This window comes from Hoplias malabaricus, chromosome 5, assembly GCF_029633855.1.
Source record: "Hoplias malabaricus isolate fHopMal1 chromosome 5, fHopMal1.hap1, whole genome shotgun sequence".
NCBI lineage: Eukaryota > Metazoa > Chordata > Actinopteri > Characiformes > Erythrinidae > Hoplias > Hoplias malabaricus.
The window spans coordinates 39,735,213-39,796,160 of record NC_089804.1 but is presented as its reverse complement, the minus strand read 5'-3'; the positions used below and the strand labels follow the sequence as shown (position 1 = coordinate 39,796,160).

The window sequence follows — 60,948 nt, the reverse complement described above, 5'->3', positions numbered from 1 at the left end:
TGAATGTGTATATCTGGTTTTAACTTTGGTTTTCAAAATGCTATAATAATAAAATCTTTCTTTCCTACTCACTCACTAACACTCATATTTAAATAAGGCTGCATTTATTACTTGTAACCAGAAGGAAAATCAGGAACTGCCAGGTAGCTATTGAAAATTGCAATTGATGCAAAAACAGCTCTGTAACCAGACCTGTATTCTAGGAGTTCATAAGTTGTCAGCTACTTTTTTTTTTAAACCAGAAAGTCTACTTTTACTTGCCTTGTTTCAATTTATTTGAATGTTTTACTGGTATAGAAGACTTGGGTGCAGTAGTATACATACTTAAAATCAGTGCATTCTTTGACTGGATTTGCAATGTTTCAATTAATTTTGTGAGTTTTTTCCTTAATACATTTGTAGTTCTGAAAAAAGCGACCATAAAAACAAAGGTCTGTTTTAGCTGGCTGGCTTTGGGCCTGTGCTGAAAAAAGCATTCTGTTGTTTTGATTTCAAAACAATAAAGTGAAATTAAGTTTTAAAAACCTTCTAACCCTTCTAAGCTGAACACTGTAAATATGTGGCCTATAGACCGCTTTTTGGTAGTTTAAAAGTCGATTCCTTAGTAAAGGCCTTGTCGCTCTCCCTCTGCCCTTACCCCAGCTACAGCCTGACTGTGCTGAACAAAAGGCACTCAGTCAGGAAATATTTCAGCCAATCAGACGCTGCCTTCCATCCTGCCAGAGCGTGCCATCCAATCCCCACGCAGCTTTTATCACTATGTCTGCTTGGCTGGCTTGGAGTGCCGAGGCTGTGCTCTCTGTAGAGGGAGAGGGCTGTCCTCCATGTTTTAATAAGCATTGACATTTCACACAAGTCTTTTTTAGCCATGCATCCACAGAGGTAAGCTTGATTTTTTTAAAAATTGTTTTACTTCCTCTTTGGCATTCCTGCTGATGATGTCTAATGTCTTAACACAGATATAATGTTCTTATTCAGGGCTGGTGGAAAAAATCCTGTCCCAAGCTGGACCCTGACAGGAGCAGGGCTCAGCAATCTGTCTCTATGTCTCTGCAATATTTGTGAGCCCTTTGGATCACATGGTTAAGCTGTGAGTGTACACAGACAACCACTGCAAAAATGGCCTTCAGTCCTTTCTCTCAACTGAAATGTTGATCAGGCTGAGAGAGGACCTCAGTTGTGTGAAGTGCTGTCACAGCCAGACCTCTCAAAATGGAAGGCCCTGTGGGTCAAGCAGCAGTCGAGTCTGTAAGAGGAAACCCAACCTCTGCTGCAGTATTGACCATCTTGTGTTATGCAGAATCCTGCATTTGTTCAAGTACTGCTGCCATTTTCTTTTGCTTTTGATCATATGTTTAATTTAAAAGAAATCAATTATTGATTGGTGGTAAATAATTTGTCCACATGATAGAAATTTGTACCTTTTATTTGACACACAGAAGTATTGGTTTTAGTGTCGGTTTCAGTCTGAATTTTTTGTATCTTTAGCATATAGATCAAGAGTTGCATTGATTTAACCCACGTTTACTACAGGGTACAGTCCCTTTTTGTCATAAAATGGTTCTTGTAGGAGAGGGCAGCCATTTCACACAGCTTCCTTATTTTTGGCTGTGTTACTCAAGGGCCTTATCCTGTGCACTGTACACACACAGTGAGATTAAATGGCTGTATCATTTTGCATACAAAACATGCAACTGCTGAATTAAGGCGGGCAAAAAATGGAGTAGACTGAATTGTGTCAGTGACATAGCCAACATAACTACTGTACTGAAAGTATCATAGAGCATATTTAGCAGTGTATTACAGTTTAATATCAGATGAATTTGAACGGACATCATTCTCAAAACCTCAGTGCAAGCTTCTGTTTGAAGCTGAGTGAAACGACTTGGCTGTAGGTGGAAAGAAAAAGCAGGGAAGCCCCCTGAAATAATGTGAGCCTTGATGCATTCATCTCGAGGCCAAAATGTTGGAGCTTGTTTTAAGCCCGTCAGTTACAGACAGCGAATGTACTCATAATCATTGTTGCCTCTGACATGAATCAACTACCTGCCAAAGACTGAACTGCCTTAACTGATTAAAGTTCTCAGATTCCAACTAATCATCTGACGATATATGATTAAAGGTTGTGTTTGATTTTATGTGCCACATTTAATCAGCGATGTGGGCATTTTGAATGTGATGTCTTTTGGCAGTTGGTTTTTAATCTGTGCCTTTTGTGTTTTTTACCTTAAACATTTAAGGATTTAATTAGACAAATGTCAAAATGTAGCACTTGGACCAACAAACAAGAATAACAATAGAAACAGTAGAGTCTTACTAGCAGAATACCTTGAGTATTTGGTAATAACTGTCAGCATAATAATCTGTTTATGCCAAGTGATTATGGCTATTATGGTGCATAAATTTGAAAGAATCCTATTGGTGGGTTAAAGGGTATTTTCCAGGCTCTTTAGTTTACTGTAAAGCAGGTTAAGTTTTCCTTTTGTTCTTTGTGTGTGTGTGTGTGTATCTTTGTATGAATGCATAAGGCCCTCTCTGCATTCCTGTGAGCTGTTGTACTGGCAAAGCTTGTGTTCTCACAGTTGCCACGGCAAGCTTACAACGTCTACAAAATGGACGCCCAAGATTGCTTTTAACCATTAGAGAGAGAGAGAGAGAGAGAGAGAGGGAGAGTGAGAGAGAGAGAAGAAAAAGGGGCTTGGAGGCAATCTGATATATGTTTGTTGTAGTGGAGCAGCACATATCCTGTGCACATACACGCGTGTCTTGTGCGTATGTTTCAAGGGAGAAGTGGAGTGTGGTTTGGAGTGTATTTTTGATGGTGGATGGCAGCAGCAGCCCTCCCTGCATTGCAGCAGTGGATCAGAGCAGAGAGAGGGGAGCAGGGAGAGCCAGTGTGCCACACAGCATCTACCGCCCAATCACGCGCCTCCGTGTGGCTCTCAAACCAATCGGCAGCCCACAGCTGAGGTTAAAGATTGACAATCGCACTGAGAGCAGCAGGGAGAGCAAGGCCCTTCTGGAAAATTCTGCACCCATCTTTGTCTCATCCCTTACAGCTAATATAATTGAGAAAAAAAGGAAAAGATATTAAGCAAGGGCCCTGCCTGAAGAACCAGTGTACTGTGCACGTAAAGAAAAATAAGGTATGATGTTGTTATGTGTGAATTTGTTTTTTCATTTAACTATATTGCGACGTCAGTGTGTTATGTGATTTAAGGAAGAGCAAAATGATAACATATGCATTGTGATGTCTTGCTGTGTTATGTTTTGTGTCAGCAGTGATACTGATTGTGCAAGGGAAATTGATATTGCTGAGGATAAATGGTGTATGCAGGTTTGAAGAGGATAGAGGAGGAGGCCAAGATGGCAAGTGCACAGCCTTTGCAGATGTGTCTTGTGTGTTTGCTTTTATTTTCCCCCCCAAAGGTGCAGAGAAGGGGAGAGCCAGAGCAAGAATCCGACCAAAAGACCTGCCTTGGAAGGCAAAGATGTTGCTGCCTCAACAGGAATATGAATTTTTTCTTGATTAAGGAGTTGGAATCTGAAATGCCTTCGATCAGTGCTTATAATACCACATTTATAATTATGATCGTATTGGATTTTTATCTCTGAGCTTCCGTGTAATAGGAGGACAAGTGGAAATAGACAACTGTTTTTTTGTGTGAGTTTTTTTGGACTGGTTTGACTGTGGATAGAGCAAGTGGATATTTTCTTGATGGAGCATTACAATGGTGGGCATATGTGGCAAGGAGCAGGGCATAGGGAGGAGAAAGAGGAAAAAAAAAGCACAGCACTGGTGGCCGACAGTCATTTTGGAACCATTCAGCCTCTCGTGACACAGACGAGGACATAATTACAAGACTGGAACTGTATGGCTTATCTTCAAACCTTCATGCTGGAGAGGGAAATAAAATATTTATAATAATGACATCATACACAAGGCCATCACTGAGTTTGGTAATGGGCTTGGAAGAATCCAGTACAATCCAATAACAAAAAATATGTGATGTTGTTTGCCTGCGGATTGATTCGATACCATGTATAAAGCACCTTTCTTTTTCCCTGGCTGTCCTCGTGATTAGACTGTACGTTGCTGGTGGCATTCTGGAGTCAGGGAAAGCCATTTCAACCCCACCCTTTTATTCAATTATTTTTACATTCTGCTTCTGAATCAACAGCCATTTCCAGTTTGATTCGACATTCTCATCTTATGTAATGATAAAGTTGACATGTTTATATTGTTCATTTATTTTCAGTGTAAGGTTGTGGACCAAAAGGAAAAAAAATGGAAACATTTGAATCTCAGATTCATATCTAAAAACTCAGATAATGTGGTTATTCAGATTTCTGTGGTTGTTTTTAGCAGATATTTAGCAGATGTTTGCAGATATGGCTCAGAGGTTTCCTAGATATGACACAACTTTGGAACAGAGACGTTCTAGATGATGGGATTGTTTACTTTTTGATTGATGGTGGAGTGTTTACTTTTGTTCTTTGGTACAGAGTAATGGTTTCTTCTGTGCTCTAGGACTCGTTTTGTCAGTATTTGCACGTGGACTACAGACCCCTCTGTTTGTGAATAGCTTCCTGCAGTGTCACTGAGGGAGACCATGAGCTTATGTCAATGGAGTTCTTTCAAAGAGGAACTTCTCTCTTCCTCATTCAAAGCAGTGGAAATAATAAACCGGAGACGACTAATTCAATGAGATTTTTTGGCTGCATCAAAGATTCAGTGTCATTGCCTCCCTCAAGATACCCTTACATACGTAACTGGGAGACTTCTCAGTGAGAGTACTACATGCTACTTGCTTTTTAAAAGTGTGTTGCTTTGTTAACATTCTGATAGAAGAGTTGTGTAATGTTGTGCACTTGTTTGTGTAACTTCGGTGTATTCAAACCGAAAAAAACAACAACAGAAGACAAAATTGTAGATTATATTGCCCTCATTTATAGCAATTAGGAAGGCAAGGATCAGTGCATGACTACACAAACGTATTATGAAAACTAATACTCAAGTACCTCACTTTTAAAGGATAATACCACGTATTCAAGTCTTTTGGCTGTATGTAAACACAGCTGCCATCCTTTTCCCCAGTGTGAATGCAGCCACCTGTTTTGGAAAATGTCACATCTGGGTTTTCAATGTGAATTCACATTCTTTACTTATTAGATGTGAATAATCTAGAGGAACTGTCTTGGACTTGGACCTCACTCACTTGTTCACTCACTCACTCACTCAATGTTAGGAACTGCATGTTAGGAACTGCAATATAACAGGTGCCATTAGTCACATACTCACATTTAGGGACTGCTCCACAAGGGAGCACTATTGTGTTTTCGGTCAATGGCACCTAATGGCAGATTTGCAAAGCTAAAGAAAATAGTGCTGTTTTATATATTTCGAGAAAAATATAATAAGCAAACTTAATATTATATTGATTCATTGTTTATTATAAAGAGCAAGTTGTCTTTTGTCTGTTGCAGTTTGGCTGAAGAAGAAGTAAAGGCAGAGTCAGATGTGAGTGAAGGGATGGAGATTGCAACACGATCCAAAGGTGAGGAGACCACAGGGTTAGCATTTTTAAAATATAACTGCAGTAGATCCTCAAGGCCATATGTGTTATCTGAAGCTTGCATCTTTAGTTTTGCACTAGAACCTAAAAACTAAAAGAGAATATAAATTATAGAGGTTTATAGCTACAAATACGTGATGCAGGAATCATTGCACACAATGTTAAGCTGTTAATTCTTCAGATGTTAAGGGCCCACAGACGCTCCTCCGACAAGTTGACGGAGAGTCTGATACTTTCAGTACACAAACCTGGCCTCACTGTCAGGATTCTGCAAGTTGTGTTCTGATTGACTCTCTGTACATTGCGTATACGCACTTACATGTCTAATTTTGTACAGATATTGGTCCGAAGTGACTCACCTCCTTCTACATGTCATGCCAAAACAGCAGGCTTGTGATTGGTCCTTTTGCGTGTCAGTCAAATTTCTTTTCCTGCTGTAGTAGGCAGTTCTTGGCCATGTTAAATACAAACGGCAAACGGCACCGGACTCTCCCTAGACTAAGGGTCCATATATGGATTCATATTTTATTTTTTGTTTTATTTATTTATTTAAAATAACTTTTATATTAGTTTGTACAGTATACACTTTCAGAGAGTTGTTATAAATTCTTAGATACATTATTACACATTACTCTGTATTAATATATGCAGGAATTTATATTTATTGTAGTAAATTACATGTACGTAGTTATTACTGTAGTACTATTAATGCAATAATAATTCTTCAAGTGATGGAATAAAACTACTTAAACAAAGTGTTGCTTATATGGTTTCTGACACTCTATATCATACTTTTATTTCATTTTTATTTTTTGGTAAAGGAAATTTTACCAAACCAATCTCGGCTCAGTGACTCCACTGTCAGAAAGTTAATGTGGTTGTAACTTTTGCTTCCTCTGTGGTGGTACTGTTGAGGATACATATTCCTTACTTGTCGTTAGGGAACATAATTATACTTCATTCTATTATAACTGTATATTTTAAAATGATGTTGATTTCATACATCAATTCCATGTTGCTTTATTTTACTGAGATCTATAATTAAATATTACAAATATTCACCTCTACTGCAGAAGAGAATATACTGTACATTTAGGGAACAAAACTGGAATAAAAACAACTGTTGAACCTTTAAAGGTACATTTACATGGTTTGTACCTTTAGTGGCATTTTTTCCATTTGCTTAAATAAGATAATTGACTGAACGATTCCTTTAAAATTACCATACAGGCATATTATTGTATAAAAATGGTGTTAACATTATGTATGTTTTTTGGATACAGTGTCTGATGCAGCATCTGTGGAGCGTACTGGCACCAAGCGCAAAGCTCCTAGTCCACCTCACTCCTCCAATGGACACTCTCCTTCGGAAGCTTCCCCAAGCCCAGTCAAAAAGAAGAAGAAACCAGGACCTGTCAACAGCAGCAAAGATCAGGTACAATATGCTTAACTCTTTAGTCTTGTGTCACACTAGACTTAAAAACATAGCTTAATAATAATTATTATTTTGCCACACCAGCCATTGTGGATGGAAGTATAAGACATACCAAACACATAAACTTGTTACAGACAGTTATTTGTCTTAATCTTGTGTTGACAGCTTGAATTCCAACTTCCTAAATAGTCACACTCCAGAGCATTTCAGAAAAACGAAATACACACAGGGGAAAGTATTTGGTGATGTGCCTTAAAGGATGCCATTGTCTTAATGTCAGTGCTAACTTTAGGTTGCCTTATTTAAACCTCCCTAGTCTGAAATCTCAGTTTAATCTTTGGGGAGAGTCCTTGAAATGGCTGATACATTCCTTGTTGGACTTGAGAAAAAATTAAATAGAAGTTTCATAGTAAATCAAATGAAGTAACTAACAGTAAAAACAAATTAAACTAATAAAAATATAAAAATTATATAAAATGATAACTCCAAATAGTACATGTGCTGTCACTGGTGTAACATAATGAAACTGAATACAAAGAAAACTTTATAACTAAATATATTAATGACTCAAGGTCACTGTGTAAAATATACATAAAAAATATAGAAAACAAATTTTTGTACATGTAACTATGTTTAACTACTTACTTCGCCTTTGCATTATTCTTGAATGAAATCCTTCATACGTGTTACCTGTGTGTTTCGTAACCTGCAGTACGTGTATTTTGAAACCCCACTTTTCGTGTTTTTCTCGCCTACATTCCAGTCCGAACTAAGACATGGTCCCTTTTACTATGTGAAGCAGCCCGCACTCACCACAGACCCTGTTGATGTTGTACCGCAGGATGGGAGGAATGACTTCTACTGCTGGGTGTGCCACCGTGAGGGCCAGGTGCTCTGCTGTGAGCTCTGCCCCCGTGTCTACCACGCTAAGTGCCTCAAACTGGCCGCAGAGCCCGAGGGGGACTGGTTCTGCCCTGAGTGTGAGGTACCAGCTTGCTCTAACACTGCCACTACCACTCAGGAAAAGTTGCTGAATCTAAGCTACATTTAAACTAATTATTATGGACCTTTTGACCTAAGAGCAAACTTTATGTGAAACATTTTGGGTGTCCCTGGTTGTGTTGATTGTGTTGACTTTCACACATGCATGGTAACCCAAAAATGGTCCTGAATTTACCCAGAGGTGCTGAACACAATTACCTGCAATGTTTGTCCTGGACTTTACGCTGCTAGTGCCCTAGTAGAGTCTCCGGGTAAAGTCAGAGAGTGTGCATGTGTGAATAGAGCTACTAATATTCCGGGTTTCTCCTGCACGCACTGCACAGGTGCCACCCCATACCTAAAGCATGGCAAACATTTATAGCTATTTGAAAGCATTTGACACAGAAAATCTCATGCTGTGCACTAGTGCTGGGCGATATGTGCGCAAATCAATATCACGATTAATTGTACATTTTACCACGATTACGATTAATGAATGATTATTTTGTTCTTGTATTTTTGACCCTCATGGTTCTGTGACTCCAGTAAGCTCCAGTATTATAGCTGGGATATTTTTTCTAATGTTGCCGGGAGTTTGTTCCTTTCTTGTTTTTTGAGCACTGTTCATATTTGGTGTGTGATTGTGCTTTGGTCGCTGAATTTTTTTTTTCTCAGTGTTTACATTTGACATCTTTTTTGTTCAGGGTCGTCTTATTTAAAGTCAAAACACAACCCGTCCAAACAACAGACGCTGTGGTTTTCTTTGGTACGTGTTGCTCGAGACACTTGGTTGACTTCAGAGTTTAGGTTCTCCTCCATGTTGCTTCCATGTGGCCGATATGGGCAGAATCACATGACTACAACACACAGTGGGGACATAACAGAATAAAAAAAAACATTAAAAAAATTGATATAATCGATATAGACAAGTTTATGTCGTTAAGAAGTTTTGAATGTCGATTTCGATTAATTTTTGATAAATTGCCCAGCCCTACTGTGCACTGTATGTGTGAAAAGACCGCTTCGGGGCATCTCCAGACCTGATACTTTGGAATATCTCTACGATTAATGTATGAAAAAGGTTTAAGTGAGAACAGATCATCTACACATTTCAGTGTTAATTGCTTTTTATATATTGACCCAAGACAAAATATAAAATGAATACCGTGAAATGAATATAGAAAACTGATTTTCTTTTTTGAAAAAGCTTACTCACTCTGAAATTGAGCAACGGTGTGCCTTTTTCTTGAAACATAGACTGAAAAACGAGCATATGTGTAATGTATGGTTAAGTTGACATGTTGCCAAACTCTAGTTTCAGATCATTCAAATTAAGTGTAAAATTTCCCTTGCTTTACCTTTCAGAAAATAACTGTTGCAGAGTGCATCGAGACGCAGAGCAAAGCCATGACGATGCTCACCCTGGACCAGCTGTCTTATCTGCTCAAGTTCGCCCTCCAGAAGATGAAACAGCCTGGTGTAAGGGCTCCTTCTTCCACTCTCACACTGATTGATGTTTTGAGATGCACATGGAAACTAGTCTCTTGATCTGGCAAAAGCTTGATGATGGTCGGATCGTGTTTCTGATACTCCAAAAATTAATTAGCAGTAATGAAGTCCCTTAATTCTGTTCTTCCATTACCAGTGAATTGACGTTGTCCTCTTTGTCCGCTTCTGTGGCATATAGACGAATGATAATATTCATGCAAGATTGTATTTAATAATTTTATTCCATGTTGCCTTGCAGGTTCAGGGAGGTTTGTTTTTTTATTATTATTAATTTTTTTCAGCCCCTCTGTGAGTTTTACATTTGCTTTTTTTTCACCACCTATTTTTGCATTTCCTTCATGTGAATTTTTTTAATGAGAAGCACAACTGAGACTGGTGCTGGTTTTAAGGCATGTAATGGTGAATATCATGCCCCCCCTCCCCTCTTTTTTTGCTTTTTTTCCAGGATCAGTCACGCACTTCATCTCTGTCCTCCCATGCTGTCAACTCTCAGAGTAAAGCATATAATTGGGTAAATAAACACCTCTGAGAAAAGCCCCCTCCTGCAGTATCCCTGTCCATCTCTTCTCTATACCCTTGTCTGTTAATATGTTTTGAGTGGGGTGTTCTAGTGTGGTTGTGATGTAGGTTTGTGGGCCTACTGCTTCTATGTGTTTTGATTGTGTTCATGGGGTTCAGTGAAAGCCAGATCTGTATTTTTTAAGCCATGGCAGCCATCCAAAAGCACTGACAACTCAACTGGCCATGACCATGTTTAATATAAGCATCCCTGCTATAAGATGGAACTTCCAGCTTTTTCTATAACACTTAGATGTTAAGTTATTGCATTAAATATACATCACAATGCTGTATATTTTATGTAATTGCCATATTAGTACATTTTGAAGTAATGTCATTATAATGTTAATAAATAATATCAAGTGCATATTTAGTTGATAAAAATTCTGTTTTTACAATGTTCAGTCTTTTGACATACAGCTTTTTCTTTAGCTCTGTAATGGGTGTTTTCCTTGTATAACATGACAGTTCCCCCAACAAACTTCATAAAATACAATGCTTAATTAAATATCATTCATTCAAATTTGAAACATAAATGGGCCTTCGACTGAAAGTTTTATATCGCAACCTTTGACAGAAAGTCTTTGTTGGTTTCCCTGTGCTACAAGTGACTAATAATTATAGAGTTTATACAGTTAATGTGTCTTTTAAGACATAACCTTTCTAAAAGCAAGATGATTGTAGTGTGTAAATACTAGGCCTGGAGCTGACCTCTCCTTGACCCCCTTTTGATTTGTTTAAATGCAGTGCAAAAATGTAGACAAGGCTTTATAGAACAACCTATGACTGTCACGTCTTAATGAGTTTTCGTCTGTTCTCTCCTCTCTTTCTCTCTCCAGACAGAACCTTTTCAGAAGCCAGTTTGTCTTGAGCAGCACCCGGATTATGCAGAGTATATTTTTCATCCCATGGATCTCTGTACATTAGAAAAGGTAACGGCAACATCCAAAAGTATTCTCGTGTTGTTTGGTAATTTGTTTCAGTATGGATAAGGATTTTCTTTCACTCCCACTTAGAATATCAAAAAGAAACTATATGGCTCCACTGAAGCTTTCTTGGCCGATGTGAAGTGGATTTTACACAACTGCATTATTTACAATGGAGGTTGTAAATAACACCCAAATAAATTGTATTCATTTTCTGCTCACAATATTTTGTTGGAAAGGTTCTGAATGCTGTGTCTTACTTTTCTTTCAGGAAATCATAAACTCACAGCAACAGCTAAAGTTATTGTAAAAATCTGTGAACATGAAGTGAGTAAAACAGATTTTAAGAACTGTTATATAAATCCAAACATTGAAATAAACATAAAGAGTTTGGTGCCAGTTGTTTCAGACATCATCTGTTCTTCAGATGAATGAAATAGAGGTCTGCCCAGAGTGCTATCTTTCAGCATGCCAGAAGAGGGACAACTGGTTTTGTGAGCCATGTGTAAGTGTTTCTTGGCTATGTAAATTGTTACATGAAAATGCATCCTCCATGATCCTCGAGTTGAATATTTGCCTCTTTGTCTCAGAGTAACCCCCATCCATTAGTGTGGGCAAAACTTAAGGGGTTTCCATTCTGGCCTGCCAAAGCTCTGCGAGACAAAGACGGACAAGTGGATGCTCGATTCTTTGGACAACACGACAGGTGAGAAATCGGACACATGCTCAACAAAGAATGGAAACAAACAAAATGCGTTCTAATGTGTTCTACTGCATTTGCTTTGTTTGTCAGAGCCTGGGTTCCAATCAACAACTGCTACCTCATGTCAAAGGAGATTCCTTTCTCTGTAAAGAAGACCAAAAGCATCTTCAACAGTGCTATGCAGGAGATGGAAGTCTATGTTGAAAACATTCGTAAAAAATTTGGTGTATTCAATTATGCCCCATTCCGCACTCCCTACACACCAGACAATCAGTTCCAAATGCTTCTCGACCCAGCGAATCCAGGAGCTGGCTCAGTGAAACCCGACAAACAAGAGAAGATCAAGTTCAGCTTTGACATGACTGCATCACCCAAAATGCTGGTAGGCAAGAGCCTAATATCAGGAGGAATTTGTGGAGGAGGAGCTGGCAGGCGGATCTCTATTACGGACACACCTCGTTCACCAATGAGCACCAATTCCTCAGCCCACACTGGCTCTGATGGCGAGCAAGAGGCTGGAGAGAAGACCCAAGCCAGAGTTCCTCTGCCCCACCACACTGGAGGAGAAGAGTCTATGGAAAGCACAGGTAGTAGAACGTTACTAAATGAAGCTGTACAATTATAAAGGTGTTTCACTGTTTGAAAAATAAGTGAAAAGGCTTGGAGCATTTAAAGGAACACTAGGTAAGATTTGGGTTTTTTGCACCTAGGGCTCCCCCTAGTGTAATTTATTTTTAAAGAACTGTACTGAAATACATTTTTTTAAATTAGAATCACTTTATTGGTCACTGTCCTTGCACATAGAGGAATTTGTTCTCTGCATTTAACCCAATCCATGCAATGAAACACACATTTACACACACTAGTAACCACCAGAGCGGCGGGCGGCTCTAGCCTCGAGGAGCAGTTGAGGGTTAGGTGCCTAAGGTGCTCAACAGCACTTCAGTCATGACCTTCCAGTTACAAGCCCAGCTCCCTAACCACCAGGCTGCAGTTGCCTAATGGAGAGGGGGAGGGAGGAGAGATGGTTTCCTGCCCTCCTCCTAAAGTTACATAGTGTCGTTTCTGCAGTGCTGAGCTTGGTGTAGCAATGACAAAAGCTCTAGTCACCTTTTTACACAGTGAATAAATTACACTAATTTTGAAGCTGTAATTTTAAGGTAAAAATATTACATATTGTTCCTTTAACATGGCATTTGTTTTACGGCATTTGTTCATATTGCCACTAGAATGTCATTCAATTTAATGGTCTACTATTTTTGGAGGTTATGTGCTTTACTGAATATAAGTTAATATAAGATGCCAGAAGCAGAATTATGCGGCGTATTTGGAAATAAAACATTAGTTAGTGCAGGGACACGCTACAATTTGGTGCACAGGGGGCGCTACAGTGACTTCGAACCTATAGTACTGCGTTTGTTTTCAGAAGTCTTAACAAGAAGTCAGTTAGTAAAGTCAACCAATTTAACCAACTCGTTGTTCTTTATTACACAGCATCCCCTGCTGCTCGCGCAGGTCCTGGAGGAAGTTCAGTGGACAGTCCTAAACCATTCCACTCAACAGCTTCCAGCACACCTATTAAACAAGAAAAAACTCCCCCTACAGGCAGCATCCTAAACCTTAATCTAGGTAAGCTATCCTGCAAAAATAGCTAACATAATTATACTAGTCCTGATTTTACTTCTGATTTTTCAGCCAGACATAAATATGGTCTTAATGATTATAGATTATTTGGTGCACGTTTTATTTGTAACACTTCTTAGACCGTAGTAAGGCAGAGATGGACCTGAAAGAGCTGAGCGAGACTGTACAGCAGCAGCAACAGCAGCAGCAAGGGCCTCAGGCATCACTTACTTCCCCCAAGAGGCAAATCAGGAGCCGCTTCCAGCTCAACCTTGACAAGACCATTGAGAGCTGCAAAGCACAGCTAGGTGAGCTTACTTTAATTAGAAAGACTTATCCTTGGCGCACTCTGCTAATATTGGATTAATAAAACATAATAATAAAGGAATATGTAGATTTTATTATAAAACATAAATTATTTTGTTGACAACGAAAAACACATCAGTATAGTCATGCACACATACTAATAAATGATACTGTAATTTGTAATTGTAGCATTACTTTTGCTCACCTGTGCACAGGTATAGATGAGATATCCGAGGATGTGTATAAAGGTGTAGAACACAGTGATTCAGAAGACTCAGACAAGTCAGAATCCAGTGACAGTGAATATGCCAGTGATGATGAAAAGAAACCAAAAAGCTGCCAGGACAGCAACACTGATGACAAAACAGAAAAAGAACCATCCAAAAAGAAGTCCAAACTAACACCCCCTGCTGGTGATGACAAGGACAGCAGCACTGAAGCTTTGGGGACTTCTAGCACAACAACCAAATGTGAGACTCCACAGAAAGCAGGAACTAGCATTTCTACAGTAAAAGAGAAACCCGTTGCTGATGCAGACAAAGAAGTGCCCAAAACAGCACCAGTCTCTCCGAGTGCACGAGACAAGTCCAAAACTGCAGAGGAAATCAAGCAGCAAAAGTCTGTGGATGTGGACATGGATTCAGACTCAGAGAGAGAGTTAGTGATTGATTTGGGAGAAGAGCCTGGAGGAAGAGAGAGGAAAAGAAGAAGAAAAGACTCAGCCGCTGTCACCACACTCAAAGAAACCACAACTTCCAAAACAGAGGGTATGACCCTGTATACTGTTCTTCCTAAACTGACAACAAACTAGGGACAACTTAGTATTTAAAATGTAGCTAAGGAGTAAATATATCATGAATTTATTATCACTGATGTCATATTCATTTACAATGTCTTACAGGTTTTCATGAAATTTGTGTTTGTTTTTTCTTTATCCAATAGCTAAGGCCCCTGCAACAGGTAGTCTTGCCCAGACTCAAATCCCCTCTTCCACCACAGGCCTCAAAGACCCCTTACAATCTCCCATGGCTATTCCTTTAAATGTAGTGGCTGTCCCTGCAGTTCCAAGCACCAATGCACCCCTCAGTGCCACTTCATCCACAGCCCTGACTTCCTCCTCTACCCCGAATAGCACAGTTAAAAAACAGCGCCCCCTTCTGCCTCGGGAGACAGTACCTGTGGTGCAGAGGGCTGTGGTGTGGAATCCCACCACCAAGTTCCAGACGTCTTCTCAGAAGTGGCATATGCAGAAAGTGCAGCGGCAGCAGCAGAGCCAAACGCAACCAGCCACGCAGACACAGATGTTGTCGCAGGCACAGAGCAACCAAGTGCAGCAAGCGCAGTCTTCATTATCTCCCCAGCAGCCTTCATCCAGCACCAGATATCAGACTCGACAGGCTGTTAAAGGTAAGTAGCCTATGCCACTTTAAATAACAGTGCTGGGTCGAGTAGCTTATATCTACTTAATTAAAAGCATAGGTATCTAAATTATGTCTCAAGTGTGAAAAAAATTTGAGAACACCCCCCCACACACACACTACCGCCAGTCAAAGTACATATACAATATCTAAGTGAAAATAAGTTAAAACATCTCTACAGTACACAGATTTCTGCACATGATTATGCACATGGGAAGACCTATTTTAAATGTCTCTTGGTAACAATTCTCCACTGCTGTGGTCCCTATGGGTCAGCAGAAAAAGTAGTGATGAGCCGATCCGATATTCATTATCGGTATCGGTCCGATTCTGGCCTAAATTGCTGGATCGGATATCGGAAAGGAACAAAACATGCAATCCGATCCATTAAATATAAAAAAAAATTTTTGGGGTGAAATTTGCAACATGCCGTAAGCCAATGCAGCACTTTCACATAGGACCGGCAGGCATCACATGATAGAGCGACTGTTGTGAGAGGCCTGTAAACACGTCAGCAGTGTGGAGTTACTTCACAGTCAACGAAGAAAACAGCAAGACCACCGAGTGTAATTTGTGTAATGCTACTGTCTCACGAGGTGGTAGCACTGTTGGGAACTTTAACACCACGAACATGATTTAACACTTACAGAAAGACCACGGAAAGGAGTACACGGAATTTATCAAGGCCTCGAATACTAAGAAGAAAACTGTTTCGCATCAACAAACGCTGCTGGAAAACATTTTTTTCAAAGCAATTATGTTTTTAAAAAATCGGATTAGTATCAGTATCAGCAGATACCCAAATGTAAAATATCGGTATCGGACCTAAAAAAGTGGTATTGTGCCATCCCTAGTAAAAAGTAAAAGATTATAGTAAATAAAAAAGTAAAACCATATTTATTTATTTTTTTATATTTCCAACATATTTGAAAATTGACTTGTAGTTATGCATATATAACTAACAGTCCTCTCACAATTCATTCTGCATCACTAGTTAACATATAATCGTTTAAGTGGTTTGAGCTTTTATTCATGCACTCAGCAAATCCTTTGGGAGAGCTAGTATTCTGAACTGATCTAAAATGCCTTTGCTTCCCTTAGCCGTGCAGCATAAGGACCCCCAACACAGCACCTCCACCTCCTCTGTGACCTTGGTTACCAGCGCTCCAGTGTCTGCGGCTATAATGGCAGGCGCCACAGTTAGTTCTTCCTCATCATCAGCATCCTCTATGGCTAGTGATCTACAAATCCCCACAACGTCTGCTGATGTGGCAGCTGACATCGCCAAGTATACTAACAAAGTAAGATGGCTCATCTGTTCCACAGATAAAAAAAAACAACATTAAAAAGTTGGCTATTAAAACTATCGTCTCAGTATATTGTGATAAAGTATAATCTAATTTTGCAAAGTAAAAATAAGTGTTTTAATAGCATTCTTTATTTTGTTTTATGAGTCAGATTGAGATGGCAATGATTTTTTTAAATGTTTTTACAGATAATGGATGCAATCAAGGGGACAATGACTGAAATATACAATGACCTCTCAAAGAGCACCTCAGGAAATACAATAGCAGAAGTGGGTATATTTGACAGTTCTGACAAAAGTGTGCAATACTGTTTACCAATACCAATGTATTCACTGGGAGTATATTTACAAGACTGACCTGCTTCTTTGCCTTGCAGATTAGACGGTTACGGATTGAAATCGAAAAACTGCAGTGGCTACATCAGCAGGAGTTATCAGAGATGAAGCACAATTTAGGTTTGTTATTTTCAAACTGTGGAACTGACACTTTGAAACAGATAACTTAGATTTTTATTATACTTGGTAGGCTGCTTAACGTGTGTGTGTGTGTGTGTGTGTGTGTGTGTGTGTGTGTGTATGATTTCACTTAGAACTGACCATGGCGGAAATGAGACAAAGTCTGGAACAGGAGCGAGAACGGCTAGTTGCAGAGGTAAAGAAACAAATGGAGATGGAGAAACAACAGGCTGTGGATGAAACCAAAAAGAAGCAGTGGTGTGCCAACTGTAAGAAGGAGGCTATATTTTACTGCTGCTGGAATACAAGTTATTGTGACTACCCCTGTCAGCAAGCCCACTGGCCAGAACACATGAAGTCCTGCACACAATCTGGTATGATAATCCTACTTAGCATTGATTGTTCGACTTAATGTCAGTGTACTGTATAATTGTAACATGTCTCCGGCATTTACCTCTAACGTGCATTTACTTTTTCAGCAACATCATCACAACAAGAACCAGAAACAGAGTCAAACACAGATGCCATTCCTAAAGGCTCTGGGCATCCTAACAATGGTCAAGACTCACCAAAAGAGACAACATCAGCCCCTCCCACGGAAAAGGACAGCGATGTCGACAAACCTAAGGACAATGTCACAGTTAGCCTCTCCTAGCTCAGACACAAACTCTGCTTTAGAACAGCACTTACACCTGCAGAACTGTACAAACCATAGTAGAATCATTCACTACAACAAAATTTTTATTTTGTGTATTTGTCTGTGCTTTTGAACTTTGAGAAGTCTGAGTTAATTTACTGTATTTTTAACAATTCTGAGTTCCAGTTGCATTTCCCACGTGGTACTTAAGGCATTTTGGAGGCCTAATATAACCCTATTCTGGAAATTTTAGACTCCATAACTTCATTCTGACTCTACTGAAAAGAGTATTTGCTTTGAATTTACTTGATTCAGATGTTTACATGTGTACATTAACTAGATATACCACATATACAAAACAGAGTTGTATTGTAATATATTTTATTTACGTTTGAGTTGAAAAAGTTGTGATTTTGACTTACAAGCAGCCCGTCAGTTGTCGCATTCAGCACAGTGTCTGTGTTGAATGAGGCAATAAATCTAGATAACCACAACTGGAATGTTTTTTACACCAAAAGGTAGTTCTATGGTGCTTACTTAATGTTCATAGAATATTTGTAGCATTATGTCAACACTCTTTCAGCATTAAGTGCTTCATTCTGACACAAATCTGCTATTTCCTAGAACATATATTTTACAAAAATTACATCCTTACTCAACACATCTTCATAATACTCTCATTTAATGCTTCACCAGCAAGAGTGAAGTTGTGGAGACCTGAACATCCAGCATCAGATGTCACATTTGACAGTAACTGGATTGAAAAAAAGGCTCTGTCATAAAACTGAGTCATTACAGAAGTGGCTCTATATCATATAGGCCTAAAATGTGTCATGTCTTTGACTGTGAAAAGGAACATGGTGAAGTTAAAACAGTTAAAACTTATATTTCCATTACAGTTTCTATTCTTTCCTAATATATAAGCTTTATATGAGTGTGGATAACAAAGAAAAAGGTATGGAATTTCATTTTTATGTTTATTTTTTACAGTTGATAGATTTTAAAGAAGAATACTGCTTTATATCAATATTTATGTTAATTTATCCAACATTTTGGTAATATGAATCTCTAAAGACTGTATTTTATTTTGCCTATGCATCACTAAGACTATTTGAAAGCCTGTTTGGAGAAAATGAAAAATGTGTTACCCCTGTCTAATTCAGATAGCCGTTAATACTACAACATTGTGTGGGGAACTTTTTTTTTTAAACCAAAGTATTTTCACTTTGTTTATCATAACACAACCTTAATGCATCACTAGGTAACCATCTTGTTACTGATTTAATTTTAAAAGGATAGCATCATTATAATTAGGCCTAAACCTCTATTTTTTGCCTTCACCTACACTCCCTTATGTGCCCATGTTGTCCTGATTTTGATGATTACATGTCTGACTGGATGGCATCTGACTAGAATCTTTTGTTGCCACATTTTTTCTTTTTTTCACTCAGATATATTATACTTTTTTTATCCTTACAGTTAGTGGAGTGCCATTTGTTGTACTTTGCTGTTAAAAAACTTGACTTGTTCTATCCATTACTGTTTTGAGAGTAACATTTTATTTTCCATTTGGCCTATATGTTGATCGAATATTTTGCCAAAATTAAGACATTTTATAATAATTGTTTTAATGTTTATTATTAAAGTCATGCTTTAGATTTTCAAGAATATTTACTGGACACAGAAAATATCACACTTTAAGCAGCCTCCATGATGATGCATTGACTGTTGACAATGATTACATTATTCTTAACTCTAAAAAAGGAAAAATAAAGAAAACCATTGAGAGGATTTGCTGTATATATTTCAAGAAAAGACAAATGTTTACATATTGTACATAAATAAAGATTTGGTGGTCTTAATACATTTCTCGTTCTTTTAAATTAGCCCAGATTCATAAAGATGTTACAGGATGTAATACAACACATATAAATTTTGTCATATCACATTCATTTTATGCCAAAACACGGTAGGGCTAATTACACATTAGACTAATCTATGTATATAGCTCTCAGAAAGCTCCCAATACTTCCTAAAGGGCAGCCGTGGCCTGGAGGTTAGAGAAGCGTGCTTGAGGCCAGATTCCCAGACCCTTGAGCAAGGCACATAACCCCCAAACTGCTCCCAGGGCACTGAGGTGGTTGGCAGTGCCCTGGTCAAGTTGTGTGTGTTCACTACCATGGATGGGTCAAATGCAGAGAATTTATTTCCCAAAAAGGATCAGTAAAGGTGTTACTTCTTCTTTTTTTTAATAATGTATAGAATATGTCACCATAGACTAAATATTACACATGAGCCCTGTCTGAAGACAGGCTGAAGAAAAGGTCACTATTTGGAATACCTGGTTTAAATGGAGCTGGCAGTGTCCATATATATGGCTGGCAATATATGAGCATGAATAGCTTTATGAGTGTAGAAGACATTACATTTTAAACTATATACTAACAAACTCATCCACTTCAGAGAACAAGGAGACGTGAGATTTATCATTGGCCTGTACTTCACCCGCCTGGCCTGGTGGGGTGCTGTAGCGTGTGGAGCGTTGAAATCTCGGTGTGGCTCTCCTCCTCTGATCGGAGAACCGCGTTGCTGTCTGTCTGTAAGGAGCCCGGAGAGAGGGGAGAAAATGGAGGACTGAATGTGGCAGTGACCGCGCTGCACACGCCAGGTTCACAGGTGAGTATAAGAGCCAGACAGACATAGGTGTATGGACTGTGGGTCTGTTCGAAAATAAGTGCGTCTCATTGCATCTGAACGTTTCTCTAACGTCGGGCTCGGGGTTAGTAGCAGCTGCAGAATACAGGCGACGGTAATGGCGTCGTGGTCGAAGGCCACCATGTTAAATATTGTCTCGGTGTAGGATATACCTTCACTCACTCTGACTATACAGCTGCATGGCCGTGGCGAGGTAAATGTGTTGACTTCTGTTGTTAGGCTGTAGTTGCAAGTGTGCGTTGTGTTTAAATCTTGAAATGACCGTTAATTTTGGTGAACTGCGGTTTGTGTCGCTATGGTGATTAGGTTCGCGCTGGCGGTGGCCTGGGCTAAAGACGTTATGTTAGCTATGTAGCTATAGCGAGATTTATATATATATATATATAAAACTGTCGTGTTGTATTATGTAAAGTTCGTTTTTCTATTAGCTGGCGCATTCGAACGCATAGGCTTGTACCCTCCCGCTCGGATTTATACGTTTGCGTTTTTTCTGTGAAAGTCACTTAACAAGGCACAAGGCTTAAACACAGTATTTTCCTGAGGGTTGCATGCATCTTTCTTCTGTTCAGAATAGCTATGTGGAGACTAAAAATGCCTTTTCACTTCGATACATAAGCAAAACCTGTCATTTTGTGCAGAGGTGCTCAGACATGTAGCTGAACAACTGCAGCGCTAACGGGTCCTAATCGCGTGTTTGTTTCCCCGCCTTCGCTAGCGTTAACATTAGCTGCGCGTGTCTGAGGGCTCCGTTAGCGTAACTGTATACAAGCCATGTAATATTTGTACGCTTCTTTGGCCTGTTTGGGTAAGAAATGACAATATGCTCTGTCCATTACTCTTGTAGACGTTTATATGATATTTGAAAAAGACACAAATGGCCGTTTTCAGTAACATGGCGCAGGAGACATTGGACAGTAAGCCAAGGAGGCTAAATTTAGCTGGATAAATCAAGCTCCGCTCTCATGCGGGCAGATCTGGGTTAAACGTGAGGTGAATTGACTCTTTAACATTGTTTACTTAGAAGCTCCAGATGGGTCGCCATTGACTCCCCAGGTGTTGATCCATTTTTTTTGAAAACCCTGTTAACATATTTGCTTGTATGTGTTTGCTAGTTGTCATAGCATGAGCATAATAAGCAGTGCCTTGACTGGGCATTTCCGCTTTGGAACTGCACGAGTTACAGTCTCAAATGGGATTCAGACAGGCAGGGTTTCTTACATCATAAACCTAAGGAAACAGTCCTGTCAACTTATGCAGCAGGGCGATTAAACAATAAATTTTGCATGCAGAATTATTGCATATAATTATGCAATATATATTGTATATTAATATGCAATGTGTAGATCTGCATGTACTGAATGAAGGCAGAAATGAGTCGCATTTTAGGAGTTAAAATTGCCTGGAGAGGGAGTGTAAATTAGCTTTATGTAGTGCCCTCAGCTTCTTCTCAAACAGATAGTCTACCTATACCCTGTATTTTTTCAAGATATGACTTAGAAGATATTAACTATTTACATAAATAGAATCTTGTATTTCCAAGAAAATTCGTTTCATTCTTCAATTTAAGGTATAAAATTAATTGTAATTTTTATAAAAGCGATTGTTTCCAGATCTGTGCAGTGCACCACATAAATAATTAAATAGTTAAATAATCAGTTTTAGGCTAGCTGTGGGCTTTGCAGTGCTGGAAGATCATCTTTTTTATCTTTTAGTTGTGTTGTGTAGTACAAACTGTTTTAAGTGAGATGTTATTTTACACTATCCTTGTTTGAAAATGTTGCTACCTGATAAAATTGCATATGGATTTAATAGATTAATTTAGTGTATTGACATGAGCTTAATAATGCGTTCTTAATTTAATAAATAATGCGTTCTTAACAGATTTCTGCAGTTAACTGGTTATTTATGAGATTGGAGAAAGGTCTAGAAATCTGATTAAGACATTTATTTGAAAGAGTTAGATTTTAGTTTAGTAATTGGGTTTCTCAGTGCACAACCACTGCAAATTCTTTTGGATTTCTCTCTACTAATGCCCACAAACGTAACCGGACAAAGTGTAGAGCTGTGTCTGAGACACATTCTGAAGTTCCGTCATAGTTCTGCATCTAGAAATTAATTTAATACCACTTGCTCCCCTCAGTTTTACTATGAACATACGTTCAGGAGCGGTTCTCTGTCTAACAGAGGGAAGAGAACAAACGCTTGTTTAAAAAGGCATCTTAGTAGCTGTGTAGAGAAAGCTGTTACAAGGGTTGTACTGCGTAATATTAGAAATCATAAGAAGAAAATGTCATGTCTTTCTGTGATAATATTGGCTGTTGCAAAACAGAAATATAATTTATTGCTGGAATCGTGTAAACTCTGGAGATTTCCCAGGTGCATGCAGTGGTGTTGCTTGGATTACTCACAAAATCTGGGCGCATCGACTTTGGGAGAATGTACTGTATTTCATTATTTTGAGCTTTTCTCAAAACATTTAAAGCTTTTTTTTTTGTTTGTTTTGCAAATTCAGGGATATGTCCAATTTTTTAAAAATCATATAAGCATCTTTAATCTGTAAGATGCCCCTTATGTTGTAAAATTGTTATTATTTTTTTGAATGGTACATGTCATGAAGTTCTGTTTATGATATGACAAGAATGAAGGTTATGGATAGGCCAGATTCTTGGTGACATGCATTTCTAGACTAGGCAATTTTTGTCTTTGTCTAAAAATGAAGCTTCGGATGTTGTAGCCATCATATAGCTATGTTATAGCATCTCCAGTGCCTTTGCTGTTTGAATAAATTTAAGGGTTAATTGGAAAACATAGTCTACTCCTAATTGAAGAATAAATGTGCTGATAGCAGTATGCCTTGGCCTGATTTTAATTTATGTATTTTAGGAGGTTTTGTTTTGATTCTTAAAATGATGCCCGCATCTGATTCCCTGTGAGAGTAATGAGTGGAATTGGACATTGCAACTTTGGTCAGCTTAGTTGCAGTTTGTTGATTCAATGATTGAGAATCCAGTTGACAAATGTTTCTCATACATGGATTAAATGTGAATATGGTCTAAATGGCAGTGAAATTATTTAGCTTTTGCATTAGTGTAGCTGTATGTTTGAGTAAGTCTTTCTCAAGCTAGCTGCTAATACTTCAGCCAAGATAAACTTTAGATAATTGGAAAATGACTTGTCTCATTCAACCCTTATAGCTAATATAATGAAGGCTGGAAGTTTAGATGATCTTAATAATAATTACATTTGATATGTTATTCTCTTACAGATTATTTAAGTGATGTGTATCAGTCAGGATCTGCAATAATTGAAGACTGTTTCCAGTCCAGCAGAGCTTAAAAGGCAAACAGGTACAGTGGTTTACTACTTCAGCTAACCAGGTTAACATGGGTGGTTACAGGTGCCTTACTTTTAATACAATCCATTGGATATTTTATTGATTTGTGTATGATTGCCAGTTTCCCACGCTCATCGGACCCACACAGTCTGATTAATATAGTTGAACCCTCAACTGACTTTAGTAAGTAGGAACTAAAGTAACATTTCTGCAGCTTTCGATTCTAAAGTAAATCTGTAGCGTGTAAATTATGCATACCTTCACTGAGTGCAGACGTTTTTGATGAATATTGCAATATTTTATTTGAAAGTAGCTTCAAAACTCTGAATATGCACACAGTTTGACTTTGCCTTAGAATTTGCACTGCGTGGGTCAAACCAGGGACTATATATTCCCCCAAGTTGTAACAGGCTTGAAAGTGGTACGTTCAAGTTAATTTTTGCCATTTAATATGTAAGACAGCAACAGCCTTCTTCCTTTGGATAACACTGATATTACAAATGACATTCTGAATTAAGATTAGCCCTCATTCATTAAGTTTTACATGTTTCTAACCAGATTTATTTTAGCAGGTGAAGATATGATAACGTAGTACAGAAATAATGACCAAGTGTAAAACTGTTTTGCACAGTTTTATTTCCAGAGTAAACAATGTGACCCAAGTTAACTAATAATGACTATTGTGTTCAGTTGCCTTTGTGCATGGAAAAACAAAAACACAATTTTGTCTGCAGTACAATATAATTCCTTTTTTAAAAAATAAATAAATTTTTTTATATACATTTTCTCTGGGGTTCAGACTTTAACATTTAACAATACACAGATGTAAACAACTGCGAATAGTCTATGCTTTGAAATCAAAGTGATTTAAAATTATTACTTACTACCACTTTAGCTGAGGTTGTAAAATACAACAAGAACCTCAAATCATCCTTGTATATGTTGTGCTTTTGTCTTATCCTGTTTTGAAAAGTAGTGAGTGACTCCATCACCAATGGAGGAGAGTGTGAGCCCTGAGCTAGCTCAAGCTCCTGAGCCTGAGTCCAGCCAGGATCCTTTGGATGCCAGCTCACAAGGTACTTACAGCCTGAACTGCTGTACTTACTGAGAGCTCCACTTTACTGATTTATGGCACCTTAAAACTTCTAACTTGGTTTCATTTGTTTCAATGGGTTTTCAGTGAACTTGGTTCCAGATAGAAGACCTGATTAAGCTTCATTTTGAATCGGGCTGTCAGTTCAGTTGTAATTTGATTTAGGGATTAAATGGCATTAGACACAATTAAACCAATTATCCTGGATCAGTCAGGTGCTTCAGATAATTGCTGCTTACCTTGTGCAGTTGACTTTTGCACAAATTTTTGAGCTTGATTCAGTCCAAATCAAATGATCATAACTTTACATTAATTTCAATGTTAAAATGAAACACTGAGCTGCAGTTGTAACTTGAAAAAATTCAGACTGTTTGTTTGACGTTGCCTACAGTTTCATCAGCTGGTCCAGAGGAGGAAAATGACAACAAAGACCAAGGGGATGCCACTCAAGAAAGCAGAGTAGAAGATTCTGAGAAATCTTCAAAGACTGGTGAGTTCAGGAAGACCTGGGGCTTCCGTCGGACCACAATTGCCAAACGTGACATGCCTGGAGAGACAGTTGTGGAGAGCCCTGTGGCCAAGGGCGCGCCTGTGCGCCGCAGCGGCAGACAGGCTAAACGCACTGACAAGCTGGAGGAGTTCTTGGTGACAGTGAAGAGAGGAAGAGGAGCAGGTAGGCGGAGTGCACCTGCTCAACTGGAAGGTGGGGACCCACCCTCCCAGACCCCAACAGATGCAGAGACTGCCTCAGAGGCTAGCTTTGATGGGAATGCAGAGGCCAAAGCACTGGAGAACAAGGTGCGTTCACCAATGAAGAAGACTAGACGTAAGGGAAGGAAGAAGGGAGCAGGTAAGCCCAAAGGAGGCCAGGGTGGCTCAGTCAGTGATGATGGTAGCTCTGAAAATGAAAATGAAGAGGATATCAGTGGTGAAGCCTCAAAGGAGGTGCAAGAAGATCCAGTGACAGAAACCATCACAGAAGATGGCAACAAAGAAGAGAGTGTAAAAGAAACAACACAGGAGCCGGATGCTGTTACACAAGATAAAGAAGATGAGAATGAGAGCAAAGACAAGCCTGTAGAGGAGCTTGCCAGCAAACGTTCCACCAGAAGCCCTGCTAAAGCGCTTGGTAAAGACTCCACACCGACCAAGAGAGAAGCAAAGACTAAAGGGGGTGCTAAGTCTCGCAATGAAAAACAGAAAGAGGATGAAGATGAGTCGTCTTCAAGCGAGTCTGACAACGATGGCTATGACCCCAATGCACTGTATTGCATCTGCAGACAGAAACATAACAAAAGGTAATTTATTTGTGCTTCAAGTAAATGAGTGGCTTAAGTGATCTTATTAATATTAATGTATTTGAAACTGCACACTAAATAAAATAAATTTAGTTAGTTTTACATAGGGCTGGTACACATGGGCAAAATTTGTATCACAATATAGTTTTTAATTTTGGTCAGTACGCTATAATTCCAATATTGATATAAACGGTATAAAATCCAGTTAATATCTGCCAATCACAAAAAAGAAACATGACATTACCATCAAAAATAAACCTATTAGGTTTGTCAATGTCAATATTTTAAAACAAAAATTTTAAATTGATAACGCTTTGTGATGAACGTCAGTCAGTGTAAGATGTTGTAAATGTATACTGAAATATTGAAAATGTGTTTAAAAATTGTGATTTCAATGTTATTGAAACATTTCATATTGTGATATATATTCATATTGAATTATGGCCTTTCAAAAAATTTTAACTACATTTTGTAATTTCTTATGAAATTTCTTGGCAATATTCTTTCATGCATAAGTCGTTTGTCTACTGACAGTAAGTGGAATAGCTTCCTGTAGCTACTTCGAAAGGTACCTGATTTGAAGTCTGGGGAATGTGCTCAGGTTCATGATTTGCTGTGACCGCTGTGAGGAGTGGTTCCACGGAGATTGTGTGGGTATTACAGAGGCTCGTGGACGTCTGATGGAGCGTAACAGCGAAGACTATGTTTGTCCTAACTGCACTGGCAGGAAAGTTCAGATGCCCAAGCCTTTCACATCCTCAGCAGCCACTGAGAATGGCAGACGACTTGCTCCAGCTGCTCAGAAAATAGAGCCCATTCCATCATCTGCTAGCGAACCTACCACACCCTCAACCTCTACACCTGCTACTCCTGCTCCTGCCACAGAGGAGAAACCAGGGGAAGACTTGGGCATTAAGGGGAGGATAGAGAAAGCTACCAACCCAAGCGGCAAAAAGAAAATAAAGATTTTCCAGCCGGTAGGTTCTTGTAGGGTATCAATATTGGTGTTTTTCTTACTAAAATCCTGCCCAAATACACTTCATTTTTTACAAACAGTGCTTCACAGATATGTTCGAACATTTAGTTGCTTTAATGAAACATTTAAATATGAAAGACCTCACATTAATTTGTTTTCAAATGGAATATTGATCATCTTCACTGTGATCCTGCTTATGTGGATTTTAAAGTGTGTTAAAAACGGAATAAGGTATAAAAGATGTTTTAACTGTAAAGTAATGGTCAGAATTTAAATAGTTTTATGGTTGGAATGTTATCTGGTAAGCTATTATATTTGGGGAAAATTTACTGAACGTTCAACACTGGGAATATTCCGTTCACTGGTAGTCAGTTTGACTACAGCACTTAGTAGTAATTTGTTGAGATTTTTGCCGATATTGACTTTATATTTTTAATTTAAAACACATGTAATACCTAAAAGAATGAGCAAATCAGCTAAATGTGGAAGAGTCAGAATCTTAAGGATAGTACAGGTTTAGTTTAACATTTTAACTGATTTATGTACGATGTCTTTTCAACTACTATCATTTGTTTTCAAATATTTAAGAAAATGTGGATGAGTAATAAAATATGGAAAAATGTTCAACCTCTAAGTATAATGTAGGAAAAATTAAGTTACATTGTGAAAGTGTGGACATTTTTAACCTAAATACAGGACTCTGTCACACTATGGGTTTTCATGTATATCTAAAAAGTTTACTATATATTGGTATCCAATCTCCATAAATCCAAAGCTTTCCCTGAGGCACACTGTAGACAGTGGAGTACAACTCAAAGATAACTATGGAACATGTTTATGTAGTTAATGAAGTTTTTTTTATTTTTCATGACATGAAGGTTTAGATGCTGAAAAAGTATAGAAACTCAACTCCTACCTACCACTTTCTATAGTGTAGCATACTTTAGATCAATAGCTCATTTATGGTGCCAAATCAATGTCAATGGCAATTTATACATGCATTTGATTTCGTTGGTTGTTGTGCTGTGCTGGAACATAGGAGGTTTGGAGATTTTTAATGACTTTTAGCCTGTTAACAAGGGCAAGAAATCCATATTTATTGGGTATTCTTCAAACATTTTCTGTAGTAATCAGGTCTAATCAGCCAGATGCTGTGGTTCTCTGTAAGTACTTGCTTAGCTCAGTAGATCTTACCAACCCGAGTTTTCAGCAGGCAACCGCGACTGCAGAAGAATCCTCTCTCCCCAAATGCATTGGTCCTGGCTGTGAGAGGGATGCTCTGCCTGACTCTGTTTACTGTGGAAATGACTGTATCCTCAAACATGCTGCTGCTGCTATGAAGACCATCACAACTGATGGCAAGGAGGCGAAGCCCAAGGAGAAAGCCAAGACCAAAGCACCGAAAAAGAACACAGCGAAGTCGACACCGAAGGTATTATATGTCGCAAACAGGGATGGCATATTCTTTAAAGCATTTCTATTTTAATAAAATGCACTCTTCCTCATTTTAATATTCTGAAATTATAATTGAATAAGACTTAAATATGAAGTAGGCTCTTGTGATGAATTGGAAATTATAAATGTGATTATGCCAGGAATTATGGCAAGTACACATCTGTATTTTGTCTGTAGCTTTTATTTTATTATGCCAAAATTATCTAAATGTTCATAATTATGAAGCAATGGAAATCGTCCATCATATATCAGTAGTTACCATTGACTGCAACTGCAATGCACAAATTTTACTGAAGTGTTTAGATAACATTTCTTTCATGTGGAGTTGTAGCACTTTCCATTGAGAGGTTATAGCCTACTCTTTCCAAGTGATGAAAACTAAGGAATAATCAACTGTTCCTCTGTATAATGTGATTTGAGTATGCTAGAAAGAACATGAGTGAGCTCTTTTGTCACTATATAAAAATGTTAAGTTTTGTACATTTTTTATAGTATGTATATATATATATATTTGTGTGTGTATAGAGAGATTCAAATAGCTTTATTGGCATGACTGCAATACAACAATTTTGCCAAAACATTACTAAAATAATCCAATAACATAATACAAATGGAAAGTAAAAGGAGTGAATAATAAGTGACAACTGTGAATAAAAATAATAACTATTTTATTTTTGTGAAAAATGTTTAAGGAATTAAGAAATATCCACTTTATGAAAGCACTACTAGTAGTCAATCTTTGTCCTTAGTGTAACCCGTATCCTTTCTCTCCTTAGAAGAACACAGGCCCAGAGCGGAGGAGCAGTAGGAGGTCCACAGAAACATCCAACAAAGCCGAAGAAGAGTCATCCGAGTCAGAGGCCCACGAGAATGAAGAGGATGAGGATGATGAAGATAAATTTGCTGAGGAACATCCACCACCCCCAGCCATGTCATCCTGGTCCAGCGACCATAATTACATTGCAGTAACGCCAGAAAAGACTACACCCATATCAGCATCTGTGTTAAACAAAGCGTGTATGTATTATCTCTTTGAAGGATTTACACATTTATACGATCTTTGTCTCAGTGTGTAGAACTGATCAAAGGAACAATGTGTTGGTGTGGCTGCCTAAGTTGAGGCTCTAACTGAAGGCCACAATGCTGTTACAATGTAATCTCATATGAAACCTTCATAATGATATGCCTTGGACAGAAATGTTTTTTTTTTCGAAATGTAGGCTTGTGAAAGCCAGGGATTTTTCCAATTTAATAATCCAAATGCACAACTGCTATTTTAATGGAAATCTGGCATAGTAGTGTATGGTTAAATTCTGCCAACTACAACCATACCCAGTATAATTTATATAGAGCTGTTTGGGGCTCATGAACAGGTAAGTATAATTGAAATGGTAAGTATTAATGCTTAGATTTAATTGAAAGTGTCATTTCATCTGTGGGAATGTCATTGATTATTAAAATGCTGGTTTTCTGGGCACTGGTTCCACAATTGATTGGAATGTTCTATGGCAGACTGATATTGATAGCCATTTAATATAAAAGAATCTGTACTGAGAAAACCACCTCAAAGGTTTAAAATCACGTGTTGGTTTAAACTGATTGACATGAGTGCCTTGCCCTGATATGTATCTTGTACACTTTCTGCCTGGGGTCTATTACTGTGCGTGCGTGTGTGTAATTTGAATGTATGTATTCTGGAATGTGACCTTATCTCCAACTGCTCTGATCTGGGAGTAGTATCTTCATAAGAAAAGGAGTGCTGACCACTCTTCAGAACAGGTAGGTTTCAGTGTCTTTATCTCCTGTCCCCTCTCCACTAAGATTAGAGCAAAAACTCATGGACATTTTGGGTGAGCGTTGCTAATGTTACTATTAACATCATGACTAATTAACATATATTTATTATTTCACCTTTCTATCACTTGCATGCCCTGCATTTATGAAATCCACTTTGGAGAAAATTGACTTCAAATAAAGTGATATTACAGAGAATTCTTTTTACAGAGAAGTCTTTTTTGTGGGGGGGGGGGTAACTTCTGGATTTCATGGCCTCTGCCTGCTTTGGCCATTGTCAGACAGCCATCGACTGATCACCACAGACAATTAGAGTTTGCAATTGCATTTGCCTGCTGACCCAAGAGAGGGGGGGATTCCATGTGGTCCAGAGAAAAGATCTGACACACTGATTATGAAGTTTCAAGCTGCGATGACTACACATGAAAACACTTGAAGATGGTAGTCTACCAGACAGCACCCAGAAGCAGAATCCAGTGCCTTCATTACTGCATCACAGAGGAAATATAATCAAGCCATAAATTCTGTAGAAACAGGCAGTTTCATGTGCATTTGTCTTTGTTTTTAAATCTGGAAAATTATTTGTAAGTAAAATATTAGATTGTGACCTTATTATTCATCAGGCTTTTATTATGTATTTAGTTTCACATAACTGACCAGCGATGCTGAAATGACCAAAGAAATAATGGAAGCTCACTGACGAGTTTAGATCAAGTTTAGTCTGATTTACTCATTAATGAGTTATAGAAGATGGCTGAAATAATTCTTGTGTAAAATTAAAATTTTTGATAATGGTTACTAGTCAGGAAATGAATGTTCTAATCATTAGCTTCATTGGGGTTGATTATTTTTGCTGTACAATGCAATTAATGCTTACATTTTTTTTGTATAAAAAAAAAAAATCATGAAACAGCTTTGAAAAAAAATATTCCCCAGTGGATGTATCTTTAGACATGGCAGCTCCACAGTGAAAAATAAAGTCCATTATTGAACTAAGGCAATAGGATTGGGTGAGGGTAAATATGGGTCAGTAATTGATGAGGTATAAATGGACGTGAACATTGTTTGAAGGTGGACGTCCCACCTGTTTTACGTTAGGTAGTAACAAAATGCAGTCTTTGGCCTTAGATTATTAATATGATCCAAATCATATAATTTTTGCATAGATTTGTAATGTTTGCTGGAACTAAAAGTCAATGAAGTTATTTCATGTAATAACTTAAAATATTTAAAGTTTTTGCATTGGGCTTAATTTTACTTTTGTAATAAATGATTTTGTGCTATTGGGTTTCATTATGTCCAGCAACAGGAAGCTGTCAAAATTGACCTTTTAGGTAGGGATATTTTTGCATATGAAAACTTTGACGCATGCTTCCATGAGTCGTGACAGCTGCTGATCTTGAAGTGTCAGACCCTTGAAGGTAATGAAGTGCAATACTGATGATAAGTATTTGATATGTAGAAAACATGGTATAAATATATATATATAAAGACTATATATTGATTACATGTGTATAGATTTTATTGCTGCCACATCTATAACCTTGTGAACCATTTCCACAAATGGAAATTTAATACTCTGGACTAATTTGTGCAGATTCTCCACAATAAAGATTTTTTTGTTTTGTTTTTAGTTTTGGACTCATTTCTTTTATCTAACATTTCATGATTTGCAGTTTAGGACCTTTGTACATCCACAAAAATAATTATATATATATCTCATCAGAAAGTGGACACAATCAAGGCAAGGCACAGATTTTCAGGGAAAAAAATGGATATTTTTGCCATCAACACATTGTTTCCCCATCAAAGACTTGACCACATGAAAGTTCTTTTTGCCTTTTCTGTTTACATGATGGACTAGCTTCCTTAAATGTACCCGCTTTTAATCATTTTTATTTTTGTTCATGTGTACTTTTATGCTTTGTTTTAAGCAGGTACCCAGAAAGACAAGGAGAAAGAAAAAGAGGAACAACAAGTAGAAGCAACTGAGCCAGAGAAGAAGGTTCCTTCTCCTGTTGAGAAGAAACCCCCAACTACAACGTCACCCAAAGGAGGCAAGAAGCCCCTGGGCTTGAAGTCAGCAAAGTCTGCTCCTGTAGCTGCACCCAAAGGCAGAACAAGTACCCCTTCTGCTAGCAATGCCAAAGACGTAAAAAAGCAGCTCCTACCCCAGAGTAAAACAACAAAATCTAAGAAACCAGGGCCACCACCTCCCCCTATTCCAGTCTTTTCTTCCTCTGGCCCACCTGGATCAAGGATCCATGCCACTGGAGCTCTGAGTGTGAGTAAAAGCACCTTCACCATCCCTAAAAAGCAGCCACAGGGAGGATCAAAGGACTCAGGAGGATCTGGACCCTCTCCCACTTCCAGAACACCGCCTGCGCACATGCCTTCTACGTTTCATGGCCATCCGCCATCCTCTAAGCCTGCTCAGCCTGCAGCCCTTGTTCATCCTCCACAACCACCTCCAAACAATCAGATGAGATCCAACATTCGTCGCTCACTTACTGACATTCTTTACAAAAGGTAAGATGCCAGTAGACAGTTAAACTCTTTGATGGTTGAGTGTAAACATTGTTCTGAGCAGGAGTTTTAAAATATCTGTGTGATCTAATTTGAAATGTACAGCATGATTCATATATGTAAGTATTTAAAAAGTTAAGTAAAAGTTGAAAAGTGACATTGGATAAGTTGGCAGGTTGTATGACTAATTATTAATAACCTTTGTACCATAGGGTGAGTGACAGTGATGATCTGTCAATGTCTGAGAATGAGGTGGGTAGGCTGGCTGTCAGCATTGAGAAAGAGATGTTTAATCTCTGTATGAACACAGACAGCAAGTACAAGAACAAATACAGATCTCTCATGTTCAACCTGAAAGACCCTAAGAATAAGGTCAGTGATAGTCCTGTGTTAATGTTTTTAATATCTTCTAATTAATTTCTGTAAATCTTAAATTGTTGCTCAAATTTGTATTTTTGTCTCAGAACTTTGTTTAAAAACATTATCTGTGCATATTTAACAGGGGCTCTTCTATCGTGTGATTAATGGAGAGGTCAGTCCCTTTCGATTAGTGAGACTTAGCCCTGAAGAGTTGCTCTCAAAAGACATTTCTGATTGGAGGAAAATGGATGCCTCTGAGGTAATTAAGATTCTCAGTTTGTTTTCAAACCTTGCTGAGACAACACTGTTTTAGACTAGGGGTGAGCTGGATTCAGGGTACAACTAATTAGTTCCCCATTTGCTGTAAACTTTGTATGTGAAGGTGTTAAAAGAAAAAAAAATCATAAATTCTATTTTAAGGATGTCAGTGGAAGATCTCAGTTGGGACAACATAAATCTACATCCAAGCAGGAGGGAACTCACCCTGATGTGGACATGGAAGACGCTCCTTCTATGTCTGATGGTGATGTATGTATCCCTGCTGCTTCCCAATCTACCTGCTTGGCTTCTGCGGCAGTAAGTGTTTCCTTTCTGTCCTTTCTTTCTACAGTCTTTCTTTCCTTCTTTTTCCTTTGACTCTTTGTTTCCTTTTCAGTTTACAACAAATTTCTTCACTAATTTTGCAATAGATCAGTTATACCTTGAGCTGCTACAATGCTTTTGCCTACCGCAAGCCTTGCTGTGTTTCTCAGCTTGAATTTCTGCAGCACAGCATGTTTAAACCTAATATTTTCTTTCCTCCCCACAAGCAATATATTTGCAAAGTATAAGGTAACTTTTGAAGATTTGTCTTTTTTTTTCTAGGATCATCAGGAGTCTCATCCTCCTGCTGCAGCCCAGGACTCTGGTTTGACAGGAAAGAGCAGTGCACTGCCAGACATCTTGGGCAGTATGCTGAAAGACACCACAGCCGAACACAGGGCTCACCTTTTTGATCTTAACTGCAAAATTTGCACAGGTAGAACATCAATAGAAATGCCTCAAAGATTAAAAAAAAAAAAAACTCAGAATAAGCTTGTTTTGGTGTTATACGTACAATATAATGTTTTTGAAAATTATAATATTTTTAGGTCAGAAGTCTGCGGATGATGAACCAGCAGCCAAAAAGCCAAAAATGTCCATTCCTAAAAAACAAGACCTTCCTGAAAAGCCCAAATCAGAGCAACGGCCGTCCAAGGTTCCACTAGTGAAAGATCCATCCACAACAACTTATTCTGGCAGTGAGACCACTACTCTGCCATATCAGCAGAGTGCTACAGAAGAAGCAAGCACTGCGCAGCCTGTTGTTCAAACACCTGTCACTAGTCCTGCTGTCTCATCTGTCACTATAACTCGCCGTGACCCCCGTACTGCCAGACACAGCTCTTCTGCACCTTTGTCTCAGGCTGGTCTTGATGCTGGGAATCATGCCAGTGCACCAGTTATGCCTGTTGCAGCGCCTGTGCCTACTGAACCTCCTGTGGTGGAGTTGAAAGTCCCATTGCCCATGCCACCTGCAGCTCCTACAGTCTCTAAACCTTCAGTTTCCTCAAATCAACCAGTCTCCTCAACAGACACTCGGCACTTTGGGGCCAGCATGACAAGGTATGATGTCTTTCATAATACCTTTTTTTTTCTAATCCTACAATTGTCAGTTTTAAATATAAGCAGTTAGTATTTTTATATATGACACGTGTGTGTGTGTGTGTGTATATATAAGCATGTATATATATTTTCCACATTTACTATATATAAACCCCTATAAAACATTAAGTTTTAATAAAGTTATTTTAATTTAATTTTTGTTGTCCTCAGCATCTCTGAAGCCCCTCCAGAAGGTGAGACTGCTCTGTTCTTATCGGGACAAGAGATGATGTGGAAGGGATTCATCAACATGCACACGGTTGCCAAGTTTGTCACAAAAGCTTACATGGTCTCTGGGTCTTTTGAACATCTCAAAGAGGTTTGTTATTTGTGTTAAATCTGACCAAAATGTGACATTTGATATTACTTGACACACGAAAAGTAAGATTTTTATGAACGATTACATGCTAAAGCACAGTACTTATTCTTTTACAGGACTTGCCTGATACCATACACATTGGTGGTAGAATTTCACCCCACACAGTTTGGGACTATGTTGGAAAATTGAAGACCTCACTTTCAAAAGTATGAGAAATCTGTGACACTGCAGTTTGCCTGTGTTTTTTGTGGTTTCATCGCTGAGAAGTCAAAATGCTCATTCTTTTTGTGTTTTTATTTTTTTGTTTTCAGGAGCTCTGTCTTATTCGTTTTCATCCCGCAACTGAAGAAGAGGAAGTTGCATATGTGTCCTTGTTTTCATATTTCAGCAGTCGTAAGCGTTTTGGTGTGGTAGCTAACAGCAACAAAAGGATCAAAGACCTCTACCTCATCCCACTGAGTTCAGAGGATCCATTGCCTGCTAAACTTTTACCCTTTGATGGGCCAGGTAAGAACAAAGATATTTAAAAAAAAATCATGTTTAATTGTGGATTATGTTAGCTTTCCCCAATGTTTTTTTTTTTTTAACAAATAATAAATAAATGCCTTCCATACATTTTAGGTAGGTATGGGTATGTTCAACTATATTTACATTTGAATCTATGGAATGAATAGCTTGCTTGTGCTGTGTGGTGTACATGGTGGGTTAATTTGTATATATTTTTTGGCTTGTGTACTTTCCTGCTTGTAAAACCTGTAATTAAAATGTCTAATAAAACATATTCATCATAAAGTGGTAGATGTGTCTCAACCTTGTTTCTTAGTTTCTTAAAAATGTTTACTAAATGAAGAGTGGAGATTTTTTTGTACTCAATAGAACTAAAATGTGACTTTACTTACATACTGCAAGTGACTACATTAACAATGCCACAATACCTGGTTGAAGACTGAAGCAAGTGTACACTTCGGGCAAACATCATTTTACTCATGTTATGCCCTGTTGGATAAGACTTAGCTGACCTTGGTGCAACAGTTGTTAGATTATAAAAATGGGAGCACCAGCTGCTGTAAAAGACCAGGCAAGGTTCTTGTTTCCCAATTCTACCTGGAGGAAATCTTGTTCATTAACTGTAATTGACTTTCAACATGCTTAAAATGTCACCCTGTTAAAAATCTCACACAGCATTACACTGATTATAAGATGTAAAAATTTAAATTCGTAATGTTAAGAGGAAGTTTTACTGGCATTTGTTCATGAGTAATTTGCTTAGAAAATAAAGTCATTTTAAGTTCCATGAAAATGATATCTAAGTAACAATGATGAGACATAAAAATCAATACAGATGATGTCAGTGTTTATTTACTTATTTAAGTTTAACCAATAATTTACCTATAAATTTGATTAAAACATGTTAATGAATTTGAATTTATTATTAAATTATTATTAATGCTTTCTTGTCAGGGTTGGAGCCAGCTCGTCCCAATCTCCTCCTTGGGCTTTTAATTTGTCAAAAAGACAAGAAACGTACTGGAGCTCCTCTAGAGAGTGAAGAAAAACGTTCCAAAACTCAACGAGATGAAGAAACTGGTCTCCCAAAACCCATTGCTGTTAACAAAACTGATAAAGTTGTACATACTGGTCTGGAATCTATGAGCACAACACCTCCAGGATCTCCACCCTCTCTCAGCAGTTCAGAGTCTTCATTAGGGCAGCTTCCAACATCAGTGTTTTCTATCTTGTCTTCTGTTAAGGCATCTACTGTCACTACAAGTACTGGCAGTAATTCCCCGTCAGCTACCACGGCATCAGCAGTACCTGCCCCTTCTGCCTCCCCGCTTCAGACCATCTTGAAGACACTGTTTGGCAGAAAAAAGCAAGATTCTGAAGTTTCTCAGTCACCTTCAGACCAGAGTTCAGACCTTTCCGTCCCTCTACTGGATCCAATTGTCCAACAGTTTGGGATTACCAAAGGGAAAAAAATAGATGAAGAGGATGACAGACCCTATGACCCTGAGGAGGAATATGATCCTAGTGCTGGATATGTTACAGAAAAACCTATTCATCCTGTTGTACCTGAAGTTGCCAAGAAGCCAGAAATCACAACTCGTATGGTGGATGATGTTGCTTATGACCCTGAAGATGACTCAATTTTTGAGGAAGTTAAAGTTGATCCAGGATCCAAGAAGCAACTAGAAGAGCAAGATGATTCACAGCAGCTACGAACTGATGCATTAATTACCCAGCCTGCTAAATCTCTTCTAGCTAACACCCAGCTTCTTCAGCTTGGTAAAAAGGTTGAAGATTTGGTTACAAAAAGCTCCAACCCAGTTATTAATCAGAGAAGGGATCCAAGGCAGAGCAGGGACCCGAGACAAATTGCTGCAACTCGAAGGCTAACTTCTGATTCAGAGAAGGAATTGCCTGAAATCGCTGCTTCTGTTATTACTACTAGTGCTACTACCAATGCCAGTACTCCGACACCTGTTGATACAACTATAATAACAGATCCAACAGTTGATCTTGCTGCAGCCTTAGACATAATGAAATCACAACAACCCAGTATCATAGACACTCCCGCAGAGAATTCTTCTGTGGACGCAACAACAGAACAATGCGCAGACACAGAGACCCCTGTATCAGAGGTTGAGGCCAAAAAGGAGTCTGAACCATTGCTTCTTGCTGTTCCTCAACCTCAAGAAACGTCCATACCAGAAGAAGAGACAAAAGAGGAGGAAGTACCTTTTCTAGATACAGACAGCACAGAAGTTTCTATCCCACTTTTAGGGGAGACAATTGATCCTGAGTTGGTAGGTAGTTACACTGATACTGAACCTGAACCAACTGCTGAAGAGAAGGATGCACCAATTGAATCAGAATGCAAGAGTTTTGAAGAGATTTGGCCTAATTCTGCCAGCATTTTAAAAGCAGAACCTGTTCCTTCTGTTGAAGAGCCTGCAGCATCTACTGCAACAACATATTATAGCATCTCAACCATCAGCACTCCAATAACATCTATTGGAATGTCACAAGATGTTACTCAAGGGAGTTCATCTTACATGGAGTCACACAGTTCCCATCAGCCTCACATGACATCACCAAACTCTCAAAATGAATACAGAGGTCAACCAGACTTTACACCTTCAATGAATTTTCCACCACCTGTTGGACCTCCACCCATCATGGGTCCACCTCCAATGACTGTACCACCACCCATGCACATTCCTCCTCCATTGTCAGGGCCACCGACAGTGCAGGGTCCTCCTCCAATCCAGATACCCCTACCAATGCAAGGCCCACCTCCAAGTCATGGAGAAACCAACCTAACTCAGTATTCACCACATGGACCATATCCACCTTATCAGAATCAGTGGGGAAACAATCCGCAGTTTGATGCTACAAGAGGACCACACCCATCCATCATTACGCCTAGAGGGCCCCCTCCATCAATGCCACCAATGGGTCAGAGAGGACCTCCACCTCAGATTTTCAATAATACCATGGCACCTCAGCCTCATATTGGTCCTCGAGGCGCGCTTCCTGGTCCTCCCCCTGCTGGCCCACTACCATCAACTTTTGATGGACAGAGGTTTAATGGGCCTCCACCACCTTTCAGCTTTACTGGACCCAGAGGTCCAATTCCACCGTTTACAGGTCCCCCTCCTGTCCACTTTGATAGCAGACCACCACCATCATCTCACTTCTCTGGGCCGAGAGGTCTCCCTCCTCTGCACAATATTGGGGAGCATGGGCCACCACCTAACATCCAAAGAGGACCTGGAGATCAGTATGATAATGATGGTGGAAATTCCTTTCCAAAAGTGATTGAGCAGCCTCAGGCTCAACCATCTTCACACGCTTTTAGAGAGAATCAGGCTCATGGGCCTTCCTTTAGAGGGCCTCCACCAAACCACTTTGATGGACGAAGAGGTCCTCCTGGCTCTCTAGGAGATATGCCAGGGCACAGATTCCCTCCTCCAAACCAGTTCCGTGGTTCACCTCAGCATAGAGGATCTTTTGATGAGCCAAGAGGAGGGATAAGCCAAGACTATGAAAGGCACCGGGGACCAGCGCCACAGCAGTTTGCAGGGCCAAGAGGTCCTCCACCAGGACACTACCCTGAAAGCGAGGCAGGAGATCAGTCATCACGCTACAACTTTGATAATCATCCAAATGACATTAGACCTGTACGGGGGCCTCTGTTGCCAACTCCTCCTGAAGGCCCACTTCCAGTTCCAGGCCGCATGGGTGGACACAGCCCAGAGTCCCATCATGATGAACACTGGAGAAGACACTCCCCTGAAATGAGGAGGCGCAGCACTTCCTCTAGGGAGGGTCCTGAACCTCAAGACAGGTCAAGTAGGTTTGACAGTGGTCCCCGTGACAGAGATGGCTCGTCAAGGCTGTCTGAAGAAAGGCAACGAGATTTGTCAGAGGACAGGAGGAGAGAGAGAGATCGCGATGTGCCACACGGCGGACGGCCATGGGGCTGGAACAGAGACCGTGAATGGGATCGTGGCAGGGAAAGAGACCGTGAAAAGGACCGCAGCAGAGAAAGAGATCGAGACAGAGATCGCAGTAGGGACAGAGAACGAGACAGAGACAGAGATCGGGATCGCAGCCGAGAGAAGGATCGGGAGCAGGATCACAGCAAGGAACGGGATCGCAGTAGAGGCAGAGACTCTGAAAGACATAGGGAGGCAGATGGAGACAAAAGACGGGAACGGGACCGGGAACGAGATAGAGATCGAGATCGAGACCGTGGCAGGGAGAGAGACTCAGACCGAAAAGATCATGACCGAGACAGAGCAAAGAACAGAGAAAGAGATCGTGAAAGAGATCGTGAAAAAGACCGCGAAAAAGACAGAGATAACAGAGACAAAAGACGAGATCGTTCAAGGAGCCGTGAACGAGACCGTGGAAAAGACAGAGACAGAAGAGACAGGGACAGAGATCGGGACCGAGAAAGGGAGAGAGAAAAAGACAGAGAGAAAAGGGAGCGAAGCAGGAGTAAAGACAGAAAGGAGGAGAAAAGAGAAAAATCTGAGACCTCTAAGGACATTGAGAAATCTACAGACACTGAGACTGCATCCTAATTTTCTCCCTTCAGAAATATTTAGTTGTTTTTGATAACGTACATTTTTCTTTCCTCTGATGGATTTGCATGAATTTGAAAGTATTCTTTCATATTGTTTTCTGCCATTTTCTTGCTCTGCCCTTTTTTTAGGCTTTTCTTTTATTACATTCAAAGACACAGGTCTTGGTTTTCAGTTTAATCGTGTTAAGAGGAGCGATGTCTTACCCTGTTGCTTCGACATGTTTTGACTCTCCCCTCCCCTCTTAAGACACATTTTAAGAGTACGTTAACTAACATTGTTTAATAAACAAAAGACATGTATATATGTATATGTGTATATACAGGTATGTTTTTAACTACTTTTTTTTTCTAACTAGAGAAGTGAAGCCATACAGCTTAAACGATGTTCATGTAAATTAAAAAGCCTTGCCTTTCTCAATAAAGTCTTAGAATGGTAAAGCTTGTTTATTTCTCCCTGGATGTCGGCACACTGTTGTCAATCAGCTGTTCACTAAGCTTTCAGATTTTGTTTAAATGGCTCTATTAAACCCATTTGTATAATCCTGGCCTCACAATTTATTTGTCTGTGATGTGTTAAGATTTTACACAATAAAAACTTATAATTCTTTACAATACTTCAGATTTAGTGCAATGAAAATGTAAGTAAAGAATAGCAACAGTAGTGTTGGGTAGACCTTGTTATATACCTTATCTCCATCTTGTGGTTAAACGAAGAATAGCAATGACAAGGAGCACGTGACCACACCCACCAAAGAACCAAATCAGCAAGTCTGCCTCGGTTGAGAGAAATGATTCATTTATTGCAATGCCTTTTTACAATCAACTTCAAATATATGGGTTAGGAATTCATAATTCAAAATGTTTCCTACAAATAACAGCAATGTAAAAAAAAAATCATTAACAAGCTCCTGTTTTACAAACATAATTAAAACTAGCAATAAGAAAAATTGATGCGGTTTAAAAACTTGCATCAGTTATCATTATAAATGCAAATATTTAAATTTAAAAATTGCAAACCTCACAAACAGAATATTTCTTTGGTTTAGTTCCCTCTTCAATTCTTGTCCAACAGTGATTCCTCATAGAAACATTCTAATGATTCTTCTTCACGTATTTTATCTGTGATGATATTTCAGTGTCTTTTTCACCCTCATATTCAATGTTATATGTGCACTAAGAAAGACACGTTCTCTACTGCATAGGTTCCCAACCACCAGGCTGCAGACCATTAGTAGGACACACAACTAAGAATCGGCAGTCACCAAGAATACCATGGGAAAGCAGAAGCATAACTAATTTAAACATTTAAAGTAAGGTTATGTGATAATTAATGTGTCACTCTCCATCAATCTGCTCACAGTCTCAGTCAAGCTGCTTATGCACCATGTCCTTTTCAACCATCAAAAAGCAAAAGTGGAGCAACTGCATCTTCATTAGTCAAAATCGGTAATGTACCACGGAGTCTGTGTCCCCTAGGAGATATTTTGGACATGTGGACATTTAAAGTATTTCCCATCATGCCTTGCATGTAGTGTTTTTAGTTAAGATTTGTGGGCGCTCACAATTGTCTACAATACAGCTCAGTATTTGGGCTGTAAACCCAAATCTAAACTTTATACAGTGTTCAAATTACCAATCATTTCCACATTCTTTTAACATTACTCGAGTCACAATAAAACAGGAAGACTGCTACAACCCTAACCCTAGAGAAATGTAACATTTGTGTAGTAAATTGACTTGAGACGAGCTTACTAATACCTATGTAGACACCTCAGTAGATGTAAAGGGTTTATGGAGACAGTGCACGTAAGATTTTATGATACGATTAAATGACTTATCCCTGACCAAAGAATCCTGACATAAGTTTTACACCGTAGTGATCATTAAATTAGTTTTGCTCTGATAGTGCATCTTTACTAACATTATGTCTCCTTAGCCAGGTGCACATCAAAGCCGCTGGCCTTCCTAAGACATTACGTCTTCTGTGGTCTTAGGCTCATTTGCTGATGTATCACTTGGTGCTTGATTGTGGTGGTCACACCCCTGGTCCTCAATCTCTCCATCTGTGCCTGATTCAGTTAGTTGATTTGCTACATTGGTAGTCGGAGCATCAGTTGTTGTTTCATCACTTGACACTAGCCCATTATTTTCAAAGTCTTCTGCAGCAGAAGCCACTGAAGTGTCAGTGTCCATTAGCTGACTCTGTCCTGCAGGTGTTTCTTCAGAATCTCCGGTAGCATGTGGTGATGTGTTGCTATTTTGCTGAGACTGGTTGTTGCTTTCTCTTCTATTTCGTGCTTCAACATTCTCTTCTGGGATGGACTCAGGACTTTCGGTTTCCATATCAGTAGCTGCATCATTAGACAGGTCAGCATCCCGTGACTTTGGCTTAGCTTCTGTACTTGGTTCAGTTCCAGTTTGAATAGCTGGTTCTTCTGCAGGAGGAGAATCAGAGACCGGCTTCTTGTTTGAAAGATCAGTGTTTGTAGGCTCGTGGTCGTCTGTGTCATTTCCGTTACAGTGCTGGGATACATTATTATTATTCTTCGCCTGATCTGGATCTGATTTTTCAGCATCACGTGTTTTGTCTTCTCTGTTAAGATCGTCTGATGTCAGAACTTTAATTTCAATTTCTGATACATTTTTGTTGGAGTTTCGATAAGCATCACCTTCATCTACTAATTCACTGCTGTCATTTTTAAAATGAATTTGAGACTTTGATCTGATCTCTTCACCGCTATCAACAGATGCTGATTCTGAAGGATTTATCGTAGACTTCTCTGCTATTTTGTTTTTGTTCTCCCTCAGAAATCTTCTCTGAATCCTTTTGGGACACCACACAAATTCATTTCTTGGCTTAAATTTGTCAAATGCAAATTGGATTAGTTTCTTTCTCTCAGACTTGTCCAGAACTGCGAACATGAAGTAGTCTAGAACACTCTGCTTCACTCTGGGAAGTTTTCCCTGCTCCAGAGTCATCTGGAGGAAGAAGTGAACAAGTGGAGGCTGATAGTGCTGAAATCCCAGAATTCCTAGACATTTTAGGATGCGGGTGATGCGGAGGCAGTTGTGGCAGTTTCTGCAAAATTAAAGAGAAAAATAAAAGTATGTCTAAAACATGTTGAATTGATAAATTATGTGTGGAAAAAGTATACAGTACAAACCTGTTTAGGTTCTCAAATTTGTCTTCCCACTCTTCTGCACGGCACACTTCACCTGTGTTCTCATTGATCAGTTTTATACCATAAAAGTCCAGCATGAGCTCGTAAGATTTTATCAGGTTTTTCTTCATAATCTCACTTTTACGGAAAGACTAAAAAAAAAAAAGTATAAAAAATGACTGAATTTAAATGCATAATATTGTAATATTTTGGATTTATTTATATCATTAAATAAATTATTGATTTAATTTTTTTAACGATCTGGGAAACAGAAGTATGTTTGGAAACTTTAACAGAATTTTTAGAAAATTTGTATAACTTCTTTTAAATAGGTATTACTTTGATAACAGGGAGAAACCAATATGTACAGCCTCTAAAAAAGCTTCAGAACTGCTCAAACAAACGTACAAACATGACTCAGAAAATTAAACATCCCTCCATCAGAACACTTTAAAATTAGAGCAAGAAAAACATTAACTGCCTAAAAAGTCAAAGCTAAAGTAGCCATAAAATCTTAGATCATCATAGATTTGAATACTTACCTTGATTTCCTTTGAAGAAAGCACATATGAATCATAGTTTACTCCTTGCTCTTGAATTGGAAACAACCTGTGGAGTAATTTTTGAATTGTTTTAATAGTAAACAAAAAAAAAATCTAAAACTTAGACTGTTTTAGAAGAATTTTGCTCTTATACTAAAATAAACTAATTGCGTTCCAAATATCAGTACCAGTCTAAAGAGTGAATTCTCTTTATGCAAACAAGATAATGTAATATTATAATAAATATGATTACATATAATTAAAAAACATACAATATTGTAATGAGTTTTATTAATTCATTCATTTTCTGTGACTGCTTTTCTAGTTCAGGGTCACAGCGGTTCTGGAGCCTACCCAGAATCACTGGGCACAAAGCGGGAACACACCCTGGAGGAGCAGCAGTCCTCCACAGGGCGACACACACTCACATCTACAGACACTTTTGAGTCGCCAATCCACCTACCAATGTGTTTGTGGGACAATGGGAGAAAACTGGAGCTCCAAAAGGAAACCCACAGGGATTGTGGTTCAGAGTTAAAATTTACCATTGAATATAGGTGTGCACTCTTTCCAGCCTTTTGTAATCACCAAACCACTTCTTATGAAATTCTTCAATGTAGACATCTAAAAATAAAAGGGATAAATTCAAAGCTTCTTAAATCTAATTCAATTTCTTTATTCTTATAGAGATTTTATAATATTTTCAACATGAATATCATGACTCTTGAAGAACGTGTCATACTGTCAGGCTCAGATCCCTTCTCATTTAGGTAAAACAACAGGTTGGGTATGTCCTGCAAGTAAAATAAGTATAAACAAAAACATTCAGACACACTGTTCTACCACATTCACAAACATATGGGATATGACAAATTTGTCAAAATACAGAGAATGTGATCGATCAAGAGACAAATTTATCAAATCTAATATGTAGATTAGTAAAGGTAATGGAAAACTTACCTCATACCCATCATCTTCTTCTTCTGGTTCATTCTGGACGCTCTAGATTAAACACCACCCAAAATGAAACAGATACATTGCAAATTAGGAAACAAAAAGTCACACCATTAAAAAAAACAACATTCATGGTCAAGTTATGGGACAGAATAACTCTGTTTATAACTCTGTAACTCTGAAGTGATCTTTGATTATACCTTAAATACAAGAACTGCTTAATGTGTATCTCATTCCTGAGATTCATAGTGCAGAAGAAAGCTGGTCAGACTTACCAGACACATATGCCTAAAGTTCTGCATGTCCATTGCAGCATATGTATTCCTGTGTGCATAGTGGCTCCACCTCTGATTGTTCTGAGAAAATGAAAGTAATAATCAATAATGTCTCATTAATATTTTTCTCCCACATCAGTTATACTTTATTGTTAGATAAACGTGCTGTAAATTTGCCTTATCGAGTTTTGATCTTGTACATTAATTATTCAGCAGTGGAGATAGAGGCAGAGTCTAACTGAGCAACAGTTATTGAATGATGACAAAGGTGTAGAGCCTAAGCCACTTTTAAAGCATTAGTGGACTTCGTGTAGAATGTAACTTATAAATATGTCATTTTAATGAATGGAGAGTAGTTTTCAGGGGTTTAACCTATGCCTGGAATGAGGGGAACTTCAAAAGTAAACTACATGTAAACACTTGACTAAACTATTTCCCAGTAGCACGTATGCTAGCGGTGTCACTTTCAAATATGTCTCAGGGACTTTGCTAACGTTTCTCTGAAGTTCCGACTGAATGTAGTTAACTACTTTAGAGGATTGTATTTGTTTGTTATTTTAAAACCGTATATAAAAATAATTAGTTTTTCATTTTTGTACCTTTACCGAAAAAAAATTCAGTTTCGATTTTGATATTTTACATTCATAACAACAGAGACAGCTTTTATTGCTTAGTTATATTAAAAGCTGGTGTAAAACTACATTTCTCGACAGTCAAGTAAGAACTATACAACTTACATCCTCGGTTTCTTCATCATCTTCGTCGTCTTCCCATGTTGAATCATAGTCGGTGTCGAAGTCTTCCGCTTTGCCTCTAAATGAGTTATTGCCCATTAGGTGTTTTGTTTTATATCTATCCATAGGCCTATATTCCAGTGTCCGTTTCACCAACACTCTCAGACAACGATAAAACCAGGGCAGAAGTGGAAGATGTGAGAAAACCAGTCAAAAACTCGCTGTATGGACAGGAGCACACCCATGTAGTTTTAATATCTACAAACAGAAAGTGAAAGAGCGCGCTGGGAAGAGGTATTCCTGTTATGAGCTTACAGGAAGATCTAAATGGAGGACGACTAAATATACCATATACCATAAAGCACCAAATAAGTACCTGATAGAACATATAAAAATATGTTAACACACCAGTTCCTTTATTAGAAAGACTTATATATTCCCACCTGCTTGGCACAGAGATCCTACCTCTAACTGTACACCTACAGACAGGGTTTGCAGTGTGTTGTATGAAGTACACATGCACTTGTACTTTGAACTTGTATCTTCAGTCACCAGGTCAAACACACCTACAATAGCGTCACACTTTAGATTCAGATTTAGATCTGTTTCTGCAGAGTCAGTCCTCTCTAATCTGCAATCAAATATAGGGAAATGGACAAGCATTAACCAGCTCATTGTAGAGGCATGACAGTGTCTGTGTACTGTATCATCTGGTTACTGCAGCCCTTAAAAAGAACAGAGCGTATTGTTTATTGTTTATTTTATTAAATTCACTCACAATGATTCGTAAATAATAGCTCACTAGCAGCATCTGCTGGATTCACCCAGTACAACAAGCACTTCTAACTTCTAACTTGGTTTCATTTGTTGCAATGGGTTTTCAGTGAACTTGGTTCCAGATAGAAGACCTGATTAAGCTTCATTTTGAATCGGGCTGTAAGTTCAGTTGTAATTTGATTTAGGGATTAAATAGAATTAGACACAGTTAAACCAATGATCCTGGATCATTTAGGTGCTTCAGATAATTGCTGCTTACCTTGTGCAATTGGATTTTGCACAAATTTTGAGCTTGATTCAGTCCAAATCAAATGATCATAACTTTACATTAATTCCAATGTTAAAATTAAACTCTGAAATTCAGTCTGTTTGTTTGACGTTGCCTACAGTTTCACCAGCTGGTCCAGAGGAGGAAAATGACAACAAAGACCAAGGGGATGCCACTCAGGAAAGCAGAGTAGAAGATTCTGAGAAATCTTCAAAGACTGGTGAGTTCAGGAAGACCTGGGGCTTCCGTCGGACCACAATCACCAAATGTGACATGCCCGGAGAGACAGTTGTGGAGAGCCCTGTGGCCAAGGGCGCGCCTGTGCGCCACAGCGGCAGACAGGCTAAACGCACTGACAAGCTGGAGGAGTTCTCGGTGTCCGTGAAGAGAGGAAGAGGAGCAGGTAGGCGGATTGCACCTGCTCAACTGGAAGGTGGGGACACCCCCTCCCAGACCCCAACAGATGCAGAGACTGCCTCAGAGGCTAGCTTTGATGGGAATGCAGAGGCCAAAGCACTGGAGAACAAGGCACATTCACGAATGAAGAAGACTAGACGTAAGGGTAGGAAGAAGGGAGCAGGTAAGCCCAAAGGAGGCCAGGGTGGCTCAGTCAGTGATGATGGTAGCTCTGAAAATGAAGAGGATATCAGTGGTGAAGCCTCAAAGGAGGTACAAGAAGGTCCAGTGAAAGAAACCATCACAGAAGATGGCAACAAAGAACAAAGTGTAAAAGAAACAACACAGGAGCCGGATGCTGTTACACAAGATAAAGAAGAGAAGAATGAGAATGAGAGCAAAGACAAGCCTGTAGAGGAGCTTGCCAGCAAACGATCCACCAGAAGCCCTGCTAAAGCGCTTGGTAAAGACTCCACACCGACCAAGAGAGAAGCAAAGACTAAAGGGGGTGCTAAGTCTCGCAATGAAAAACAGAAAGAGGATGAAGATGAGTCGACTTCAAGCGAGTCTGACAACGATGGCTATGACCCCAATGCACTGTTTTGCATCTGCAGACAGAAACATAACAAAAGGTAATTTATTTGTGCTTCAAGTAAATGAGTGGCTTAAGTGATCTTATTAATATTAATGTATTTGAAACTGCACACTAAATAAAATAAATTTTGTTATTTTTACATAGGGCTGGAACACATGGGCAAAATTTGTACCACAATATAGTTTTTAATTTTGTTCAGTACGCTATAATTCCAATATTGATATCAACAGTATAAAATCCACTGAAAATCTTCCAAGAACAAACAAGAAACATGACATTACCATCAAAAATAAACCTATTAGCTTTGTCGATGTTAATACTTTAAAACTAAAATTTAAATTGATAATGCTTTGTAATGAAGATCAGTCAGTGTAAGATGTTGTAAATAATGTATACTGAAATATTGAAAAAGTGTTTAAAAATTGTTATTTCAGTGTTATTGAATGTTATTGAAATATTCCAACTACATTTTGTAATTTCTTATGAAATTTCTTGGCGATATTCTTTCATGCATAAGTGGTTTGTCTACTGACAGTAAGTGGAATAGCTTCCTGTAGCTGCTTTGAAAAGTACCTGATTTGAAGTCTGCGGAATGTGCTCAGGTTCATGATTTGCTGTGAGGAGTGGTTCCATGGAGATTGTATGGTATTACAGAGGCTTGTGGAAGTCTGATGGAGTGTAACAGCGAAAACTATTTGTGCCTACTGCACTGGCAGGAAAGTTCAGATGCCCAAGTCTTCCAGAACTTCAGCAGCCACTGAGAATGGCAAACGACATACATATACAAGTATGTATATATAAGCATGTATATATTTTCCACATTTATTATATATAAACCCCTATATAACATTAAGATTTAATAAAGTTATTTTCTTTTTTATTTTAATTTCAATTCCAATTTTTTTGTCCTCTGCATCTCTGAATCCCCTCCAGAAGATGAGACTGCTCTGTTCCTATCGGGACAAGAGATGATGTGGAAAGGATTCATCAACATGCACACGGTTGTCAAGTTTGTCACGAAAGCTTACATGGTCTCTGGGTCTTTTGAACATCTCAAAGAGGTTTGTTATTTGTGTTAAATCTGACCAAAATGTGACATTTGATGTTACTTGACACACGAAAAGTTAGATTTTTATAAACGATTACATGCTAAAGCACAGTACTTATTGTTTTACAAGACTTGCCTGATACCATACACATTGGTGGTAGAATTTCACCCCACAAATTTTGGGACTATGTTGGAAAATGGAAGACGTCACTTTCAAAAGTATGAGAAATCTGTGACGCTGCAGTTTGCCTGTGTTTTTTTGTGGTTTTCATCACTGACAAGTGAAAACGCCCATTCTTTTTGTGTCTGTTTTTTTTTTTTTTTTTTTTTATTGTTTTCAGGAGCTTTGTCTTATTCGTTTTCATCCAGCAACTGAAGAAGAGGAAGTTGCATATGTGTCCTTGTTTTCATATTTCAGCAGCCGTAAGCGTTTTGGTGTGGTAGCTAACAGCAACAAAAGGATCAAAGACCTCTACCTCATCCCACTGAATTCAGAGGATCCATTGCCTGCTAAACTTTTACCCTTTGATGGGCCAGGTAAGAACAAGGATATATAAAAAAAACATGTTTAATTGTGGATCATGTTAGCATTCCCCAATGTTTTTAACAAATAATAAATAAATGCCTTCCATACATTTGAGGTAAGTATGGGTATGTTCAACTATATTGCATTTGAATCTATGGAATGAGCAGTTTGCTTGTGCTGTGTACATGGTGGATTAATTTGTATATATTTTTGGCTTGTGTATTGTCCTGCTTGTAAAACTTGTAAGTAAACTTTCTAATAAAACACATTCATCATAAACGGTAGGTGTGTCTTAACCTTGTTTCTTAGTTTCTTTAAAATTTTTACTAAATGAAGAGTGGAGATATTTTTTGTACTCAGAACTAAAATGTGACTTTACTTACATACTGCAAGTGACTAAATCAACAATGCCACAATTCCTGGTTGAAGACTGAAGAAGGTGTATTCGGGCAAACATCATTTTACTCATGTTATGCCCTGTTGGATAAGACTAACAACAGTTGTTAGATTATAAAAATGGGAACACCAGCTGCTGTGAAAAAGCAGGCAAGGTTCTCGTTCTGGAGGAAATCTTGTTAATTAACTGTAATTGACTTTCAACATGCCAGGGTTAGGAGCTCGGACATCCGGGAGAGACTCGGAGTGGAGCCGCTGCTTCTCCACGTCGAGAGGAGCCAGCTGAGGTGGTTCGGGCATCTGGTTCGGATGCCTCCTGGACGCCTTCCTGGAGAGGTGTTCCGGGCATGTCCTTAAAATGCTTAAAATGTAACCCTGTTAAAAATCTCACACAGCATTACACTAATAATACGATGTAAAAATTTAAATTCATAATGTTAAGAGGAAGTTTTACTGGCATTTGTTCATGAGTAATTTGCATAGAAAATAAAGTCATTTTAAGTTCCATGAAAATGATATCTAAGTAACAATGATGAGACATAAAAATGAATACAGATTATGTTAATGTTTATTTATGTTTTTATTTAAGTTCAACCAATAATTTACTTTTAAACTTGCTTAAAACATGTTGACAGTGCACTCCTGTTTGAGGTGCAGTGACATTTAAGGGCCCGGAGATCACGAGCATCCAGTAGATGTTTACAGCCTTGACACTTACGCACAGCAATTGTTCCAGATTCTCTGAATCTTTCGATGATGTTATGCACGGTTGATGATGATAACTTAAAAGTTTTTGCTATTTTACGCTGGGTAACACCATTCTGGTATTGCTGCACTATCTTTCTGCGCAACAATGGTGGAATTGGTGAACCTCTTACAATCTTGGCTTCAAAGAGACACTGACACTCTGAGAAGCTCTTTTTATACCCAATCATGTTGTCAATTGATCTAATTAGTGTTAATTGGTCTTCCAGCTGTTCATTATATGCTCAATTTCCTTTTTCCAGTCATTTATTGCTACTTGTCCCAACTTTTTTGGGATTTGTTGACACTGTGAAATTTTGAATCAACATATTTTTCCTTTAAAATGTTACATTTACTCAGATTAAACTTTTGATCTCTCATCTATGTTCTATTACGAATAAAATGTTGACATTTGCCATCTCCACATCATTGCATTCAGTTTTTATTCACAATTTGTTTAGTATCCCAACTTTTTTGGAATTCGGTTTGTACAAAAAGCTCCAACCCAGTTATTAATCAGAGAAGGGATCCAAGGCAGAGCAGGGACCCGAGACAAATTGCTGCCACTCGACGGCTAACTTCTGATTCAGAGAAGGAATTGCCTGAAATGGATGCTTCTGTTATTACCACTAGTGCTACTACCAATGCCAGTACTCTGGCTCCTGTTGATACTACTATGATAACAGATTCAACAGTTGATCTTGCTACAGCCTTAGATATAATAAAATCACAACAACCCAGTATCATAGACACTCCCACAGAGAATTCTTCTGTGGACGCAACAACAGAACCATGTGCAGACAGAGACCCCTGTATCAGAGGCTGAGGCCAAAATGGAGTCTGAACCATTGCTTCTTGCTGTTCCTCAACCTCAAGAAATCTCCATACCAAAAGAAGACACAAAAGAGGAGGATGTACCTTTTCTAGATACAGACAGCACAGAAATTTCTATCCCACTTTTAGGGGAGACAATTGATCCTGAGTTGGTAGGTAGTTACACTCTTACTGAACCTGAACCAACTGCTGAAGAAAAGGATGCACGACTGAATCAGAATGCAAGAATTTTGAAGAGATTTGGCCTAATTCTGCCAGCATTTTAAAAGCAGAACCTGTTCCTTCTGTTAAAAGGGTTCAGACAGGGGCCCAGTTGCCCACTAGGCCAACCCCAGCCAGCAGAGGGAGACATGGAGCCAACAGACCTTAATTAAGAGAAATCAGCAGCCAACACGGAAAAGCCAACACACATCTCAGTGCTCAGTCTTGGGTTTCTCTTTTCAAGAGTGCCACACAAGCCTAGCCAGTAATTTTGGTCCCTAGAGTGTTGTCCTTGGTCTCTCTCCTGTGAAATTTTCTTGAGTCTGTTTATCTCTTTTATTAAAAAAAGAAAAAATATATTTGCCTATTTAGTTGTCTTTTCCTTTTTTAATTTGGGAAGTTCCTTTTTGTTTTCTATTTGAATTACATTTTCAGTTTTTTCTGAGCCCATTAACAAACTACTCCACTTGTAGCTCACTCAGGGTTCCTTGGTTTTAACCCATCCCTGGGTAAGAAATCACATTACAGCAAGACTGAGCTTTAACATGGACTCAGCAGAATCCACAGACATGGACCAACTTTGAACTGCCATAATGGCTCAGGGAGCTACCATTGGCAGGCATGAACAGGCCCTTCAACAGGTGCTATCACACTTGCAGGGTCTCACTGCTACCCCTGGGCCTCCTCCTCTAGTTGTACCAGCTCCTAAACCCATCCCACAGTCCGAACCACACCTACCACCCCCTGAAACGTTTGATGGGGAACCTAGGTTTTGTTGAGGCTTTCTGCTGCAGTGCTCTCTAGCCTTTGAGCAACAGCCCTCTTGCCCCACTGAGAGGGCCAAGGTGGCATACATTCTCTTTACTCAAGGGTCAAGCCCTTGGTTGGGCCACACCTGTTTGGGAGAACCAGCCTGATGTATGTGCCACAGCAGCCTTGTTTACTGCTGCAATGCACCAGGATTTTGATCACCTGGTCTGTGGAGGGAGTCTGGTTCTCGTCATTTGCACATTCGGCAGGGAAGAAGATCTGTGGCTGACTATGCAACTGAATTCCGCACACTAGCGGCGGAGAGTGGCTGGAATTCATGTACATTGGTAACAGCCATCCAGCAGGGATTAAACGAGGAACTCAAAGATGAGCCTTGCGAGACACATCTTCCTCTCTCAAGGATCTAATTAAAGTGGTGCTTCAGTTGGACAAGTGTTTGCGAGAGCGACGTAGGACTAGGGAAGTTGTGAGCTCTTTGCAGCGTTTTTTTCACACCACCTCCCCTTCATGCCCAGAGTCACTTGATGAGGCTGAGGTGCCCATGCAATTAGGGCACACTTGCCTGTCTCGCCTGGAATGAGAAGCCCGCATGCAAGAGGGTAGATGCCTATACTGGGGACAACCCGGGCATTTGCGATCAACTTGCCAAGAGTTGTCGAGGAAAGGCAAAGACTTTAACCAATCTCCTCATGTCTCTGGGGTGTTTCTCAATGCCAGCATCTCTTGGGAACATACTCAGGAGAAGCACCTCAGTGCATTTGTAGATTCAGGAGCTGCTGGCAATTTTATTGATTCCACCTTAGCAAGATCCTTAAACCTCCCAATTGTATCTCTTGAACATCCGTTGCCAATATTGGCTATTGATGGTCGGTCCCTTGAACCAAAAATGGTGCCTCAACAGACCCGATCCCTTACACTACAAATTGGAAACACACTGAACAGGTTACCTTGTTTCTCATCAATGCCCCCCAATTGCAGCTGGTTCTTGGCTTCCCCTGGCTGCAGCGCCATAACCCCTGTATTGACTGGGTAATGTGATCAGTAATCACCCGGGGGTCCCAATGCCAAAGGTCGTGTTTAGAAATCCACCCCACCAAACCTAAAGTCAGCACATCACTTTCAAGCATTCCTGATTTGTCTCGAGTTCCCCATGAGTACTATGACCGGAGGGAGGCTTTCAGTAAACAGAAAGCCCAGATCCTGCCTGCCCACCAGTCATATGATTGTGCCATCAACCTTCTCCCTGGTACTGATCCTCCTTGGGGCATACTATTTTCCCTTTCAGGTCCCAAGGCAAAAAGCCATGAAGGATTATATACAAGAAGCTTTGGCTTTGGGTTTCATTCGCCCTTCAAACTCATCAGCAGGGGTTGGGTTCTTCTTTGTAGGGCAAAAAGATGGAGCTCTTCATCCCTGCATAGATTACTAGGGTCTAAACAAGAATACGATGAAGGATCACTATCCTTTGCCCCTCATGACATGCCTCCTGGCATATTGCACTTAATTCCTGGCATATTGCACTTAATGTAAGGTATTTTGTATAATTTGTGCTGTAGTTCGAATGTTAGATCCTCTTTTGTACGTCACTTTGGATAAAAGCGTCTGCCAAATGCATAAATGTAAATGTAAATGTCATGACCTCAGCATTTGAGGCACTACAGCATGCTTCAATTTTTACTTAACTGGATCTGCGCAGTATAACCTTATTCAGGTGAGAGAAGGTGATGAGTGGAAGACAGCCTTCATCACTCAATCGGGCCACTGCGAGTACCTTGTTATGCCCTTTAGTCTAATGAATGCACCAGCCATCTTCCAACGTTACATAAATGAGGTCTTGAGGGAGACTCTAGACCACTATGCATTTGTTTGTCTCGATGATATTCTCATTTACAGTCACTCTCTCGAGGAACACATAATTCATGTGAGAAGGGTTCTCCAGCCACTTCTGGAGAAGCATCTTTACATAAAGCTGGAGAAATCCCTATTTCATGTGCCACCTGTTTCCTTCCTTGGATTTGTAGTATCTAAGGGGAGGCTGAGCATGGAACCAGCTAAAACTAAAGCCGTCATGGACTGGCCACAACCAACATCTCTTCGATTGCTTAAACGCTTTCTTGGATTTGACAATTTTTTCCAATGTTTAATCTGGAGTTTTAGCACTGTCGCAGCCCCACAAACTTCCCTGACAAAGAAATCCACTGGACGGTTTCAATGGTCAGATGAAGCACAGAAAGGCTTTGAAGAGCTCAAACATCGCTTGGCCACAGCTACGGTCTTACAACTTCCCGATCCAGGCCTTCCCTTTTTGGTGGAAGTAGATGCTTCAGACATCAGGCCTAGGGGCAGTACTGTCTCAGCGTTCAGCTTCTGACAAAAAGTTACACCCCTGTGCCTTATTTTCTCATCGTCTCACTCCTGCAGAGCGAAATTATGATGTTGGTGACAGGGAATTTCTAGCAGTGAAATTGGCCTTGGAAGAATGGAGGCACTGGCTAGAGGGGCCTAAACATGAGTTCTTGATCTAGATGGACCACAAAAACCTGGCTTATGTCCAACAGGCCAAGCCTCTAAAGCCCCGTCAGTCCAGGTGTGCGCTTTTTTTGGCCCGGTTTGATTTCATTCTCTCATACCGACCAGGCTTTAAGAATGCTAAGCATGATGCTCTCTCTGCAGTGGGATCCTCCAGCCTCTGAAGACCCACCAAAGCCATTAATTCCTGAGACCCGAATTGTGGCTCCTATACACTGGGGTTTGGAAACTGCAATCCAAACTGCCCTCCAAAGCTAACCTGACCCATGTGGGGGCCTGCCAGGGAGGATCTATGTCCCCACTTCAGTAAGGGCCCAGGTCCTACAGTGGGGACATGCATCACCCTTTACAGCACACCTGGCTATCAATCGCACCCGGGAGTTTGTCCAAAGGCGTTTTTGGTGGCCAAAGATGGATGAAAACATTTGGGCCTATGTAGCTGCCTGCCAGATCTGTGCAAAAAACTAGGAGCCTAGAACACGACCAGCAGGCCTATTTCACCCCTTGCCCATCTTCATGCCCATGGTCTCACCTCTCCTTAGACTTTGTCACAGGATTACCAGTATCCCAAGGCAACTCTGTGATCTTAGTCATAGTTGACAGATTTTCTAAAGCCTGTAAATTCATTGCCCTGCCCAAACTTCCATCAGCCAAGGAGACCGCCAAACTGCTCCTTCATGGGCTTCCTACAGATTTGGTCTCTGATCGTGGCCCCCAGTTTGCCAGTGGATTTTGGAAGGCTTTTTGCCAGCTACTGGGCGCCTCTGTGAGCCTGTCATTGGACTGATGGCGACTGGCAAAAGGCTCTTGTTCAGGCTGCTTCTGTGGTCCAGAAGCGAGCTGCTGACAAGAGAAGAAAATGTGGGCCTACCTTTCGGCCAGGGCAGCAGGTCTGGCTTTCCACTAGGGATCTGCCCCTACATGTGGAATCCCAGAAACTGGCCAGTACTCTACAGTACCCTTGCCCCAGTTCCAGATTCCCCAGCGCCACGACTGGTGTATGGGAAACCAGCATACACACCCGGCCACACTCAGTACCTTGTGGACTGGGAGGGGTACGGACCTGTGGAGCGCTCTTGGGTCCCTGTCCGCAACATCTTGGACCCTGAGCTTATAAGGACCTTCAAATGTGACCATGCTGCATCATTGGGAACGTTGGGTGCCGTTCTTTGAGGGGGGGTCCTGTAAGGGTTCAGACAGGGGCCCAGTTGATAAAGACCCCGATAACAGAGACAAAAGACAAGATCGCTCAAGGAGCTGTGAACGAGACCATGGAACAGACAGAGATAGAGACAGGGACAGAGAAAGGGAGAGAGAAAAGGGAGCGAAGCAGGAGTAAAGACAGAAAGGAGGAGAAAAGAGAAAAATCAGAGACCTCTAAGGATATTGAGAAGTCTACAGACACTGAGACTGCATCCTAATTTTCTCTGTTCAGAAATGTTTAGTTGTTTTTGTACATCGACATGTATGATAACGTACATATTTTTTCATCCAATGGATTTGCATTAATTTGAAAGCATTCTTCATATTGTTTTTACTGCCCTTTTCTTGCTCTGCCCTTTTTTAGGCTTTTCTTTTATTACATTCAATAACACAGGTCTTGTTTTTCAGTTTAATCTGGTTAAGAGGAGCGATGTTTTACCACGTTGCTTTGAAATGTTTTGACTTTCCCTTCCCCTCTTAAAACACATTTTAAGAGTACGTTAACTAACATTGTTTAATAATTGAAGTTATGTAATAACATATTTTTGGGAGTAGCACCACACCCGAACTCCTCTCACCCCTATATATACCCCAGAAATTCACATCATTTCCACGTCTGACAAACTCACCTCCTATGGTACTGTTCGCACTGATTCCTCCAGCAGGTGTGGGCTTTCAACCTGACCTCTCCTCTTCACAATCATGCTGCTCCGAGCCCCTAAGTTCCAGCTTATGCTCTCTTCTCAGGCGTTGCCTTGGACCTGCCCATCTACCCAGCACTAAGTCACTTGACTCAGTACCTCAAATTCAGTTCACCCTCTCACATGCAGCCTTGCTGCTCTTGGCTTCTAACTTTCCAGCTCATGCCACAGAGGAACTTCATCTTTCATCTCTCTGCTAGCAACTGCACCTCACGCTGCCTCCTATGGTACTGTTCACATTAATTCCTCCAGGTGCTGTGGGCCTTCAACCTGACCTCTTATTGTCACAACCATGATGCTCCTAGCCCCTAAGTTCCAGTTATGCTCTCTCCTCAGGTGTTACATTGGACCAGCACTCAGGCACTTGACACCACCTCAAATTCAATTCACCTTCTTACATGGTGCCTTTTCTTTGGCACCTGTTTTTTATCACCATCTAGGCATTTTCGCTATCTTTGAGTCAACTTTCTACCTTGCCCCCTTGCTTGAGCTCCTCAGCACCTTTGGATTTTTGTCTCTTTCAGAGTTTTCTCCCAGGTGACAATCTGTCTTCTCTCTATATTTCCATTCCTGCGGTGCTGACCCTTTTTGGGCTTCTTATTTGGCCTCATCTGTCATCTCTCTAGATCACCCTTCTTTTCTCAATTCCCTCTATGTAATTGGAAAGGCACCACAAGGGCACACCTGCCAACAAAGGACATCTTGCTTTATTAATGCTGCCCCTTTGTATTACTTGACTTCAAGGCTGCTACTAATCCACTTTCCACCTATTGTTGCCAGCCTCAGACCCCTCACCATTCCCCAACCACCATCAATGACACTGAAGTAGAAATTGGTCTGTCTGATGCACTATCATAGTGGCCCCAGATTAATGTCACTATTATTGTTACACCTTAACGTGTTGGAGGGGTTTGCGTGCCTGCGGGAGCCTAGGGGCTATGTTGTCGAGGGCAATAGCCCCTGGTAGGGTCTCCCAAGGCAAATTGGTCCTAGGTGATGGGCCAGACAAAGAGTGATTCATAAAGACAAGGATGAAGTTAAGAACACGGACAGAACCTCCCTTGCCTGGAGTAGGGTTACCGGGGCCTCACCCTGGAGCCAGGCCTGGGGGAGGGGTTCCTTGGCGAGCGCCTGGTGGCCGGACTTTCACCCATGGGGTCCGGCCGGGCTTAGCCCAAAGGAGTTAGATGGGTCTACTCTCCCATAGGCCCACCAACTGTGGGAGAGGTAGTAGTCCTCCTGATCCTCGGTTACTGAAACTGGCATTTGGAAAATGGAACGTAACCTCTCTGGGGGGAAAAGAGCCTGAGCTTGTGCGCGAGGTTGAGAGGTACCGACTAGATATAGTTGGGCTCACCACGACACACAGTATGGGCTCTGGAACCAATTTCCTTGAGAGGGGCTGGATGCTCTTTCACTCTAAAGTTGCCCAGGGTGAGAGGCGTAAGGTAGGAGTGGGCTTACTCATAGCCCCCCCGGCTTAGCGCCTGTACATTGGGGTTTACCCCAGTGGACAAGAGGGTAATTTCCCTGCACCTTCGGGTTGGGGAACGAGCTCTGACTGTTGTTTGTGCTTATGCACCGAACAGCAGTTCAGAGTACCATGCCTTCTTGGGAACACTAGAGGGGGTGCTGGAGAACGCTCATTCTGGGGACTCCATTGTTCTGCTGGGGGAGTTCAACGCTCACGTGTGTAATGACAGTGAGACTTGGAGGGGCGTGATTGGGAGGAACGGCCCCACTGATCTGAACCAGAGTGGTGTTCAGTTATTGGATTTCTGTGCTCGTCAGTTTGTCCATTATGAACACCATGTATAAGGGTGTCCACAAGTACACCTGGCATCAGGATACCCTAGGCCGTGTTTCAGACCTGCGGCCATATGTTCTGGACACTCGGGTGAAGAGAGGCGCTGAGCTGTCAACTGATCACCACCTTGTGGTGAGTTGGATCAGATCGCGGGGGAGGATGTCAGACAGACTTGGCAGGCCCAAACGCCTGCTGAGGGTTTGCTGGGAACATTTGGCAGAGGAACCTGTCAGAAAGATCTTCAACTGCCACACCCGGCAGAACTTCGACTGCATCCCGGGGGAGGCTGGTTACATTGAGTCTGAGTGGGCCATGTTCCGGAACTCCATTGTTGAGGCGGCTGAACGGAGCTGTGGCTGCAAGGTTGTCGGTGCCTGTCGGGGTGGCAATCCCTGCACTCGGTGGTGGACACCCCGGTAGAATCACGCTAGAATTTCTGTCATCATAATCAATAAAATACATTCATCTTACTCAACCTAATGCTAATTCTCTACCGTCTCACATGACACTCAGTCATGCACCAGTTTATTAAAAGTAGTTCATTCATAGACTCACTAACCCTTTCATTTACCTACACACAATCCAGGACACCAATCAAACCCTTGACAAGGGTACCTTAACCTGTCCATTCTATAGCACTTAATGACCAGCATTCCTGTTCCATTTTTTTGGGGGGATCCTGCTTCATACGCATTCATAAGCCACCCGGAACTCCTCCCCACAGACTTCTGAGTTCACCTCTCCGTTTCAGCCACTATGGGCATGGTCCATACTAGCAAACTGAAGTTATGTAATAACATAATTTTGGGAGTAGGACCATACCCTTACTCCTCCTTTCACCCCTTATATATACCCCACAAATTTACATAATTTCCGCGTTGGACACACTTGCTTCATTAGGTTCAGGAGATGGATCTTGACTCGACTGCTTCACTACGTCAGCTCGCTCCTCCGCGCTGGGTCATTCCTGCTGATCCCCATATTCGGAGCTGTGTTCGGCCATTATAGAACCCACTGAGCCTCCTGTACAAAAGACATGTAAATATATGTGCATATACAGGTATGTTTTTAACTACATTTTTTTTGTAACTAGAATGGTGAAGCCATACATCTTAAAAGATATTCGTGTAAATTAAAAAGTCTTGCCTTTCTCAATAAAGTCTTAGAATGGTAAAGCTTGTTTTTCTCCCTCGATGTGTCTGCAGGCTTTTGTCAATCAGCTGTTCACTAAGCTTTCAGATTTTGTTTAAATGGCTCTATAAAAACCCATTTGTATAATCCTAGCCTCACAATCCATTTGTCTGTGATGTGTTAAGATTTTACACAATAAAAACTTACAATTCTTTACAATAGTTCAGATTTAGTGCAATGAAAATGTAAATAAAGAAAAGAATAGAAACAGTAGTGTTGGGTAGACCTTGTGTTATATACCGTATCTTCATCTTGTGGTTAAACGGAGAATAGCAATGACAAGGAGCATGTGACCACAACCACCAAAGAACCAAATCAGCAACTCTGCCTCGGTTGAGTGAGAAATGATTCATTTATTGCAATACCTTTTTACAATCAACTTCAAATATATGGGTTAGGAATTCATAATTTCCTAGAAATAACAGCAATGTAAAAAAATCATTAACAAGCTCCTGTTTTACAAACATAATTAAAACTAGCAATAAAAAATTGATGCGGTTTAAAACTTGGATCAGTTATCATTATAAATGCAAATATTTATATTTTAAAATGACTAAACTTTTCTGCAAACCTCACAAACAGAATATTTCTTTGGTTTAGTTCCCTCTTCAATTCTCGTCCAACAGTTCCCTCTTCAACATTCTTGTCCACATTCCTCATAGAAACATTCTAATGATTCTTCTTCACATATTTTATCTGTGATGATATTTCAGTGTCTTTTACACCCTCAAATTCAATGTTATATGTGCACTAAGAAAGACATATTCTCTATTGCATAGGTTCCCAACCACCAGGCTGCAGACCATTAGTAGGACACACAACTAAGAATCGGCAATCACCAAAAATATGATGGGAAAGCAGAAGCATAACTAATTTAAACATTTAAAGTAAGGTTATGTGATAATTAATGTATCACTCTCCATCATTCTGCTCACAGTCTCAGTCAAGCTGCTTATGCACCATGTCCTTTTCAACCATCGAAAAGCAGAAGTGGAGCAACTGCAACTTCATTAGTCAAAATCGGTAATGTACCATGGTGTCTGTGGCCCCAAGGGGATATTTTGGACATGTGGACATTTAAAGTACTTCCCATCATGCCTTGTGTTATGGCAAATTTAAAATTAATCTATTTTTCTAGGCGTATCAACAGGAAGGAAAATCGAAAGATCGATGCTCAAAGAATTCTTTGGGGAGAAGAGAGGAACAAGACACA

General features: G+C 39.8%; 4 protein-coding genes across 11 annotated transcripts in view; 2 read left to right on the top strand and 2 right to left on the bottom strand.

The window, feature by feature from the left end:
* Positions 1–819: 819 nt before the first annotated feature.
* zmynd8 (zinc finger, MYND-type containing 8) lies at positions 820–19,275 on the top strand. Of its 4 annotated transcripts, none has more exons than XM_066671987.1 (20): positions 820–882; positions 5,488–5,558; positions 6,860–7,011; positions 7,853–7,996; positions 9,358–9,471; positions 10,899–10,991; positions 11,076–11,163; positions 11,257–11,312; positions 11,413–11,490; positions 11,576–11,691; positions 11,779–12,275; positions 13,183–13,317; positions 13,452–13,619; positions 13,833–14,384; positions 14,560–15,024; positions 16,137–16,336; positions 16,531–16,611; positions 16,719–16,797; positions 16,932–17,171; positions 17,277–19,275. In XM_066671987.1, exons 1-20 carry the CDS (start codon positions 869–871, stop codon positions 17,450–17,452), a joined length of 3,519 nt encoding a protein of 1,172 aa, XP_066528084.1. In that variant the 5' UTR covers positions 820–868; the 3' UTR covers positions 17,453–19,275. The 4 variants fall into 4 exon arrangements, with proteins under 4 accessions (XP_066528084.1, XP_066528082.1, XP_066528083.1 ...); XM_066671985.1 differs by having other exon boundaries at positions 7,775–7,996; XM_066671986.1 differs by lacking the exon at positions 820–882 and adding an exon at positions 3,508–3,664 and having other exon boundaries at positions 7,775–7,996.
* A 150-nt stretch (positions 19,276–19,425) lies between these two features.
* On the top strand, positions 19,426–40,604 carry dido1 (death inducer-obliterator 1). 5 transcript variants are annotated; one of them, XM_066670189.1, is made up of 17 exons: positions 19,426–20,110; positions 23,415–23,496; positions 24,460–24,559; positions 24,968–25,874; positions 26,476–26,851; positions 28,064–28,282; positions 29,082–29,322; positions 32,034–32,628; positions 32,838–32,997; positions 33,128–33,244; positions 33,406–33,561; positions 33,850–34,003; positions 34,116–34,629; positions 34,840–34,987; positions 35,104–35,193; positions 35,299–35,494; positions 36,449–40,604. In XM_066670189.1, the coding sequence occupies exons 3-17, from the start codon at positions 24,478–24,480 to the stop codon at positions 40,078–40,080; spliced, it is 7,587 nt and encodes a 2,528-aa protein (XP_066526286.1). In that variant the 5' UTR covers positions 19,426–20,110; positions 23,415–23,496; positions 24,460–24,477; the 3' UTR covers positions 40,081–40,604. The 5 variants fall into 5 exon arrangements, with proteins under 5 accessions (XP_066526286.1, XP_066526287.1, XP_066526289.1 ...); XM_066670190.1 differs by having other exon boundaries at positions 28,061–28,282; positions 32,037–32,628; XM_066670192.1 differs by having other exon boundaries at positions 28,061–28,282; positions 33,406–33,513.
* Positions 40,605–40,895: 291 nt separating this feature from the next.
* LOC136696945 (opioid growth factor receptor-like protein 1) lies at positions 40,896–46,004 on the bottom strand. Its single transcript, XM_066671740.1, has 8 exons — positions 45,752–46,004; positions 45,015–45,095; positions 44,746–44,787; positions 44,528–44,579; positions 44,331–44,409; positions 43,786–43,852; positions 43,247–43,395; positions 40,896–43,161 (listed from the first exon to the last, which is right to left on the bottom strand). Exons 1-8 carry the CDS (start codon positions 45,872–45,874, stop codon positions 42,048–42,050), a joined length of 1,707 nt encoding a protein of 568 aa, XP_066527837.1. The 5' UTR covers positions 45,875–46,004; the 3' UTR covers positions 40,896–42,047.
* Positions 46,005–60,237: 14,233 nt separating this feature from the next.
* Positions 60,238–60,948, bottom strand: part of LOC136697701 (opioid growth factor receptor-like) — a 4,693-nt gene continuing 3,982 nt past the window's right edge. The window contains exon 8 of the mRNA XM_066672924.1: positions 60,238–60,948. This exon is cut by the window's right edge and continues 1,191 nt beyond it. The gene's annotated coding sequence lies outside the window, so the exon portion shown is untranslated.

Excerpts from the sequence above, each read along its gene's own strand:
- zmynd8 (XM_066671985.1), top strand. Across the intron at positions 13,318-13,451 it reads CATCCTAAACCTTAATCTAG|ACCGTAGTAAGGCAGAGATG; the intron begins GTAAGCTATCCT and ends AACACTTCTTAG. Across the intron at positions 16,612-16,718 it reads CAGGAAATACAATAGCAGAA|ATTAGACGGTTACGGATTGA; the intron begins GTGGGTATATTT and ends TTTGCCTTGCAG.
- dido1 (XM_066670188.1), top strand. The coding sequence starts at position 24,478 with ATGGAGGAGAGTGTGAGCCCTGAGCTAGCTCAAGCTCCTGAGCCTGAG. Across the intron at positions 25,875-26,475 it reads AGACAGAAACATAACAAAAG|GTTCATGATTTGCTGTGACC; the intron begins GTAATTTATTTG and ends GAATGTGCTCAG. Across the intron at positions 35,495-36,448 it reads TTTACCCTTTGATGGGCCAG|GGTTGGAGCCAGCTCGTCCC; the intron begins GTAAGAACAAAG and ends CTTTCTTGTCAG.
- LOC136696945 (XM_066671740.1), bottom strand. The coding sequence starts at position 45,874 with ATGGATAGATATAAAACAAAACACCTAATGGGCAATAACTCATTTAGA. Across the intron at positions 45,096-45,751 it reads ATGATGAAGAAACCGAGGAT|AACAATCAGAGGTGGAGCCA; the intron begins GTAAGTTGTATA and ends TCATTTTCTCAG. Across the intron at positions 43,396-43,785 it reads TTTCTTCAAAGGAAATCAAG|TCTTTCCGTAAAAGTGAGAT; the intron begins GTAAGTATTCAA and ends TTTTTTTTTTAG.